Here is a 72,089-nt window from a genome sequence, read left to right as displayed (position 1 = left end):
AGAGAGAGTGCACAAGCAGGGGGAGCAACAGAGGAAAAGGGAGAAGCAGGCTCCCCACAGAGCAGGGGGAGTCCGATGTGGGCCTCGATCCCAGGACCCTGGGACCATGACCTGAGTCGAAGGCAGTCGCTCAACCAACTGAGCCACCCAGGCACCCAAAATTGATTCATTTAAATATTGCCATCTAAATAGTGCCTGAGAGCATTGAGAAAGAAATGAATTACATAGGTCCACTTTGTTCCTGGAAGTAGACCAGAAACTTCTGAATAAAATTAATAGGCTACAAAGTCTCATGGACTGCGAAGTTATTTTATTAAGTGCTGAAACTATCTTGTTTCACATACTTGTTGCATTAGGATCATTCTTCAGTCCTACAAAAAATAATGCTATTTCACTGGCCAGCTCAATTCAGTCTGATTACCATTTCTATACATTTTAAAAATATTGATATATAACTTATTTGTCTTTCTTTCAAAAAGTCAATAGAATTATGCTTTTTGCCATGCTTTCATCATAAAATTAATTTTATTATCTATGCGACTTTAACCAAAACAATTTAGCTCAGATATTTATCATTTCTCCAAACTGATGTATAATCATTAGCCTCTGTTGTGTTTCAAAAATGTATTTCATTCACATAAATTCAATCACTATTTTAATTTCACTTTTACCAGGAAATCTTGCAAAGATAGTGAGACTTGTCAAGATATGCAAATTCTGATGTCCTTCTGATTCTTCATTTCACCAAAAGCATGTATCCTATTTTTCACTGTTTTAAATGCTGAGCCAAATTATTTAATTATTACAGCATACAGGATATCTTTGTGTATCATGAAGCATTACTTTGGGTGACATTATCAAATGGGAATTCTTCACCATGCTTTATTTGTAAGTACCATGAAAATGAAAGGAAAATTAAAAGACCTACCTTTCAGCAAGTACGGAGCAAATTAAAAGATGATAACTGTGTGCCAGATGATGCCTAAAATATTCTTCTTGTGCAGAAGATACTTTGAGTACTCCAAGGAAACTGATAAAATATAATAATGTTTGTGGTCTGTGTCTTTGAAAAGCCATCATGGAGGAGGTAGCCTTCATGAGGAATGCAAGAGAGAAAAGAATTTCACTTAAAAAAAAAAAAAGCGGGCGCCTGGGTGGCTCAGTTGGTTAAGCGACTGCCTTCGGCTCAGGTCATGATCCCAGGGTCCTGGGATCGAGTCCCACATCGGGCTCCCGGCTCAGTGGGAAGCCTGTTTCTCCCTCTCCCACTCCCCCTGCTTGTGTTCCCTCTCTCGCTGTCTCTCTCTGTCAAATAAATAAATAAAATCTTTAAAAAAAAAAAAAAAAAAAAAAAAAAGCATTCCCTGTAGAACTATATGGATATTTGAAAGAGCAGGACTCATTACAGGAACTGCAGTTAGTTTCATGTTACTGGAGTTTAGTATGACAATAGAAGAGTGAGTATGGCAGACAGAGATGAAGCATGCACATGAGGGTTATAGAGTAAATCTTCATTTTTAAAACCATCAGCAAAGAGACTGAACCTTAGTCTTGAGTTGCAAACCGTGGTACACCTAATTTACAATTTTTTTAAAATTTTCCTTTGTCCCATATTGATCCCTTGGGGAAGGTTCATGCCCAAATGGTCAAACTAAAATTTTCAACACCAGTTGGATAGGTCAGTCGCCAGAAATAGTCTAAAATTGAAAGCTGACATAAAGCAGAAGCTATTTCTGTTGAGACTTGTTTTGTAGAGTCCTTATGTAGCACTAAATAAAATCGGCACTAAATGTTCCAACTGCCTTTGCTAATGTGATCACTTATGTTAGACTCTTCTCTCTGATTATTGCCCATTTTAGCTTATTAAATGTACATTCACACAGTGTGCTTCCTTTTGAGGATAGACATTTCTGTATCAGTCCTGTGTCCTGCTTTTACACTTTATTTCCATCTTTTAAATTTCTGATCTGATTTTATAGGGAGGTAGGCACATCAGAGGGCTTTTATATATCAACACAAACATTTGTTATATCTGCAAGTTCTTCACTATTCACTATTATTAAATTGAATATCTATATTAACATATGCATTATTATTATTTTCCAAACATTGTAGTCTATTTTATGAAATAAGCCACAACAGGAGCTGGATAAATTGATTTAATTCCTCTATATCGACCCAGGAATCTGTAATTTTATCAAGCACTTCAACTGATTCTGTTTCATGAGTTTTTTCACAGCCATACTTTAAGAAATCTGTATATTATAGGTAATGATGTTTTAGAAAGAAAAAAGATGTAAGTTATTTGGGTTTTTTTATTTTATTTTTAGAAATCATTATATAAAACTAGCTAATTGTTGAATGACACAAGTAAAGAAAATAATTCTCTATAATACAATAGATTTTAAATTTGGTAATTTATAAGGTACAAATTAATGCCATATTTTTAAGTGATAAATAGGTCTTCTGCACCTCTCTGGGTGACAATACATATTTATGAATGAATAATGGTTGTATAAACGTGTTTGTGCTGAGGGGAAAATTGAAAATAATTAGCTTTAATTAGAAGCTGATTTAGGTAGGAGAATGCCAGTTTAGGCTACGTATAGTTCTATGGTTTTTGTTGTCCTTGCTGTTTTCAAACTTCTGAAACTCTCAGATGGAGCTCTCATAACTACATATTGTCATGCTTATTATCAGCATTGTTATTTTGGATGACATGATATCTCCGATAAGCTGAACTGTGATCCCAGGAAACATGGATTAGCTCTATATTTTTTCTCTTCTAAAATTAACTATACTCATTGTATTAAAATGACACAAAAATGGAGATTTATCATGTAATTATAGGGAAACTATAAGATACAAATCACTATTTTAAAACAAGAATTGACTTGTTTTATGGTTTGAGACACTTCTGACTATCTCCTACTGCTTGCTCACATCATTAACTTCATTTTTCCTCCAGGGGGTTTTGTATCCATCAGGATTTAGCCAGAAAAACAGACACAGCTTTATATTTTTAAAGGAGAGAAAATATAATGCAGGGACTTGGTTACACAGGTCATGGAAAAGCTGAGACCACATTGAGAGGAACATAGGCAGGAAGCCCTTGCTGTCCCAGAGTGTTGAACAAAGCCTAGACAGTGCTCCTGCAGGCCAGGCCTGGGTCCCTGGGGTGTGAAGGAACCATGGGGCATTCTTTTTCAGGGCCAGACCCTAGAGAAATGCTGCCTGAGGCAGAGAGGAGCAGCAAGAAAAACCCTGACTTGGCCTAGTTTCCTCCCTCTAATCTTGCTCAAATGCCTTTGTTGAAAGTAACCAGGCAATATCTGAGCCAGGAACTAGCAACACCGAGTCACAGAGCAGCACAAGGACAAGGACTGAACCTGAGGACAAAGGCCCAGGACATGCACGGTGTTTCACTGCATAGATTTTCTTTTGCGTAGACACCTCTGATTCTGCTCTAATTTCTTTATATAAAACAAAAAACAAACAAGCAAACAAACAAAAAACAAAACAAAACAAAACAAAAAACCCACCAGATTTGGAGTGACATAGATGTATAGTTTTTCCCAGCTTGCAGACATTTTTTCTCTAAGAAATTAAAAAATAATAATATATGAACTGAATAATCAATGTTCTTTTCCCTTAATGAAATTATGGTGAGCAGTGTCATTAGATTACTTAAATACAGAAGCTTAAGTGATCTAATTATACTTACAAGAGATTTTTGTTTTATTGTCCAAAGATGATAAGCAGAAGGGAATGATAGGTCTTTTTAAAGCCATTCAAAGAAGTTAGGAAATAGACCTGAAGTTTTCTTAAATTCTCTTTGGTATTCCTGTGTAAAAGATAAACAAAGCGGGATGCTCAAGTGGTAAGGATACATTTTATTTAGTAACTTGAATAGAGAAGAGGGTCCAGCATGACAGAAACCAATTTTGCTGAAACAAAAGCCAAGAGACTTTCAAAAGCTGAGGTGGGCTGAGGGGAAGGCGCTGATGGTGTTTAGGGGTTGACTAAACTACCTAGGTTTCTTACTTGGCACTTACCTGAAGGGGAAACAAACTCCTAAGTCTATGACAGGAGGCAGTGGTTTAAGTTAGAGCAAGGCACCCATCAGTTTAGGCCTTTATCCTCCACAGTGGCTGGTGGGGAGAGGGAGAGTTATCTCCCTGAATGTTTACATTTCAAAGACAGTTCTCAAGTCCTCACAGAAAGTGTTCAGTGGTAGATTTACTTCTCTAAGGACACAGAAAGGATTTATAATTACAACCTTTCTAAAGCAACTGCTCTAAGAGGGTTGCAGGAGCCTATCTGCCTATCATCAGGTTTTGGCTGGAACAAACAGTAAATTCTCCTGGCCTTTTAAGGGGAGCTGAGGTCATTCTAGGGATGTGGCATTAAGCTGCTAGAAGCCATGCTCCTTGGCCAAGTCTCTTAGTGCAGTGGTTTGGAAGAAGTCATTCTGTGCTGGGTGTTCTGCAGTTCTCCCTAGTTCTTTGATAATCACATTTCCACGATTTAAAATGGCTTAAAATCATTCTGTAAATTGTCTGCCTCCACACCCCTAGCCAGAAGTTTTGGCTAATCTCTATTATGGTACTTAGTACATTGTTTTGTAACATATATTTGGAATATCAGAATCTCTAGCTGCAGAGTAAGCACTCAGAGGGCAGTATTTATACTTTATTCACTTCTCTAATTTTTGTGTTTAGCAAGGAAGCAAGTATAAATAATAAAATTTGAACTGTATTAAACTTTATTTCATTCATTAAGCACTCTGGTAAGTGCTGCTGATGCCTCATCTTATTTAGTCTTCACAGTGTCCTTCAAGAAGGGCCTGAGGTCCTTATTAGTCAAGGATATTTGACATTGGAAAATAGAAAATCAATGTGAATCCACTTAAAATTGAAAGCAACATTTCATGTTTAATGTTAAAAATATATTGGGTATTTAATTTGAAAAAATACATAAGTGCGATGAAAATATGTTTATTTTACCTTTCCTATAATGAAATGTAGGTTGTAATTGCCACTACATGCTAGTTCCTAAACAGAATAATATTTGGCACAATTTTTGTGAGTAATACATGGCAATAGAAAATGTCATCATTACTTTTCATTTCACTTTAATAGTATAAAAACAATATTCTTGTAAAAATATTTGAGGACTTTATCAAGTATAACAGAGGCCTTTTTTTGATTTTTTTTTTAAATTTACTTAGAGAGAAAGCGCACATGTGCAAGCAGGGGGAGAGGCAGACAGAGAGGGAGAAGCAGGTTCCCCTCCCCACTCAGCGAGGAGCCCGATGTGGGGCTCAATCCCAGGACCCTGGTATCTTGACCTGAGCCAAAGGCAGACACTTAACCAACTGAGCCACCCAGGTGCCCTGACAAAGGCCTTTTTTTGAAGCATTTTATAACTTTTTCTGTAGATTTTCTCTTCTTTATTGTTATTTGTCCAACTCTGTCAGACCTTCATTTTCACTTTACTTTTAATATTTTTCTAACAATTTCATCAGAATTTATCACAAATTCCTACATCTTTGACTATTTTTCTTAATAACTGTATAATTGATTAATTTTATATTTATATTTGTATCAGAATCAGTAAGAGTCTCTTAGCTAAATTGATCATATATTCCAGTTTGCTTGGGAGAGTCTTTATGTTCAGTAATAATTATTAATGAAATACCCTTTCATCACAAAAGTATTGTGATTTGGATCACCAATTATATACTTACCTTAATAATAGGTACCCTCAGAGGACATTTATTAAACCTAATCCTAGTTCTAAGTAGTCACATAAGTAGACCTCTCTTAACACTCACAACAATTCTGCAAGGTAAGTACTATTGGTATTTCCATTCTACAAGTAAGGATACTGAGGCACAGTTGGCTTAGATATCTTGCCTGACAACATAGTTAATAAGTTTTGGGGTATTTTCTAAACCCAGGTGGTACAACTCCAGGGCTTTTGCTCTTAACCAGATTCGCAATATACTGCTTCCTTTGCCCAAAAAGACATTTTATTGATTAGTATTTATAAATGCTAGTGCTAATGCAAATGAGAAAAAAGTTATCACAATTTAAAAAAAATTGTGGTTTATTCTTAACATGGTAACATTGTTTTTCTATAAAAATTATAATCTGTAAACTATATTATTGTTATTATTAATTAATTAAAAAGCAGAGTCTAAGAGAAGCTACATCTCTTGCCCCCATTTAGTGGGTGAACATGTAAGATGAACTGAAACATGAACCCAGGGCATGTAGTTTTAGAGCTGACTTGCTTTTACACTGGCTCTGCCTTAGTGTCCCCAATATTGACAAGAGAGAAGTCTTTAAATATTTGCTGCTTGAATGAATGAATGAATGAATAAGGATTTAATATATTTTTAGGAAAGTTTCATACTTTATCTCTAAAAGGTATAGTCAAAAATTTGAATTCAATACATTAAAAAAATCATTCACCATGATCAAGTGGGATTTGTTCCTGGGGTATAAGAGTGGTTTAATATTCACAAATCAACCAATGTGATATATCACATCAGTAAGAGAAAGGATAAGAATGATCTTTTCTATAGACAAAGAAAAAGCGTTTGACAGAGTACAACATCCGTTCATGATTAAAAAAAAAAAAACCCTCAACAAAGGAGGTTTAGAGGGAACATACCTCAAGTCATAAAGGCCATATATGAAAAACTCCCAGCTAACATCATCCTTAGTGGTGAAAAACTGAGAACTTTCCCCCTACGATTAGGAACAAGACAGGAGTGTCTACTCTCACCACTGTTACTTAACATAGTATTGGAAGTCTAGCCACAGCAATACAGACAACAAAAGGAAGGAAGGAAGAATTCATACTTTCACTATTTGCAGATGACATGATACTCTATGTAGAAAACCCAAAAGACTCCACCAAAAAAACCTGCTAGAACTGATACGTGAATTCAGTAAAGTAACAGGATACAAAATCAACATATAGAAGTCTATTGCATTATTATACACCAATAATGAAGCAGCAGAAAAAGAAATCAAGAAATCAATCCTATTTACAATTGCACCAAAAACCATAAGATACCTAGGAATAAACCTAACCAAAGAGGTAAAAGACCTGTACTCTGAAAACTATAAAACACTGAAGAAAGAAATTGAAGATGACACAAAGGAGTGGAAAATATTCCATGCTCTTGGATTGGACTGGAAGAACAAATATTGTTAAAATGTCTATATTACCAAAAGCAATCTATACATTAAATGCAATCCCTATCAAAATGCCACCAGTATTTTTCACAGAGCTAGAAGTAACAATCCTAAAATTTGTTAACAATCACAAAAAAAACCCAGAAGAGTCAAAGCAATCTTGAAAAGCAAAGCTGAAGGCATCGCAATTCTGGACTTCAAGTTATATCACAAAGCAGTAGTAATCAAAACAGTATGATACTGGCACAAAAATAGACACATAGATCAATAGAACAGAATAGAAAACCCAGAAATGAATCCACCAGAACTATAAGGTCAGTAATCTTCAACAAAGCAGGAGAGCATATCCGATGGAAAAAAGACAGTCTCTTTAACAAATGGTATTGGGAAAACTGGACAGCAACATGCGAAAGAGTGAACCTGGACCACTTCTTACACCATGCACAAAAATAAATTCAAAATGTATAAAGACCTAAATGTGAGACAGGAAACCACCAAAATCCTAGAAGAGAACACAGGCAGTCATTTCTTTGACATCAGCCATAGCAACTTCCTTCTAGATATGTTTCCTGAGTCAAGGGAAACAAAAACAAAAATAAGTTCTTGGGACTATATCAAATAAAAAGCTTCTAGACAGTGAAGGAAACAATAAAAAAAACCTAAAAGGCAACCTACAGAATGGGGGAAGATATTTGTAAATGATATATCCAATAAAGGGTTAGTATCCAAAATATGTAAAGAATTTATACAACTCAACACACACAAAAATAATAATCCAATTAAAAATGGGCAGAAGACATGGACAGACATTTCTCCAAAGAAGACATTCAGATCGCCAGTAGACATGTGAAAAGATGCTCATCATCACTTGTCATCAGGGAAATGCAAATAAAAACTACAATGAGATAGCACCTCACACTTGTCAGAATGGCTAAAATCAAAAAGACAAGAAACAACAAGTGTTGGTGAGGATGTGGAGAAAAAGGAACCCTCCTGCACTGTTGGAGGGAATGCAAAGTGGTGCAACCATTGTGGAAAACAATGGTTTTCCATTGTTTGGAAATGGAGGGTCCTCAAAAATTAAAAATAGAAATACGTTATGATCCAGCAATCACACTACTGGGTATTTGCCCAAAGAATAAGAGAACACTAATTAAAAGGGATGTATGCACACCTATGTTTATAACAGCATTATTTACAATAGCCAAGATATGGAAGCAGCCCAAGTGTCCATTGATTGATGAATGGATAAAAAAGATGTGGTATATATATACAGTGGACTCTTATTCAACCATAAAAAGAATGAAATCTTGCCATTTGCAGCAACATGGTTGGAGCTAGAGAGTATAATGCTAAGGGAAATGAGTCAGAGAAAGACAAATACCATATGATTTCACTTATATGTGGAATTTAAGAAACAAACAAGGAAAGGGAACAAAATAAGAAAGAGAGAGAGAGAAATCAAGAAACAGACTCTTAATTATAGTAAGCAAACTGATGGTTACCAGAGGGGAGTTAGGTGGGGCGATGGGTTAAATAGGTGATGGGGATTACGAGTACATTTATCATGATGTACACTAAGTAATGTATAGAATTGTTGAATCACTACATTGTACACTTGAAACTAATATGACCCTGTATGTTAACTAACAGGAATTAAAATAAAAACCTAAAAAAAATGTGTGGTCATCAGTTGGGAATGATTTTCTAACATAAATTTCAAACTGTGTTAATACTTTATGTATTGTGATTGTAAGATTTTATTTGAAACGAAGTTTTGCTACAAAGAAGGGAAGGTTGAAACTACTAATGTACTATTTAAATCCATGTACAAAACAAAAGAAGGGTACAAGGTATAAATTAGAGTGTCACAAAAGAAAAAGAAACAAATAGAAAAACAATGTAAAGATTTTTTTCTCTAGTGAATAATTTGGTTTATACATCGCATAATTCTGAAAATTATTTAATTACACATAGAATAAAATTTGATGTTTTACCTCCTATACAATGATCAAAGATCAAGTATATTTAAACTATTTTCATTTTTATGAATTATTCTGATCCACTCAAAGAGTATATAAGACTGATAAAAAACTTTGCTTTTAAGTCATGAATTATTGATCTTTGTAAAAATTTAGAGGCTTTTGAAAATAACTTTTTCTGCATTACTTAATAATGATTATGCATTTCACAAAGTGGCATGTAAGAAACTTGATGTCAAATCTACAATGTTAATGTTATGATTTAATAAAGAGTCTCTATCGAGGGAACTTCCAAACCACCGGTAAGCAAGAAAGGGCACAGGTCCTGCAATCCTTACATCAGCCTGTGAGGTGCATGCTGTGCCAGGCACTATCAAACATTCAGTGTGTTCGGCTCCACGTCAACACTGCCTGCTGTTTCTTCTATTTTATATTATGTGTGAGAACCATGCAGTTTATATATATGCTATTTGAATGACCTGGTGTTTATAGTACCTGGAGAAATTGGGATCTTTGGTAAATTGCAGTACCCTCTTACAGGGGTGAGGAAGCCACCCTGATCCATGGGAAGCTGATTTCAGTTGCAGCCCCTCCTGCTGGGAGAAAGGGAAAGCTCTGTTCCCATTAACATATTGTCCAGGAAATCCGGACTAAGCAACTGGGTCCACTTTTGGATGAGTCTGTTCATTAGGCAACATAAACACTGGAGAGCCTCGTCAAAAGAAGATCTGGAGATATTACTTAAACATCCATAAACGCTTTCATTTAATCAGTCTTTCACACTCCTCTAGCTTATATTGAGGTGTATGCCTTTTTCTTATCCAGAGAGTAGAACAAAAAAAATAGAGAAAATCTTGCAATTTTGCTATAAGATGGAACCACAATTTAAAAGAGGAACATTTTATTCGTTATTTTCCTGGTGATATGTAAGAACTTCACAGAATTCCTTTGGCCAAAGGGCGGGGGGGGAGTTCTGTACATTGAATGAAACACAAATTGATTCTGAACTGACAAATTCATTGTTCTAGTTTCTAGTTTCAAAATTGCTTTATGAAATATGAGAGGAATAAACGTTGCTGTAAGAAATAAATGTTTCTTTGTGTTTGTTGTCCTAGAGAGATTTAGGTAGGCATTTTATCATTACTTTAATAAAAATCCAGGAGTATTTTACAAATTATAGTGATACAATAATTTCTAAGTGTGTTTAAGAACAAGTGCATATGCTCAAACATCTCAAAAAGATCAAAATAAGATTCAGAAAATAATATGTGAGAATTGTCCCTGGCTAAGGAATCGAATGATTTTACTTGAGCTGTAATACTTCTGACTTAAAATGTGTTTTGAGACAAGGTACAAAATTTATCAGGTAGAAGGGAACTTTAAAACTTTAAAAGTATATAGATTAAATATTCCTGATTTACAAACAAAAATTAAGACATTGTTAATATTTTAACATGTGTAAAATAAGTTGTAAAGTAACTATTTTCTGCTGAACATACAAAATTTGTTTCTTAATTCAACACATTTAATCTATATATAAATTGAGGTAACTTTCAGCCTCAATAAGCTAAACTTAACTAAAAAAATAAGCAAAAGAATAGATACTTAATAATTTGGCACTTTTATTTATTTCTTTGCCGCTGGAAAAGTCTATGGTTGTTGCAATCATACATACATATCTCAGCAAGCTGGATAATAATTACCTAGTCTATCTAATTATTTTGGGAAATAGTTATAATGTTCTCAGAAAAATTAATGTGTCAATTTACAGTATCAATAAAGAGGCAGACTGTTGCTTTTTAAAAGCTCACAAAATGCACGAATGTCTTTTAGCAGTAAAATGCAATTAAGACAAAATTTTTGTCATATCAGAACATTGTAAAATTTCATGAATGAGAATTGTCAGAGCACTCTTTGGGATACCTCTGCAGAATTAATGCCAGAATGATCAATTTAATTGTATAATTACTGACGGGAAATCAGAACAGCAAAGCACATTTGGTTTTTGACAGTGAGATGATGTTTTGCTCCTTCAAACTGCTACCATGTAAACTGATTGGAACGTAATGGTAATTTAACTGATTTATCGTAAAATTTACATCCTATTTAAATTTTGATTTGGATATAAGATGTGTGAAAATTGCTGTGAGTACAGAATTCTATGTAACTATAAAATAATTAGCACGAGAGGTTCAGTATTTTACAAAATAGTAATGTGAAGAACCAAGGACCTTCACTTTGCAAGTTGTACAAGGAAAACCAACCAGTGCTTACCCGTAATACCTTAAGGAATTACCAAGGCTTCTCTTAATCATCTTTTTTGTTTTGGTGTTTTAACTCCAGATTGTTTGATATGAGTAATTCAAAATGACTCCCCCCCCTTTTTTAATTAAAATCTATCTGTAGTGCTCAAAATTAGTGCTAAATTCAGTACATAGGAAATCTTAAATTTAGCAAGATAAAAAATACACAGAGTGACATGGTCCCATCCTGTAATGTTTTAGAATCTTATTACAACTTTTCTCTCTATATATTTTTTAAACTTGGTTTATTAGGCAGTTAATATCTTAACATCTCTACTGATCACATCCTAGTAAAATCCCTCCCCCAAGTTGCCACATTATATAGCAGGAGTTACAGCACACTTGGCTAAAGTGTGCAAGGAAAACAGGATTTCTTTGGACAAATTTCCAGGCTGTTGCTCACTACTACTTCTCCATTTCCTTGCTTGTCTGCTTGGTGCCCACTTCTATACTCCTAAATTTGATTGTGTTGCTTTGCTCTTCAGTTTTAGTGATAGGTAGAGATGGTATGTCTCTTTTCTCAATATTCCTGAACTCAGATGCCCACTGAACTTTACTTTCACATTTACTTGTACTTTCCTCCTCTCTGATTCTGATGGCAGCCACAGCTTCACGTGAGAAGGTCCGCAAAGACACTCTTTAACACTAACCTCCATATCCCTAAGGAATGAGAATTTCTTCATGTATTTAGAAATCATTTATTGTGTGCCTACATCAACCAAGTATGTAGTTCTATTCTTGTCATTGGAAACTTAGTAGAAGAAAATCTAAAGTTCTCAATGAACTTCTATCAGACTCCTCGTATAATAAGTATGCAAATAACTACGTAACCTAAGCCATGCTGTGTAACATGCTGTGAAGAAGTATAAAGCGGGCAAAGGAGAAGCAGTGGCTTAATGGACAGTATTTTTTAATATTGAGCTTTATTGAGGTATAATTGAAAAATAAAATTTGCAACTATTTAAGGTGTACAACTTGATGTTTTAAAAAATGTATACATTGTGAAATGATCATCATAATCAAAATTGAATATATCTGTCATCTCATAGTTATATTTTTTTATCTTTGTGGTGAGAACACTTAAGAGCTACCCTTTCAGCAAATTTCAAGTATACAATACAGTATTGTTAACTGTTGTTGCCATGAAGCACATTAGAGCTTCCAGAATTTATTAATCTTGCATAACTGAAACTTTTTATCTTTTAACCCACATCTACCCACTTCCCCTTTCCCCCAGCCCCTGGCAACTGCCATTATACTCTCGGTTTGATTATTTTAGATTCCATTTATAAGTGAGACCCTGCAGTATTTGTCTTTCTAGTCTTGTTTAATTTAGTATATCAGGTTCATCCATGTTGTCACAAATGGCAGAATTTTTTCTCTTTTTAAGCAGCTGAATATCATTGGTGTGTTGTCTGCATGTGTGTGTGTTTAACACAATTGAGGGCATCTGAGAGCCAAAGCTGGGACCTGATACAAGTGGAAGGAGGGTGGCGATTCCCAGGAAGGCAAACAGGGCACAGTTGTAGTCCACAGGTGTGTTATGTAGCTTTACTATATGGCTTGGCATGTGTTTGGGAGAAAATTCATGTCCTGATGAAGGAGCAGGAAGAGGAGCTGCTGAGATGTGCTGAGTGTCAGGGATCACTGAGAGAATACCAGAATCGGGTAGGAGACAATGCAGCTGTAACCACTCTTCACAGAGGGAGACCATTCTCGCGGGATCTCACAGGATCTCAGGAAATCTACGTACGAGGCTGGCAGGGAAATCCTGGGATGAGAAAGGGCCACACCGGAAGTCAGAAGCTGCTCCTCTAGGAGGAGTCTGTCTCACATCACCTGTCACACAAACTCCATTCCTTGTTGGCTCCTCACCTTGGTACAGGTATATATATGCCACATTTTCTTTATCCGTTCATTCTTCAACAGACTTTTTGGTGGTTTTCTTATCTTGGTTATTATGAATAATGCTGCCATTGGACATGGCAGTATAGATATTTCTCTTCAAGATCCTGATTTCAGTTTCCTTGGATATGCCCAGAAGTAAGATTGCTGCATGTATATTAGTTCTACTTTTGATTTTTTGAAGAACCACTGTACTGTTTTCTATAATGGTCATACGAATAATTATATTTTGTCTTTTTGATAAAAGCTGTTGTAACAAATGTAAGGTCATATATCACTGGTTTTATTTTGAATTTTCCTAATGATTACTGATGCCCAGCACCATTTCATATACCTGTTGGCCATTTGCATACGTCTTCTTTTGAGAAGTCTGTTCACATCCCTTGCCTATTCTTTATTCAGGTTTTTTTGCTATTGAGTTATATATTTTGGAGATTAACTCCTTATCAGATATATGGTTTATAAGAATTTTTACCATTTCACAAATTACCTTTTCATTTTGTCGATTGTTCCATTCTGTGCAGAAGCTCTTTAGTTTGATGTCCTCCCACTTGTCTACTTTTACTTTTGTTGCCTTGCTTTTGGCATTATATCCAAAAAAATCATTGCCAAGACCAATATCAAAGAGCTTTTCTCCTGATTTTCTTTTCCTAGCCATTTTATGGTTTCAGGTCTTATGTTTAAGTCTTTAATCCATTTTGAATTGATTTTTGTACATGGTGTAAGATTCAGATCTAATTTCATTGTTTCTGTGTGGATATACAGTTTTTCTAACATCATTTATTGAAGAGAATATCCTTTCCATAGTGTGTGTTCTTGGCACCCTTCTAGAAGATCAGTTGACCATAATGTGTGGATTTCTGATATTTCTGTTCCTTTCCATTGATCTGTATGTCAGTTCATTTCTATGCACTAATAATGAATTATCTGAAAATGAAATTAAGAAAACAATCCCATTTATAATAAAAACAAAAATAATAAGATACTGAGGAATAAATTTAACTGATTAGATGATATACTTGTACACTGAAAATTATAAAACATTAATAAAGGGAATTAAATAAAACACAGTTAAATGGAAAGACATTCTGTGTTCATGGATTAGAATAATTAATATTATTAAAAAGTCCATGCTACCAAAGTGATCGACAGATTCAGTGCAATTCCTGTTAAAATCCCAATGTCATTATTTACAGAAATAGACAAAACTATCCTAAAATTCATATGCAGCCACAAAAGACCTCGAAAGCCAAAGCAATCTTTAGCAAGTAGAACAAAGCTGGAGGTATTACATTTTCTGATTCCAAAATATATTGCAAAGCTACAATAATCAAAACAGTATCATACTGGCAAAAAATAGTATTTTAAAATATTTAAAAGACATGTACAGTATTTTAGAAAAACATTTTTAAGACTGGTGCTTACTTTTTTGTTTTCCCCCTGCCTCCCACCTCCCCCTCTTAGTGATGGTTGTAACCATTTGAGTATTTCTTAAAACAAGACCATAATAAGTCTTAAACAGAGGAGCAGAATTTTTGTGTAAATAGTAACATAAGGGGATTAGTTACTTAGAATTATGGAATATCTGTCCCCCAATCCCTTTTCCCATCCCTGTCTACCAAACCCCCAGTATCAACTCACACTACCCCACATTAATAATGTTAAACAGGGGTGCCTGGGTGGCTCAGTCAGTTAAGCGTCTGCCTTCACCTCAGGTCATGATCTTGGGGTCCTGGGATCCAGCCCCACATCAGGCTCCTCGCTCAGCGGGCGGTCTGCTTCTCCCTCTGCCCCTCCCCTGTTTGTGTGCAATCTCTCTCAAATAAATAAATAAAATCTTCAAAAAAAATAGTGTTAAACAAAAGCTTAATCTTCTAGTTCTAAAGGGCAAATGATTTGTCAAGGAGGACTTTCCTCAAAAGGGGATATAGGAACAAAATCTGAAAATGTGAGAGAATAAACAATGGAATATCTGGAGAAGAAATGTATTTGTTAGAAGGTACTAGGCTAGAATAGGCTGTAGTAACTAAAAAAACCAAAAAAACCCTACAACAACAATAATAACAAAACAAAAAACCAAACTCCCAAAACCTCTAGCTCTTAGGATTTAGCACAACAAATGGTTTTCACTTAGTAAATTCCTGTGCCAGTTTGACAATGGCAGAAGGTAGCTTTTTCCCTATAATGAGCCCCTTAGTAGCTCAAATTTTTATCTCATTTTTATCTCAAAAAGTTGTTTAAGGCAAGTAAAGAGAGAAAAGAAGGCATACTTCCCCTTCAGTGCCTCAGGCAGAAGTAACACACATACATCCTTTGTACAGAATTGTCACATGGTCCCAACCTAATTCTAAGGAAGACTAGGAAATATTGGTAGTTGGCGGGGAGCATGAATGTTTTCCAGGTATTTCAATCATATGGAACCACAAATATAATTATCTTCTTATCTTCCCCACTCATTAACTTTGAAAAACTCTATATTGTCTTACAGAGCAAAGTGAGAACATAAGCCTTGTGACCATTTATTTGTAATTTGCTTGTTCATGCCCTCTGTCCCAGTATTAAATCTAATTCTGTCCTCTAGTAGTTGAATCTGCAGTGAATCAAATATTAATTTAAAACATGGATAAATCTAAAAAATCCATGTATAACACTTCTCTACTGTCATTATCCCTTCATGGAAGTATGAGGCTGGCTGATAAAATTAGATGCATTCAGAAATGAACAATTATGAAGAGCTAACTCCTTTTGGATTTTGGGTGGTGTTGAGAGAAGTATTTGACGCATCTGCTAGCTAGGCCACTTGGCATATCACCCAGTTTTATAGGAGACCACAAGGCCAGACAATTGGTAAAGTCAGTAGGAAACATGAAGAGTTAGTTGTCCATGAAATATGAGCAAAAAATGGAGGCTGAGCATCTCAGCTATGTGCATATAAAAAGTCATCTGAAATTGTCACAGTAGTTTTGCAGTAACTTTAGGATATAAACCTTCAACTTATTATTCATGTTATTGTTAGGTAAGGCCTTTCATTTTGCAATAAAACCTTCTAAAAGGAATGTGCTTAAAAAACATGTTTACTGATTTTCTATTTTTAAGGCAGTTGATGATTGACATGTAAGTTAGACAAAATATTTGTAGACATTAACATCCATCATGAGAACTGTGGTGATGTTGCTGCCATAAGATTCAGAAGACATATATTTTACCGCAATTCTCTGAATTACGGTAAAGATAAATCAGAAAACACAAATATCCTGAAATCAGAAATCAGAAACACAAATCTGAAGAAACATCAGCATTTCCTATCATTATTTAAAGAAGACTATACTGTCCCTTAAAATAACTAATACATACAGTGGCAGAGATGCTGTTACTTACCAGGGAATGAAGCATGGTGTTTCATTTAGATCAACTAAACTGTTCTAAGTTAGCTCATTTTTTAATCCAAGTTTTGTTTTGCATGTGAACTGTTTGCCACAATATATGAACTGATTGATATTCTGGCTCCACTAACAAAGAGCGGCAATTTTAAAGGTGGCGTTTTTAAAGCAGTGTTGTCAGATGCTTCAAACAGAGAGCCAGAGAATTTCTTTTTTTTTTTTTTTAATTTTATTTACTTATTTGACAGAGAGAGTGAGCACAAGCAGGGTGAGTGGCAGGCAGAAGGAGAGGGAGAAGCAGGCTCCCTGCTGAGTAGGGAATTTCAATAATCTTTCACTTTTTCATACAAGTCATGGAATGAAAGTAAAACATACAGAAATTAATTCTGTCATAATTGGAACATCTGACAAAGAGAACGTTAATATACATCTACTAATAAGTTCAATATTGAAGATAAAATTATATTTTTTATATAATATGACTGCAAATTTTGGTGGAGTAGATTATCATGTTAATAAGTTTTCTTCCTGAGTTAACAAACCATTAGGTCATAAGTATACCAGAAATTACTTGTGGTTCGTGTGTGATATAGAATTCTAGTTAAAAAGGAACCAAACTCCACCAAGCTATAATTGCCAAAATTTACACATATTTTTACATACACACAGTAATTAGACATTTAGAATATCTTTATTAAAAAGTTGATGTTGAATATACATAATTGTTTTCTTCAGCACAGATGTAGCTGCTTTCTCTCTGATAAGATAGCTATTTATCATCAATTTTGAAAATACTTAATCCTTTGAGGAACTATTTTATAAATCACTTTGTAAGTAATACTAAATAAATACTTGGTTTTCTAATGACATCTCTGAATTTGCTTCCATGACATTCAGTATCAGTTGGAAATTTTTCCTGAAAACATCCAAAAATGATAGATCCCAAAACTTTAGTTTCTGATACTTTTATGAAATTGCAGTAGTTGATAACAGAGCTTTCTCTAACACACAAAATCAGGTTGTCAAGTCAAAGTCATGAGTCAGAATCTTACCAGATTAAGGTTTACAAAGTATTTTTAATGGTATAGATGTCAAAGTCTTAGAAAAAGCAGAGAGAGTTCTAGAGCATCAAGGGTGACTCTGATTTAAACATTTAAAGAATTATGCTGGATTCCAAGTTGAGAATAGATTATCACACAAGGATAGAAGCAGAGAATCTTAGCAGGCTATGGCTGTAAGCCAGAAATGTAGGTGACTCAGAGCAGAAAGGAAGAGATGCAGTATTTCCTGATAACTTGAATGTGAGTCCTGGGTCCCTTCATGGCAAGTTTTACATGTTAAGAACAAGAGGCATGTTACTTTGTAGGATGTTTGAAATATTTTAGTATCTATTATTGCTTAAGTTACCAAAGCAAAAATAATAATCTTAATTGAAAAATATGCTCTACATATGTTTTCACAAGAGGAGGATATATACTATTTCTTTGTATAGCAAGAAATATATATATGACGTATGTGTATACATAATACATCATACAAAACACACAGTGAAAGAATTTTCTTAAATTTTTGTTAAAAGGAAATGGAAAAAAATGCACAGCTGTGTTACCAGACATAGAACTGGTTCTGAACTCAAGTTTGGCTGCTTGCCACTCGAAAATCAGTACTTGAAAGACAAGTGATGGTGGGAAAGGAAAGGTTGCTTTATTCAGGAAGCTGGCAACCTGGGAAGATAGTAAACTAATGTCCCAAAGACCATTTTCCCAGTACAGGTGAAGCTGGAGGGTTTTTAAGGGGAAGACATGGGAAATGGTAGGGGCTACATGCAAGAGAAGTAGGTGCCCAGGCAGTTAGTCCTATGTCAACATGACCCTGAACAGACTTGCTAGCATCAGCAGCAGCTGTTTTCAAATGTGGTCAGGTCTTATCTTCTGGGAAGGTCTGGTCCTTCTTTCCTCAAGGCCAATGGTCTGCAAATCTTGGGAAAGGTAGGTTTGTCCTACTATACACCAAGGGGCCTAGGTCAGGAAGCAAGCTTGAAGCAAGTTAACCCTTAAGACTGGTTGGAGTACTGTTACAGCTATAAACATGAAACATTTCATTAAAGGAAAACATTAAATTTTTCATAGTTATGTTTTTGGAAAGTACTGTCTTAGAAATATGTCATATTGAAAAATTTTAATGGAAAGATCAAAAAGCTTATGTAAATTTTTACTGAGGGAATTCAAGATATTTCTAATAGACTACAAGTTTACTTTAAAAGGTAATTAAGTTTGTAACCACAAAGACTTATAACAATTTATAATTCAAATGAAAAATTTCTAATCACTGCAATAGGCTTACTGTATTTGGGTTCTTGTATAATTTTAACTTTTTCATTTCTTTCAAATACAAAAATTTAATTGTATTTAGAAAAAAAGATAATCTAACACAATTAACCAGACCTGAGAACTTTTATTAGGTAGTGACATTGTTTTTTTAACAAACTTCATCTGTGATTAGGTGAGACCACTGGGTCAAGATTACTTTAACATCAGCCCCTTACTTAATAGGATAAGTAAAACAATATGAAATTTGAAATGGGCATGCAATGATAATACATTTCACCCTATTGCTAATATTTAGGCTAAACATTGTCAATGTAATGAATTGATCTTTTAGAAAAGTCCTATCCCACAGGTCCTGATTAATGATGGGCCCAAAATATATGACTTCCAGGTGAGATGGACCTAAAATATACTAAATTAGGGATCTAAATTAAATATAATTTCAGTCTTATTATGAAGCTGCTTGGCACTGTTGAGTATGAAAACTATTCTTGAGACTTAAAAACGTGGATTTGTATTTGGTTGTTTTGTGATGGACTAAACATAGTTTAAAACAATTGGGAAATTGACTGAAATTCAGTTGATTTCTACCTGAAGATGTGAAAGATCAATTCCCATATCAGGTTTCAATGGTCAGTGGGGAACCCGCCCCCCTCAAAAAATGAAGTCATCTTCTTTTATCCTTGTTAACTGAGTTGGTTTGATAACAAGGATCAATGTCTTATCTCATTGTCAAGGTTATAAGATGTAGTGTTATTTTTTTATTCATCTTTATTTTCAAAGTAGTTATGCACTGCCTTTATTGAGTCAAGTGCACAATAAATATTCATTAAAATTTATAAACACATGTTTGAAAATAAACAATTCTGGGGTATAATATATTTGAATTCAATATCAATGGTTTAAAAGTGTGATGTGGTAGCTTTCAAAACTACTATGCTTTTGAAAAGTGTGTTTCCTTTTTTGTTTATCCTTAAAAATGCTATTTTCACTAACACAAGCTATATATAACTACACAGTTTTTGATATAATTTCAAATAAACCTAAAGCATTCTTTAGTTTTTTTGTTTATAAGCCTTTATAGATGCATACAGCAGAGGAAAGTCAAAGGATTATTGAATTTATTGATTTAGGATTTTTTATTTGCTCTTGAAGACTCTCAAGAGGGAATACTGACTTAACATTATTTTTCCTATTTTGGAACACCATTATTACTTCAAAGATTTGGAATGTGATGGTATTTTAAACAATATTAATAAAATATATTTAGCTTCAGCATAGGGAAGGAAGAAGGATGAAAAGAAACTGCTGTGTGTGTGTGTATGTGTGTGTGTAACATATGTCTGTTTAAAAGTACAGTAGGGCGCCTGGGTGGTTCAGTTGGTTAAGCGACTGCCTTTGGCTCAGGTCATGATCCTGGTCATGAGTCCCGGGATGGAGTCCCACATCGGGCTTCCTGCTCAGCGGGGAGTCTGCTTCTCCCTCTGACCCTCTCCCATCTCATGCTCTCACTCTCTCAAATAAATAAGTAAAATCTTTTAAAAAAATAATAAAAGTACGATAAACTACACTGGATGTATACCTTACTTTGCTACTATTATCATACACCTATTTTGTTATTTCCCTCTGTAAGGGATAGTCTCCTGGAATAGTATACATTTAGTGACATAAAAATAAACACATGCATTCTGTTTTATTATATCAAATAAGATTTTTTATGCTACAATTTTCCCCTCCTATCCCTAATGAATTGTTCATTGAGCTAGGACTTTTTCCTTGAAAAGTTAATAATATAACTAAAAAGCATAGGACTACATTTGTCATTAAAATCTTAAATTACTCTTATAAGAGTTTTATAAGTAAGAAGGACAAATCAAACGTGGTTTAGTTACTATGGTATGGAGAGAAGTCTAAATGTTTTTATCCTCTCTGTTCAAAATTAAAATATCTAAATCCACAACACCTACATTTTTATTATGTTAGTTATCTACTTATTATTTAAGGCATATCTGAGTAAATTAATTTGATAGATCATAGAATTATCATATACAAGTGAAAGCTTCCATTAATATGTGGAATTTGCATAATAGTCTAGAAATATTGTTTTTTATATTACAGTATGGTTTTACTATTAAAATAAGCACTCTGCTGTTATATTAATGAAGTCTCATTCAGTAATATTTCTTCCCTTTCTTCTGCCTGTAATGTTAAGAAATGTACAGTTTGTTTCTGTGAAAATTAATGTTTAAAATATAGGTAACTTTCTCTAGATGTTCTGCAAGAAACACTCAGGACTAACTAATCAATTTAAACTTAAATACTTAAAGCACCCAGGCTTATAAAAAGTACAAAGAGTATAAAGATTTTCACTCTTTAATTTAAAATTACTTTCCCTGTGAACATTTCAGAGCTATCACACCTTAACATGTCAGATTTGCTCTACCAGTAACTTCCATTTACTTACAGGAGCATAGATTTTTGGTAAATATATAATAATGGTGATTTTCACGGATCTGATTTTGTTTGCTTTAAGACAGTTATGGACTGTAAGAAAAGGCCCACTGGAGTGCATTAGGGTTGTTTCATGTGTTTGGAAAATGATATCCAAAGTGCAGACCCCTAGCAGCTTACTGCAAAGTGATAGGAACACGGTGATGCCCTGTGATTACCCACAAGTAGAACCCTGCAGAAAGTATAGGGCTTGCTGTCTAATCGTGCCAACTCTATCACAAGATTCTACCAAGATTCTACCTCCAGGGACTGATCTATGGGAAATTTGGTTCAGTTATAGCCTAGGTTGGTGTTTCTGAGTAAATAAATTAGTTTTTTTACTAAAGAAAACAGTGAGTCTGTTATTTAAAAAGTGGCACACTGCTGGTTTCATCCTTATTCTTACTGGAGTTTGGGTTTGTAAGCCAATAATTTTAATTTTGTTGCCTAAGGAAATTCATGCTACCTTTCTGTTCTTGTACATAAATATTCATACTAACATCAGATTATGAAACAGTAGACATCCCTAAAGTACCTTTAAAAGATAGTTGTTTTTTCTTTTCAGTAGGTCTCTGATCATTTCACCACAGTGTTTAAAAGCACTCAAGGGATTTGATATATATTACATTTTTAAAAAAGTAAACCAAAGTATTAAAGAAAAAAGCCTTTATGTATTGCTTCCAAATAAAGACTAGATTGGATGGAAGTAAAGAGTTCTGAACAGGAACCAAGGTCTGACCTGGGAAACACTGTGATCTGTCTCAGGCAGACTCATAAATTCCCTGGATTAAGAGGAGCATCTGAAAGTTTAGACAGGAGTATGACCTTTAAGTTTCCTTTCAATTCTAAGAGTCTGCAATATTCTGTATAAAACTTGAGCCTCAAAAGTGGTTGAGAATAAACTCTGGCAGATGATCCTGTCATGGATTCTTCAAGGAATTGGAGCCATCCATTTGTGAAAGCAATGGAGTGTGCAATGGAAATATTAGGCCAGCTGAGGACTAGTGAATCATTCAAGGCTAGGGCACATGACTTTTATCTTTTAGCAGCCTGGTGTCACGGTTCAAAGAGAGCAATCAGGGTGCAATCAGGGTATGTGACGAGCCCAGTCTTAGATAGAGAGCACTGCCACCTTTTCAACATTCTGTTGGCTAAAGCACACCACAAGGCTAGCCCAACTCAGAGGTGGGGGAAGAGCTTGTTGAAGTTGCAAAGTCACACTGAAAAGGGCATGACTACAGGAAGGGATAAAGAATAGAAAGGAATTTCTATCAAGTCAATCCAACATCCACATAGAGAATATACTTTGTTAGATTATTTATTCACTTTACTTTCCATTTGATTGATTTCCATTGATTTATAAATATCCCATTGAATATTTCATTGATTCCTTTTGGATTCCCTCCTTAAAAAAAAAAAATTCCTTGTCAGAGTTCAACAAAGCAAATAAAGAGAATCATAAATTTTAAAATGTTTCGTATTACAGATAGTTTTTTACCTAAGTTTAAAGTATTTTTAAAGTATCTGAAGTTTGTTCCTTTGTGTTTGGCCTGCCCTTTTATTCTACACTTGCCAATTTTGCTTGTTTGTTTCTAAATTTTAAACTTCTATTATCATACCTAATTGTGGGGTTTTGTTTTCTTCTCATTTACCTCTTTTTGACTCTCTGTGATTGCTCAATCTGATAATTTATATTTCTTTAATTCTAGGTGACAGCCAGTCATTATTTCTTCAAGTATTTCTCCTTCTTATTTAATTTTTTCCTCTCCACCTAGAACTCCCATGGATCTTACATTTTGTGTTGTTTTCCATAACTCCCATGGATCTTACATTTTGTTTTAAGTTTTCCATATCTTTATCAATTTTAGGTGGCTTTTGAAATAGAGAATTTCCCAATCTTTTAGTTCTCTAATTCATTCTTTGTATTTTATCATTTATTGTTCAATCCAAACAATCAGTTGTTTCAACTGGTTCTTTATAATAGCTTGTCTTTTATATAGATAGCTAGATAGATAGATAGATTTTTTTTTTTTTTGCTCTAGGGATCTTTGTTATGCATATTTTGAGTTCTTATTCTGGGTCATTTATTTCTTCTGTAAAGTTTTTAAAATTTATTGTGAGGTTTTGTTTTGTTTTTATAGTTCTTGCATTCCTCACAGATTTCATAGGTATTCCTGTTCATACCTGAAAATTATGAGACACTGTGCCTGGGGTATGAGGGCTTTGACCCACCTGATGAATTAAGGATGATGAAGCCCTCAGGGTCAGATAAACTTTCATGTTGCAATCTGGGATCATCCCTTCTGACCTTAGGAAACCTCCCATTACTTCACCTAGGCATTGCTCTTTTCCACAAATTACCTCCTTCTATAGCTCCTCCAATAGCTATAGAGTAGCTATTGAGCTACTCTATACTTTTGGGGAAGAAAGGGAAATATCAGGATCTGTCCAGATGAACTGCACTTGTTAAAATGCTTCTCAACCCAGCCACATCCCAACTCCCCAATGTTGCAATGCCTTCAGAGACTGTGGCTCCTATTGCTCCATTTGTAGTGTCTGTGGGCCAGGTAATCATGCCCCTAGGGCATGAGTGAGAGCGAAGAGCACAGCTGGAAAGCTGTCTTAACACTTCTCCTCCATTTATGATGCCTGGTCCTCTGCTTCAGTAGGCTGTCATTTACCTCTCCCTCAACACACACACACACACACATACACATGGATCTTGGCACATTCTGTTTTCTAGAGAGTTTCCCGAGGTTTCATTAGCTGTGGGTATTTTATAGTTGTTATTTGGCTCTGGAGTCTATTATCCTCCCCTTACTTCCATGCTGTCTCCAAGGGTGAAATTTGAGAGGAGCCAGCAGCTCTTTCTTTTATGACATTCTGCTTAGAGGCAACTTCTAAATAATTGTTATTGCCCCATCTTAAAATGAGGGGCACTTTTTAATGGCAATTTAAATCTTCTTCTCCAGGCTTGGCACTGTATTCCCTATAGATATCTGTTGCTTATGATAAAAATAACATTTGTTGGCTTTTCCAAAGCTTGCTGAAGAGCTTGCTGAACAGCATGGTCCAATTTATTAAAATTTAATATTAAGAATTTACATCCTCAGGCCTGGAGTTAGGACACAGAAGTATGCAATTTAAGAAATTATCCTGGGTGATTCTCATGTACTTGGTCCACATCTTATACTGTAAAATAATTGCTAAGGGCAGTCTCAACTCAGTGAGTAAAGCACAGTAGAAGCCAATGGATATCTGTTAGGAATCTCCTATTACCCTTTCGAGGAAATAACCTAACTTCTTCTTCTTTTTTTTTTTTAATAACCTAACTTCTTAAAAATTATATGCCCCTTAGGCAAGGATTCACATTTTCCAGCAGACTATTTTACAAAGGAATTTCTTGGACATATTTATTCTAGTAATCTCTCATATTACTGATTCTCTATGTTAAATATGCCAAAAATATTGTAAAGACAGGTTTATCTGGTCCTGAAGGATTTTGTGCCATGAAGATAGCGTGGATTCAGTGTATGTGAGGGCTGGTTGAGTTTCTCAATGGAGACATTTTCCTTCTTTACCTAGAAACAAGATGTGAGCAAATGCATTTCTTTATTGCCCACTTCTGTGGGGTTGACTTTTATGGATCACTTATTCACTGAGTGTGTCATCATTTGAGGCCCATGGATTTATGCAGGTATCTCTCATCTGACTGTCTTTCTGGCATATGCCGAAGGCTGCCTCAGTCACCCAAGATGACATTAGAATTGTAGCTTGAAGTTACATGAATTTTCAGAACACTCAGCATATCTGCATATCATGACAGTCTGCATATCATGAATTGTGTTTATGTTTCTTAGTGTTTCTTTTTCTCTTTTTTTTTTTTTGACTTTTTTGAGGGTTTGCTTTACTTGTGAGGAGGCTTTTTGTTTTGGTTCTGTTTCAATTTTTGAGTTTTGAGCTATACATCTCTGTAATTACTTCACAAAAATTAGTTTCTGCCTTCTGAATGTCTACTTGCAATCCCATAGAACCTTATTTATAACCTTATCTAATAAACTTTAGCACTTTATGGTTCAACCATTTTTATTTTTGTATTTTTTAAATTTTTTTGGCTGCATAAAGTATACTTTATTGATGATGCATGACTAGGTAGAGCTCCCCAACTCCCTCTTCTTCAGGAGATCTGGGATGGAAACTGTATAGGTCAGGAGATTCTCAGTATGTTGGGCGATGAGTTGGGTCAAGGACTTCTCAGCAGCTGAGGGTCTCTCTCTTTCTCTTATTCCTGCTGGGGCTGGTGGTCCAGGGACTCTTACTCGTGGAGACCAGGTAGACCCATTCAGCTCAGGGATGACCTCCTGAGGGCCTTGGTGGCACCAGTAGAAGCAGGGAGGATGTTCTGGGAAGCCCCTTGGCCATCACACCATAGCTTCCCAGAGGGGCTTTCCATGGTCTTCTAGGTGACAGTGGTGGCATGCACTATGGTCATGAGTCCCTCCACAATGCCAAAGTTGTCATGGATGAACTTGGCCAGAGGGGCCATTCAGTCGATGGTGCAGGAGGCATTGCTGATGATCTTGAGGGAGTTGTCATACTTCTCATGGTTCATGTCCACCACAAACACGGGGGCATCAGCAGAAGGGGCAGAGATGATGACCCTCTTGGCCCCACTCTTCAGGTGAGCCCCAGCCTTCTTCATGGTAGTGAAGACCCCAGTGGACTCCACAACTTACTCAGCATTAGCATCACCACATCCGATGTTGGTGGGATCTCGCTCCTGGAAGATGGAGATGGGCATTCCATTGATGACGAGTTTCCAATTCTCAGCCTTGACTTTGCTTTGGAATTTGCCATGGTAGAATCATACTGGAACATGTAGATCATGTAGTTGAAGTCAATGAAGGGGTCATTGGTGGTGACAGTATCCACTTTGCCAGAATTAAAAGCAGCCCTGGTAACCAGGTGCCCAATATGGCCAAATCCATTTACTCCAACATTCACCATTGTGTCTAAGGAACATGACTAGCACTGCACCAGAAGATGTGGCTGTCTGTCTAATCAGAAGGAGCTCAACCATTTATTTTTAGATCCATATTGAACTAATTGACATTTTCTCTCACTCAATTATTTAAGATCTAGCAAAGTGGTGGGTATATATTTGGTTCACAGTAATAAGTGTTGAATAAGAATGAACCCATTGAGATGAAACCTACAGGATTCCTTTCTTTATAATACCATCCTGTGGAATAGAATTAGGACACAAAATTATCCATATACATTTAGAATCTATATAACAAACCAAATGGAAAAGAACAAAGTTTTTATCTCATTGAAATTTCCTATCCAGATTTATAGCTTATTATTTTATAATTTAAATTTAATATGCACATATATACATGTATGTATATTTGTTTTATGTAAATATGTACATACTTCTATATAAATGCACATTTATATACATAGTTATGTATGTACATATACACATATGTTGATGGTAAGGACTCTATGTACAGAATGTACTATATCATTGTGTGTAAAAGTGTTTCATTAACAAATAGAACATAATTCAATGTATTAAGAAACTTGCTCTTTTCCCTGTATCATATGTCACTTATACCACTTACTGTACATCTTAACATTTTCTCCAAACATCAGCCCTTTTTTTTTAATTGAATTCCATTTAATGTCTTTTCTCCCTCCTTGTAGAACATATGAGAGAAAAACAATAACAAAATGCCCACCTACATGGAGTTTACATTAAAGTGGGAAAAGACACCAAATTGTGCTTCTATTTGTATTTGCTTTATGATCTAGGCATGCAGTTCCTCCAGACAGCTGTTCTCAGCAGTAGTAAATAAAATGTTGGCTCAAAACAAGTTGTCAAAGAATAAAAAGCTGCTCTAAACACACTTCTCAGCTCTACATAATAAAGTTGTGATCAGTAAAATGATAGATTGAATCCTAGACCCACCATCCATCTGACCATTCACCTCTTAAATTATTTACTTCTTCCAATGTCCATTTAGTAAAAATCAAATTTATATAAATACGTTATCAAATATAAGTACACAATTCTTTTGGAACACTTTTGCTTATCTTCTTCCTATTTTGCTCTTTACTCATAGATTTATTCTCACCACCTGTACATACTTTTATATTAGAGCTGTGAACACCGTATTTTTTTTTTCTAACTCTTCATGTCCCTTGACTTTCCTCGTATCTAAGAAGGAGATATTTCTTTGGGTTGGCCAGGTTTAAAGACATTTTATTGCAGTGTTTAGTGGACAGAGCTTTTAAATAGTGTGGATAAATGATAGTAGTATTTGTTACTATTCTCCCTTTCTCTTTTTTCCCATCTTCTCTCCTGCCACACCCGCACTACCACTTGGTAAGTGGTATTGCTTCAAGACAGTCAGAAGGGAAGCAAGTGTTGCTTGCTTCCTCAGAGTTGAGGGATGAACCACTGTTTTCTATTGTCCTTCATTATGTGTTAGATTCTTTTCCTCCCAGAAGCCTAGACAGCCATAAATTAAAAGATCTCTTATGAGAGAGCTAAGGAATCTATCTTATGAGAGAGCTAAGGAATCTCTTCTACCATATATTTGAGACTAGGCTTTATTTACTCTTCCTGGCCAGATAGCTCTACACATTCTAGAAAATAATTTTTCTTAATTATAACTTGTCTCTCTCTTATTTCCTCTTTTTTAAGCATAGACCACTTCTCATAACAGAATAATAAAAGCCAAAACTTTGACTTTACCTTGGTAAAACAAGCATGTTTTTGACAGCTTTGATTCAAAAATGTTAAAACATTACTTGCTGGACTCCACCCCACATTTAGGTCCTTCAACCAAAAAGAAGATAGTAGGAAGGGAAAAATGAAGGGGGGGATATCAGGGGGAAGATGAACCATGAGGGTCTATGGACTCTGAGAAACAAACTGAGGGTTCTAGAGGGGCAGGGGCTGGGAGGATGGGTTAGCCTGGTGATGGGTATTAAAGAAGGCACGTATTGGATGGAGCACTGGGTGTTATACGCAAACAATGAATCATGGAACACTACATCAAAAACTGATGATGTAGTGTATGGTGATTAACATAACATAATAAAATAAGATTAAAAAAAGAAAAAAATCACTTGCATAGGGAAAAAAATTGCTATAATTCTGCATATAGACTGGAGTAAAACATAACTTACTAATAAGATGCGTGGGAGTTAGCTTTATTTTTCCAGTCTTCAGACAGTGTATATATTCTGTCAGAGACTTCTTAGGGTTAAATTTTCTGAGTTAAAATTTGAGTATACCTGGCCAAAATATTAATATAATTTTAATTTTAGTTTACTAGCATCTCTTATAGGATTTGAGCGTGTAGCTAGAGAAACCAAAATGAACTTCCTAAATTAGCCATGGAGGGGATGGGTGATAGAACATGAAGATGGGGAACCTGAGCTTCCCATGCAGTTCGTGATCCTTTGTATCCTGATCCTTCATCATGCCCTCTCAAAAGACTGTGGATTCTCTATGGAAGAGACTATATGTTATTCTTTTTTCTTAATAATCTAGCATGGTACATAGTGTCTAGTATATGCCAAATAAGTTAATGAACAGATGAATTAGTATACATCTACTTTATTTTTACATAAATGCTTAACTGGTAAGACCAGATTTGAAGTGATTACTGATCACCTTTCTATACTCAGTCTTTGGTTTCTATTGTTCTTAGCATTATTCATTGGATTTTAGCAACACTCATCTAGCGGAAAAAAAAATGCTTCCTGCTGCAGTCTCTGAACTTGCTACTACTTCCTCTGCTTGAAATGCATTGTTGCCAGATCTTCACATTTACTTCATATTTACTTTCTCAACATTTAGGCCTCAGCTAAAATATCACCAATTTAAAGAGACCTTCTCATATAAGCCTATCTAAGTTAGCAGCCTTTCACCAAAACCCAGTTGCTCTAGTTCATCCATTATTTAGTTCTTTTTTTTTAATCTCATCTCACTTATTGATATCTATAATAATTTTAGTGAAATATTTGTTTATGATTGCACTAGAGCAGGAACATTTTATTTTTTCCCAGACTTTATCCTCAAGATGGTGCCTGACACACAGAGCATACTCCATAAACACTTCTTGAATATTTGAGTTAATGAATAAATATGTGTGTGTGTGTCTACTGGTAAGTGTTTAATTACTATCTTTCTGATAAAGTCCTGAATTGTAGCATTTGCTGATTTCTACAGGATAGATAAATACTCCCACTATGGCCAACTTCAAGTTATCAATGTCATGTCATGTCACTGAACTTGGTTGGGAAATTATGTACACAATTTCCCCTTTTAATCCTGTGCTATCTGGCTTGAGCTGGCTCCAGCATACCAAAATTATTTTCGTCCATCAAGTGGATGCTCATTAATGACGTTAGGATGCCAAGCCTTCAAATGTTTCCAAACTCTGCATCCTACATTTCTCAACCTATTTGCTGCCAGTTCACTAGACCTGCTGATCACATGTCCTCATTTGGTTGTTAATTTTCCATCTGCATGTCCTTCCTTTCTCTAACAAATGCCTACTAATACTTTAAGATAAAACTCAAAAGTAACTTGTATTTCATAATTTTCATCAAAAAATATTTTTTTCTATATATCCAAATAACTATTTGATTGACTTATGTTTTTATATTCCTCATTTAGTTATGTGTTTAAGTAAGGCATGCGTGTGGGACTGTAGCTGGCTGTGGGCAGAGGACATATTACCCTCATCTGTACATTACTAGCATATAGTAGAATGCCTAACATATAAGGAAATCAATAAATATTTGTTTAATTTACTGGAATTTTAGTAGTTTAGTAGATTTCAAGTGAAGTGATAGTTCTTAAAAATGAAAATAGTACTAGTCCAGGTCCCTTCTCAATAAGAAAGCATAGGGGCACTTGGGTGGCTCAGTCAGTTAAGCATCTGACTCTTGGTTTCAGCTCAGGTCATGATCTCAGGGTCCTGGGATTGTCCCTGGCTTTAGGTTCCAGGCTCGGCACAGAGTAGGCTTGTCCCTCTCCCTCCCCTTTTATCCCCCCTGTGCTTCTTCCCTGCTCACACTTGCAGGTGTGTGCGCTAGAGTCCTCCACACTGGCACATGCTCTCTCTCTTTCACTCTCTCAAATCAATAAAATCTTTAAAAAAATAAGAAAGCATAATTTTTATCACCTTATATATGATGTACAGCTCCACAACAAGTTGGAGAGGCACAAATTATTCTTTCCTTAAGAGTAAGAGGTGATTACCAGAGGGGAGGGGGTTTGGGGGATAGATTAAATAGGTGATGGAGATTAAGGAGTGCACTTGTTGTGATGAGCACAGGGTGATGTATGGAATTGTTGAACTATTGTATCGTACGCCTGACTCTAATATCACACTGTATGTTAACTAACTGGAATTTAAATCAAAACTTAAGAAAATAAAAAAGTTAAATCAAAACTTGAAAAAAAAGTTGTCAACAAAACATTTAAAAAACTAAGTGATAGACATGCATACTCCCATCTTGCAAATCCTCCACTTATACCAACCAAAATCATTTTAAAATTCAGCCTTTGAAAAATGGTCCATTATAATCACAATATGCATTTTTAAAAGTAATATTACTTATGAAATATGATTCATGGTTTTCCTTAAAAATGAGCCTCTATCTTAAAATATCCCAACCCACTTAGGATTCTCTGTGTAGGGTTCTGCAATCAAAGCCAAAGTCAACAAGAAAGTATAATCTTTGTTTCCACTGAAACTTTGTATATAGTGATAACATGTATTCTCTATCAGGATTCCATTATTCTTAGGTCACTTAGCCAAATATCACCATAGTAAAATCCCAGCAAACCACATCATCAGGATTTCTATAAAGGAAAAAAAAAGAATAAGAATGATTTTTAAGAGAACTAAAAATCAATGCTGTGTAAAGGATATTATAGGAAACTCACTAATTAATGAGAATTTTATAGGAGATGCATATAACAGATTTTATTAATCAGTCTTCGTTTACAGTAAAGTGAGTATATGTAGCTTCCTACCTGATAAGAGATTCACAAAAATACTTCAGCATATAAATAGTTTTAGTGTATGGTTATTTACAAGAACCATATTAGTTTACTATATCCTCTGAATTCATTTTTTTATTGCTATATAACAGATTTGCCACACATTTAGCAGCTTAAAACAGCACATTATCTCACATTTTCTGTGGTTAGAATTCCAATCAAGATTTAGTTAAGTTTTGTGTTCCTGGTCTCACAGGCTGAAATCATGGTATTGATCAGACTGTCTTCTCATTTGGAGGTTGTACTGAGGAAGAATCCACTTCTAAGTTCATTCCGTTGGCAGAACTCATTTCCTTGTGGTTGTATGCCCAAAAGCCTGTCTTCTTATTGACTATTGGCTAGAAGCCACCCTGAGCTCCTAGAAGTATCCTAAGTTATTTTCCTGCCACACATTCTGCTGTCTCCTTCGGGGAGCATACAGTTTGGTAGTTTGTTTTTTCAAGGCCAGCAGGAGAGTATCTCTAGTGAAGATACACACAAACATATTAATATGAATCTAACACTATCATCTTTGCCATATAATATAACCTAATCAAGGCAGTGACATCTCTACACTTTTGCCATATTCTGTTGGCTAGAAGCAAGTCATAAGAACCACCCACACTCAAAAAGAGAGAATTCTACAAGGTTGTCAATCACTGGGAGTCCACTTGTGATGTTCGTGCCATATTCTCATAGTACTACAATAGCTGTTTCTCCTACATGGAGAGAAGTGAGTACTGAGTATTGGTAGAATGAAAACAGATTTTCTATAACTAATATATTTTGATGGTAGATAATTCTAAACTATAGATAGTTTCAAACTATCTCAGTCTTCCCCATTGAACAAAAAACCCAGAGTCCATTTTTGTCAAACTGTAAGGGAGCATATTTTATTTCATTCTATGAAGGAGAATAAGCTGGGACATTTTCTGACATTTTTATTTACTGGAAAAATAAAAGTAAAGTCTTACCAATTAAATTGTTGAGAAAAATGAATGTCAGGTTTTTTTCTAGACTTAAATAGTACTTTTTTTTTTTTTGGTCCCCCAAATCAGGTCATCATTATAATACAAAGGGCTGTGTTTGGCAATAAAACATATGAGGACATGGTGGCTTAACTAGCTGTTTAATGGCATATTTTCTAAATGATGTGCTTTCCCACATTTATCAATTTTTAACTGGCGTCATTTTATTTGACCTTGCTAATTTTAATGAAATTTATCAAGCACCATACTCATTGCTTTAACATCCTTCATTTAATTTTTTTCCTCTTCTGTCTTTTTATTCCAGTGTTTTGTGTTCCCTCTGCACTTTCACTATTCCTGTCCCAGTGTATCAGTGTCATGCATTAGAATTTTTCTTGAATAAGGCAGGGCACACTGTGAGTTTCAGTATTTATATTAACTGCTCTTTTTGGCTGGTGTTTATTCAATCTCAATACTCATCTGAGGTGTAGAGGTGAGAAAAAAAAAACAGAAAAAATGATAGCACTTTCCTTCAACTAACAACATGCAGTAGAGATTCAAGATAATTGAAACAGATAGACACAATAAAGCAATTAAATTTTTACTTCTTTTTTTAATTTAGCTTCTGGCACTCAACTAATACAAATCCTACACGTAGACAAGGTAGGATAGGGCCTGGGATAAAGAAGATTGAGAAAGCTTCATAACAATAAAACTAAATCTAATTTTATTTTTATTTGACTTTCAACCAGGAGACCAAATGTTGAAATCAAAACAAACCCTAAGGCTTGTACAAGCCAGTATCCAATGTACTCAACAAACCAGCAACTTGCAGGATTATATTGAATAAACAGCTTCGTGTCTGACGGAGAAAATAAAGCAAAAACTTGAAACAAATTCTGCTCAAATTTGGATTACAAATTTTTATTGTATACAAGGGAAAACAAAAACAACGAAATAAAAACTAAAACTAAACTAGCAGATCAGTAGAGAAACTAAGCCACTTTTGGTTGTGAGGGTAAATCTTAAATATATCAAGATTTATATATGGATTTTGATTTACTGTACAATTTTATGAACTGGAAGAATTCCTTTCAAAAATTAATTTAACTGTATATGGAATTATATGAAGTTATTTTCAGATAGTATTTGATAGTATAACTGTTACTATTCTGCTTTTCTCATGATGCTAGCAAATATACATTTTCCACAGTTTTTTTTTCCCATTAATGTTCTTATAATATCAGCCCCAAATCCTGAGGTCCATCCAAAATGGCTATCACTATGAATATCATATGGAATTTCCATTTAGATTCAGAATATATATCCTTAGTTTTGAAGACTACATTTAGATGTATATCATCTTCCTTATCTGTGAAATTAAAAAAAATAGTTTCAAAAAATGCACATTAAATTATTGGTTGTATAAGGTTAATTTTTCAAAGTTTAGGATATCAAATTAATGAAAAAATACAAGAAGAATGAAGTTCAAAGCAATATATTTAGGAAAAATAAAGAAGCAAAAAAAAATTGACAAGGTCCAATTAACATCTCAAATTTAAGGTATTCGAAACTCAACTTATGATCTTCTCCCCTAAATTTGATCCTCCCCTCATGTTCCCAATCATAGTAAATGACATTTCCATTTTTCATGTGTCTCAGACTAGGAATCTGGGTGTCATCATTTACATTTTTCTCACACAAACTGCCTGCATCTAACCTATCACCAAGTTGTGCTATTTTCTTTTTATTCTGCTGTATCTCAAGTGGTCTTATTTTCCCCATTGTCGCTGTTACCACATTAGTCCTGCCATCATTTCTTATCTCTACTACTTCACTAGCCTGACAATACCTTTTTCAACATTTCTCTTACATTCCTTAAATCTTCTGTATTTTAGTAACCAGGGTTAATTGTATTATAATAGTGTTGTGTGGTGACACATGGTAGTTATATTTGTACCCAGCACAGCATCATATATAGAGTTGTCCAATCACCATGTTGTATACCTGAAACTATTTTAACACTGGGTTTCAACTATGCTTCAATTAAAAAAAAAAAAAAGAATCAGATTACATTCGTTTGGGTTTTTAAATCCTTCAGTGGTTTTGTAATAAACTAAGGGTGATATTAAAAATCCTCAACGTGACTGACAGATTTCTGCTTGTCCTTGTCCCTGAATATCTCCCCATCTTTTTCAAGCCACATTCATTTTGTTCACTTTGTTTTGGTCACACCGTCACTGACACTTATATATTTTACTACCCCAGTACCTTCTCTGTTTCAGCCTCCTCACATGGTATATTCTTACCCGTCTTCTGACCAAATGTCTGATCCAGTGTTACTTTATTCTTCACCCTAATATAGATTATGTCCTGTTACCACTTTGCATGTCACATTGTTCTGAGTAATTTTCATTTATACCATTTTTACTCTAATGTTATTTGTATGATTAACTTATTGCCATCATTTCCCTTCAGATATTAAGGAGTATAAACCCAGAAAATTTATTTGTTCCTTCCTCTATTCCCAGTTATCTGGCACTGGGCTATTTCATAACAGGCAAAGAAAATTATTGTTGACTAAATTAGTAGGGGGCTAAAGATTAGCCTACGTTATAAAGATTTAATATTCAAATAATGTTACAATTCTCTAGTGTGATGTGTTTTAGAGAAATAACAGAGGAGTCATTGGAATTTAAAGTTAGAATAAATCTTAAAGTCTCCAAGGTCATCCTTTTATTACCAACTGAGTCAGAGAGAATAAGAGGCTTGTTCAATATCATGCCATTGGTTAAAGTCAGAGCAAGGACAAAAAGTGAGGTCTTTCATCTTCTAGTCTAGTGTCTGTGCTATTGGTAGTCTGGGTCTTATTACCATGACTGTATAAATTTCTTTAACCCTTACTAATGTGGGTATCACTTTTGTATCTATAGGTCACTTAGGCCTGTAAGAAACTACTCTTTGATTTTTCCAAAATGTCACTAAGTGTACATTTTTCTGCATCTCTAACTTCCCTGTTTTTTTTTCTACTTGTTCCTTAAATATAGCTGTTATTCAAAGTTCTGTTTCTGTTCTCCTGCACTTCTTATATTCTGTAACAATTCAGGATGAATCCATATACTTCAAATCTTTCAACTACTATCTATAAGATAGTTGAACCAAAATTTAAATCCCAAGGTGATCTGTTTTCCTGTCTTCATGAACCAAATAACTATCTACTGGATATTTCTAGTAGTAGAAGTTGGGAATAGCAGTAGTAGTTGGAAATCTCTTAATGTCCTAAACAAAATAAGAATCATCATATACTCTCCAAAATAATCTTCTCTAATCTGAGATTTGATGTATAGTATTATCATTCTTCTGCATGCCCAAATCTTTGACAATTAAGAAGTCACTTCCACTCTCTGCTTCATCCCAGCCAACTTGTCATCAACTTTTGTGGACTCTCTCATTTCCAGGCTCTGCCGCCTCCTATTTATCCCTACTGGCATGGCTTTGCTTCTATTGCCCCACTTCTCTACACTAAATTATTGCATCAAATTTAGCTGGTTAACTAGTTATGTCTTCTTTAAGCTACACTTCATGGTACATCCAGGTTCCTTTTTAAACTAAAAGTTTATCATGCTGTTCTTCTTAATCAGATGTTTTACCAGCAAATATTTCACCTATCTTTCATATAAAATGCAAATATTTTAGTTTATTCCTTATGATTCTTGGTCATTAGTGACAAAACCCCAGTCAAATTAATTTGAACAACAACAACAAAAAGAAATTTATTGTTTCGTGGACCTAAGAGTCAACAAACTACCAGAAAGGCAAAGATAAAGCTGGACATCAGATAATAACTAAACACAGGGACTCAAACACCATTGAGTTACTCTTTCTTTGTTCTCTAAATTTCCCTAAAGGTTAGCATATTCTATTGCACTTGTACTCACCTTTTTGAAATGAGGGGGAACTTTAGTTATAGATAGGACTCAGACTTACCTTTTCTTTCATTTGAGATTATGATAATGTCTCGTTTTCTAAAACATTTTTTGTTTCAATAATAACAAAAAGGAGGATGATTAGGGCCAAAGAAAAGGAATAATAGGAAAAGAAATACCTTCAAATTATTGAATTTCAAATATAAATCCAAAGTTCTTAAATAAGGATATGAAATTTAACGTGTGTGTGTGTGTTTGTGTGTGTGTCTGTGTGCATGTGTGTGTGTGTGTGTGTATTACTGTCCTACTTCAGTCAGATTACAAAGTTTGAACTTTATTTTCTCTTTAATAGTATAAAGTGACTTGCAAGAGAAGCTGCAAACATCTTTTAGGGAAAGAAAATAAATTGTGGTTTCAGAAAATATTTACAATACAACATTGTACCTGCAGTTTTGTTCAATAAAAGACCATTGTGTTGCTGTTGTTCAAAATGTGAAGCCAAATTTTTCCTACTGTTGTTTCATTAGCAGTCATGCAATTGACAACAGCATCCAAAAGAAAGTAGTATTTCTCAGTACTCCTTAATTTCCATATGTAGCCACAGAACATAGCACAGTATGCATCTGAATCTAATTTGCTTCCTTTCTTATTCATACATAAAATGTATGTTTTCTAAATTGGTTTAATGGAAGCAATTATCAGAACCATATTCACTAGAAGTTCTGTGTGTGAGGAAAATCCATAAAAATAGAAAATATATTTTCTAGATAGATTTGAGTAACCATTTTAGCTCAAGAAGTAAGCAGAGCAGTGCTATGTGATTGAACAGCATTCTTATTAATCTATCCTGAATGCAATGTGTTCTATTAGAGTCAAAACTCCTTGGGGATTGCTGGGACATTGTTTTAATACTAAATTCTCATTGCCACAAGTAAAAAAAAAGCCTTTTCATATAGTTAGTATTTACTGTGTGAAAAGCTTATAAAATAAGCTGGTAAATATTTGTTATATCAAGAAGGGCTCTTCTTTTCCATAAGTCAAATTTAAAACAATTTGTTATTGACCTAAGAATTGGAAAGGCATGAAGAGCCAACAGTCCACAGCAAGTGGGTCATGCATATTTGAATGGCATCTGCATCACAAAGTCTCTGTGTCTAAAGGGTTTGTGTTTCCCAGTAATTGCTGAGTGTTTAAGATAGAACAGCTGATTTTTGAGTTTCAGTTTTATCTATTTTCAGTAACACCGGTTCTACCTAAATATATGGGATATCTTTCCTATTCTTTCTTTTCATGCCAAATTTATACCTTTTTTATTGTCCTTTTAACTTGAATCTTATAGCCCATGGCTTCACAGAGTAAGGCAGCCCTGCTAAATTTTTGTTCTATAAGGATAAAGATAGGGATACTTATAGTGCTTATTAAGAGAGAACATTTAATCTAGATAGAGTGCTGAGAATTAAAAGACACTCCTGAAGCTGTTACATTGTTTGAAATATGAAAAAGAGGAATGGATGGTAAGATTGTTAAAGTAAAACATCAATAGAAAGTAGATAGAAGGATTCATGTATGCAAATCTACTTGTTGATCTCTCATTTGTGCAAATATAGGAATGCTATTTCCAATGAATACTTCTTAAAACTATAGCCCTCACTATATTTTATATGAGGTCTCATAAAAACTCAAAATTAAAGTTACTTCTCATAAGCTTAAATTGAACAAAACTACAGGGGAAAAAGGAAATATTTTCTCCAAATCTCTCTGGGCAAAATATGGAAAGCGTCAGAAGCTTAAGAGAAATTACAAATATTTCAGGATAAAAGTTGATTAGAAATGCAAAAACCTAGAGGTAGTTTTGAAAAGTATTGTAAAATATGAAGTACTTGTTAAAGTATTCAATAAAAAGGTAGTGATAAAAATGTAATTCAAAGTTGCCCCTGGATCTCTCTGTTGACTGAAATACTAAGTAACTCTTACGTCAAAACTGCACTTCTTGGGTATGAAAATTCAAAAGCAAAAAGTAGAAACTCTCCATTGCTCTTTGTAAATAGTCCAACAGTGTGTTTTAATACTCCCTGTAAGTGATCATGTCTGGAAACACCACCCGTTCGTTAGCAAACGGCAGAATTTAAAAGTTGTTAGGCAGAAGTCAACCTGCAAATAAACACTAAATAATTAGTCTCTGTGTATAATTCACAGAGAGCCTACTGATATAAGGATATTTAAACAAAACTAATATTTTATTAAATAAAATCATCATTTCTCATCTCCCTTATATTTCCACAATATTTATAGAGAGGTTACCCAATACACAATTACACAATATTTAGAGAGAGTATCCCAACAGTCAGGATCTACCATAGTTAAGCAAATTATATTTTATGCCATTTCTCTTATTATTATTCATCCATCTACATAGATATTTTATGGAAAGCATGCAATTCTTCTGTTTTGTTTCTTTCAATTAGATTTTACATTTCCCTAATTTGTTTACATCTTGCATTTTTTTTTAAAGATTTTATTTATTTATTGAATGAGAGAGAGAAAGCACATGAGAGGGGGGAGGGTCAGAGGGAGAAGCAGACTCCCCGCCGAGCAGGGAGCCCGATGCGGGACTCGGTCCCGGGACTCCAGGATCATGACCTGAGCCGAAGGCAGTCGCTTAACCAACTGAGCCACCCAGGCGCCCCACATCTTGCATTTTTAATGATCACAAATGTAAACTATCCCAAACTATTCCCTGATTTCCTGGGCAGGAAGTAATCATCCTTTCATATCTGTCTCTTTAAAATGTTTGTCATTTGTATACTGCCTATTAGATTATATTTGTTAGTAATAATTTGGATATTATTGTATAATCTTCACCACTAGATTTTAATTTCTCTTAAGACAATCAATCATTTTCATTTGCTCATTCACACTTAAAGATACCTTGTACCTAGTAATCTTTTTAGTAAATCTTGTCTGAATAAATATTCTGACTATATAAAGAGACAGAGTATCATATGATTTTTTATTAATTCTAAAAATACACACCAAAAATGTCAAGATGCCTTGATTAAAGTCTCTAATTGATTAATTATCATTAGGAAAATTTGTAAGTAACTTTATTCCATGATTGTCACCTTCAGTTTCTTTTCATTTATACTTAGAACTCATGTCAAATGATGACATTCCAGAATTCAGGACCAGTCATTAGTAGTCATTATAAACAGGGTAGTATGAACTATGTTTTTATTATTAGCTGCTTTATGTATGTAATTGAACCAAATTATGATACTTAACACTTAATCAAAATAACTTCTCATGAGCAAGTTATTTTGTACAATTTTTCTTTGCTTTCTTAGTTACTTAATGACTATAAAATGATTAGCATTGTGAAGTAAATTCTATGGTTAGCACTTTAATTATATACCAGTCTTTTATTTTGAATAATGTGTTATGTTTAAACAAATGTTATTTTTATTGATTAAATCATTATAGAAATTTATGCAGTGACATATAAAATATAATTCTATCTTCTGGAGGGTAACACTTTAAAAATCATCCATAAAGGCAAAACTGCCTTTTCCTAATTATAGAATGGTTTCTAGACATGTTTATAATCAATATGAACAGAGAAAAAAAAATCCTTGGCCAGTATTTTGCCTTTTTACATGTATATCATATTATATTTGAAATTATAATGTGATTTATATCATTAATGTAGTTTATCAAATCTTTTTGAAATATATGTTAATTAATGATGCCTTCTAAATGAGTAAGTTTTCCTTCAAATTTCACTACTTAAACAAAGGTTTTGTTAGTAGAATAATATTAGTAAAATAATACTAATTTACATTTTAACTTAATTTCTTATCTCATATATCTGATTTCTCATTGATGTGAAAAGGTATTTACAAAATGAAAAAAAAGACAAAATTCTAATTAAAATTATTTTTAAATTCATAAATAAAATACAAAATAAATTAAATAGAAAATTAAAAATTGATAAAATAATTTATAAGCTTTTATACCAGAAAATAGTGGATAACTCTAATACATATAGTTTTTTATTATTCATATATTTTAATGATTGTATTAATAAATTAATGTAAAAGAGTATAAAAGCACACAACAGACAGAATCACAAAAAGGAAGATAAAATGATGAAATATATTAAAATTCATCCCCAATGAAAAGATATAATTGAGAGCAGAATTTTTCAAACTTGCTTTAAAAATTATAATACATTTAGTGTTTTGTCAAAAAACACTAAATTCATTAATTTTGTCTCTCTTACCTGGACACATATCTGGACAATATAGACAATTGTGTTTTTCCAAATCTCATATAGAAAATTTTTTCATTTTTACTGTCAAATATAATGCCTAAATATAAATTTTGTAAGAGTCTTTTTTTTTTTTACATGCTCTTTGTCACATTAAGGATGTACCCACTGATTTCTAGTTTGTTAACCCTTGTTTTTACTCATGAAAACTGCTGAATTTTTTTGACATGCTTTTTAGGTATATATGGAGAGAATGTTGTAATTTTTTAAAATTTTGTTGATCTTGGAAATTAAATTGGTTAATAGAAATATTTTTAAAATGCTCATTCCTTTAAGGTAATCAACTTATGCATCTAATAATTTGCTATTTTTCATTTTCATTTTTCCTAATACTGCCTTTGAATAATATTTTTTTCTCTAAGCAAGCTGTAGATTTATATTCCACAAATTTTGGTGTTTATTTTTTAATCATTCAGTTTAAATTGTTTACTAATTTCTATTGCATTTTTTCTTTAGTCCATGTGTTACTTAAAAGCATATTTCAAATCTTCAAACATATAAGTTTTCATGTTATCTGCTTTTAAACTGTTTTTCTAGTTTATCCAACCAAATGTCAGTCTTTAAAATTTGTTGAGGCATGTTTATAGTAGATTATATGAGGAATTTTTTTGAAAATTATCTGATGTGCTTGAAAGGATTGAGTTTTCTATAGTTGGTGAGAAGTCCCTATGTTGATATTAAATCAAATTGTTAATCACATTTTTAAAATCTTATCTGCTCTTAATTTTTTTTTCCTATTTTCATTAACTTGCTGAGGAATATGTGTCAAAGGTCCTAGCATAATTTTCTCTTTATCAGTTATTTTCCAGTAGATTGTTTGATGTTTGCTTTTTATTTATGAAGGCCATGTTAGTAAAATATGCATAATTGTTTAATATTGTTGTTTTCCTCGTGGTGAATTAAACTTTTTATCATAATGAAATATCTTTCTTTATCTCCAATGATGCTTTTTGTGTTGTGTTCACTTTGATATTAATATAATTTTACCATGTTTCTTTTGTTAGTATTTTCAGGTTATATCTTTTCCAAACTTTTTTTTTTTCCATCCAGTTAGTATTCTGTTACTCTAGATAGATATTTTATATGCAGAAGATAGTTAAATCATGTTTGCTTGTTTCATTTTTAATTTATAATTGAGTGTGGCTATATTGCTGTTTTAATTGGAATACTAAGTACAAATATATTTAATGTACCTAATATTATTTTTTAAATCCACCACATTTCTCTGCTTTTATTGATCTGCTTTTTGCTATGCTATTTTTCTTCTCTCTTTTGCCTTTCTTTGCATTGACTAGGTAGTTCTTATTACATTTTTTCCTGTCACTTTGAAATTTATAGTCAGTTTTACGATTTTTAAAATATTATTCTGGACTAGCTTACAGCATGCATCATTGCCTTATGAATAATGTTAATATTATTATTACTAATATTAATGCCACATTTACATTTCCCCAGATAATAAAAGGACATAAGAACACTTTAACTCTATTACTGAACCTTTTTGACATGCATGTCCTTTTATTTCATGTTTTAACAATTTTCTGTATATTTCAAACTCTTCCTGCACAATATTTTTACTTTTATACAGTCAGTATATTTTAAAGATTAATCTATAGAGTTTACCATTTCTATTGCTCTTTTTTTGAACCCTTATTCATCAAAAAATTATTTTCAGGGCCAACATATCATAATCGGGGTGAGATATACTTCCTGTCTGAAACAACTAAAAAGTAGACAAAATATATGAAACAATAGTTTTTAAGAATGGCCAATGACAGTGATTTCTGAGAGGTGGGAAATTTGTACGATAAATTCTACAATAGCTGCATCTTGCTACCTTGAAAGAGTTTCTAGGGCACAGGACGGAAAAGGAGAACCCAAGCAGCAAATTCTCAGGGAAGGATACTAGAGATGGAGAGTTGCACTGAGAACACTCCAGAGATCTGCAGATGGCCTCTTAAAATAGTCAATAGAGTACTAGTGAGTGCAACTGTGCGGGAAAATTACTTAGGCTGGGGAAAGAGCACCAAAAAGGCTTAAAGAGAACAATATACAGGGCTCAGTCAGGGTCAGGAATAGACCCTGTTCCCATTATTTTGGCTGGAAAACCTCATAATTTACAACACATTAGGCAGAATACTCAGAAAGATTTTGTCCAATAGTTAAGATTAATCAGCTCCAGACAAAATACTGCTTCAGTCCACAGTGAAAAGTCTTAAAGGCAATGGCATAGCAGTTTCCATGTAATTAAATGCATCCCAGATCAAAGCTCAAGAAGAGTAGTAATAAAAAATATCTAGCACTCAACAAAATAAAATTCACTATGGCATCCAATCAAAGATTACTCAGCATGCAAAAAGACAGGAAACTACCCAAAAGAATGAGGAGAAAAGTGAATTAACCAAACCAATGATGAAATAAGCAGGGGTTAGAAAGAGTAGGAAGGGATATCAAACCAGTTAGTATACAGTGTTCTATTAGTTCAAAAAGTTAGAAGAAAGATTGAACATATTTTACAGAACATAGAAGACAGAACAATCCTCAAATTTTGAGAGGGAAAAGCTACAGTGGTGAGATGAAAATGTTACTGGAGGGAACTCATGACAGATTAAGCATTGCAGAGGAAAAGGTTAGCGAATTTGAAGACAGAGTAATAGAAACTATGCAAAATGAAGCTAAGAGAAAAAGGACTTAAAAAATAAATAAAATAATACAGAGAATCAGTGTGTTTTAGGGCAACTTCAGGAGCTCTAATACATGTGTTATTAGCATCAATGAACAAGATAGGAAGAGGACTAGAGAGATATATTAAGAAATTATGGTCCCAAGCACTCAATGAAAAGCCATCATAATATTTTTTAATAATTTTAAATTTGATATTTCAAGAGACATTAATGAAGTCAACATGGGAAAGTTTAGAACATACTTAAATAATCTTATATTTATAATGTTTTTTGCTTTGCATTACATGTTAAGAGCACCATAATCATTTTAGTGTTTTGTGTCTTCAAAAGTCTTCATAGGGCTCTGCTGTTGACTCCTTAGATTTCAAAATATTTTCATCTAAAGTGGTTCTTTTACTTGTTTTCAAACTCAAAATGGTGTCTTTTCTCTCAGATCCATATACTCATATCAAGAATGCCAAAGAAAGGGGTGCCTGGGTGGCTCAGTTGGTTAAGCATCTGCCTTCGGCTCAGGTCATGATCCCAGGGTCCTGGGATCTAGCCCTGCATTGGACTCCTTGCTCAGCTGAATCCTGCTTCTCCCTCTCCCTCACCTGCCATTCCCCCTGCTTGTGTGCTCTCTCTCAAATAAATTAAAATCTTAAAAAAAAAAAAAGATCGCCAAGGATGATTCACTTCTTTTTTCCTAGATTTGAGGAAGGACATTCTCAACAGGCTTCATTGGTTTTTTTTTTAATAATTGACACATGTGTTACTATATAGAGACCTTTAAGTCTGTGATTCCCAAATCTGGCTTACCAGTAAATACCATTTGGATTTCAGTTAACTTAAATTCTTATCTTCACTCTAGCCCCATTAAATTAGTCACAAGTACGAGGTAGGGAATCAGGAATCATCAGTTTAATAAGATTCCAATTTAATTCCTATGATCTCCCAGTTTCAATAGTAAGTCCTCAGCTATGAAGGCATAATGCATTTTAAAATAGTCAACCCATCATATTTCAAAGGGAATGTGTTTGAGTCAAATTTCTAGCAATAACTCCTTGACCACTGAAAAAAGAAAGCAACTGATTGGACAATATTTCAGATAAAACATTTAGAAATAACATTTGAATACTGTCACATAACCAGTACAAAAACCCATAAAATTTATAAATTAGTTTGGTATATATCATGTGAAGTAAAATGTATTATTTAAATTGGAAATTAATGTTATCCTATAAATTACATGGAAAGGTATTATTTTTAATACTGATAGAGAAAGAGGAATCATCCATAAAACTTGATATTATAGGTTTTAGAGATTATCAATAATTTTTAATGATACATAGCATTTTGTGCTATTCATTTACCAACTGTAAGAAAGTCTACAAAATGCAGCATGCTGCATTACTTGTCTGAAATATATTACTTTTCTGGCTTAATCAACCGTCTAAAGGAACTAGGGAGAAATATACATTCATGTTTCTTTAAAACCATAAAAAATAGTTTCATAAAAGCAATTTAACATGTTTTGATTTGATGGTACCATATGAAATATTACTTTAATCTACTCAAGATTTTTTTCAACTCTATCAATTCTGGTATCCTTAAAGCCCTTGTCTCAAAATCTTCTATTAATAAGTTGGTATTTGCGTAATCTTAGATGCTAATGGATTAAGGGACTCATACGTATTTTGAAAAAAAAGAGAAATCAGTTTTAATGCCAAGATTTTTGATTACCAGCTAATTGATTTATTTAACAATAACAATTTCATTTATATAGTAACCTCAAAATCAAAGCTTCAATATAGCAAATACTAATAAGCAGAAAGTTTTGTGTAAAGATTTGCAAAACTCATAATTTCTGATTTTCAGTGATTAAGAAGGAAAGTGGATACTTGTTTTGGCATTATTTCTTGGATTGGTAGGGTTATATAATTTTGTCACTGAACTAATTCCCAAAGATCCTGGTCTAAAACTAATTTTATCTATCATTTATATATTTAGTCAGTAAATATGTGTTATTTTTTGGATTGTTCTAGGCAGCATGGCATTTTGGTACACTGCTGGATGAATTAAGTACAAGTTGGTCTAAATTTGCTGAAAGATAGTATATCAAAGATTTTGAATATCTTTGATTCAGGCATGCAGCATTCAAGAACCTAGTCTAGAGGAAAAAAAATGATGGGTATTTACAAAAATTTAGCCAGAAGGAAGTTCACTGAGCATTGTTGAGAGTAAATAATGAAGTATAACATATTAAATAATAGGAACTATTATTAGGTTGCAGGATCAACAATGACATAGGAACATAGAACCTCCTGCTAAGTGAATCCAACCATGTTTTTCTTCATTTACTCACATTGTGGTACAGAGGTGCCTTCTCCTTCTAAGAATAAGGTGTGTAATTAATTATGTTTCAGCTTACCTTGGCTCACATTCCAATGAGTATCTATTGGTTCTTTTGGGGTTTGCCTGTTTTCAGGTCTTCATTTGTCCTGTTAATTTCTACTTCCTGCTCAGATGTTGATACCAGGCAGGTCTAGTGGCTCTTAATGAGCTCTACTTCTTTGTACTCTGTATTTTGAAGAGATACATTGCGGTCAAGTTTGTTGTAAATATTGTCCACAAGTGTGCTGTTTTTCTGTGCAGATTCAAGAAGATTCAAAATTGGCTTCTGTCACTGATACCATGTTCTAAGAATTACTATATTCATCATTTTAAACATGAGAAAATTTGATTTTTTCTTGTTAAAAATAGATGGAAAAACGGGTAATAACATTTCCTAAAATAAATCTGTAACTAAGACAATGGAGGGTTTAAAAAGTTTTATCACATATGTCTGCAGCTTAGTAATACAGAAGGTGAATTTGTTAATTGACTATCATAATGATTAACATGTAGGTATTTACTGTAGATGGCTTTCAATTTTTTTTCCCATTTGATCTGATTACTGTGGCATAGACAGTTTTCTTTTTTTTTTTTTTAAAGATTTTATTTATTTGACAGAGAGAGAGACAGCCAGAGAAGGAACACAAGCAGGGGTAGCGGGAGAGGGAGAATTAGGCTTCCTGCAGAGCAGGGAGCCCAATGCGGGGTTCAATCCCAGGACCCTGAGATCATGACCTGACCCGAAGGCAGACGCTAAGCGACTGAGCCACCCAGGTGCCCCGACAGTTTTCTTTTAACTTTACTCCCTGGAATGCATGTACCTTACAGTCAATAAAAATTGCATGACCTTTGTGGGAAAGGATGTAAAACTATCCATAAAAGTTGAGCAAATGCTGGGAACAGACTTATAAAATAGCTACCTATAATTAGTGCATGGATTTGAGTTAACAACACAAATTTGCATTTATGACTTTAAGCCATACACTTCACTCATAGGTTTTTTTTAGAAGACTATTAAATAAGTAATTGTAATGCTAATAAATTGTAGGTTACTATTATACTTTCTTTGTTTTACTCCTACCCTCGATCTCTATGACTGATGATATGGCATTTCCAGCAAAAAATTGGCAATTATAAGACTGAATTAATTTTTTAGTACACTAATATGTCCATTATTAGCTTTAGAAATCAGGAATAGTAGAATAACAAGTACATAATATTAAATTATTATTTAAATGGAGATATTAGAACTGTAAAACCAGTAATAATGGGATTAGGTAAAAACCTATTATCGTCAAGATCCTGTAATTTTTAAGAAAAGTTTTTGTTAATGCCAAGTAACAACCACTGCAGTGCCTTTCCATTAGTTGGTTTTAATGATTAGGATTAATATCTCCCACTATGTAACAAAATTGAAAGCTTGGTAGTATTAAATTGTAAACTCCTTCCCATAGAATGGAACAAAGGATTACATTAGTGCTGCAGAACTTGATACAGAGCGAGGACTTAATAAATGCTAACTGCTTATATTTATAACTTGAAGGACTCGAATCCCAGCTTGCTGTATCCACAGTTTTCACATGCTCCCTCACACTCTTGTGGGCACATAGAAAATAGTGCTCATTTGATATTACCAGGGTGCTTTACTTTTCTGCAGACAAGGTAGAGAAAGGAAAGGGGGAACTTGGAAAAGCTGGGACCTAAAAGTCAAGCCTTTAAAAACTGTATCCATTGGATTAATTTAGGTAAGAAGACTACATCAGTTAACATTCGCCTTCGGAAGAGCTCCCCAAGAATTTTACTAAGACTTCACATATATTTCCTCATTAACAGAGCCTGCCTTCAATGGTGCTTATTCAACTCTTACTTTTTTGTTCCTTTCTCCAACCACGTCTCTTATGATTTTGTTCTGTTTGTTAAAGTAGAAACAGCAAGGCCTCCTGGTGCATAACTCACAGTTTTAAATACATTACACAATGTAAAACAGCTTGGCAAATCTTATTACATTGCACAAATGAGAGGAATATAATGACAATACTTCACTCCCATAAAATACTGAATTTATTTGTATATAAGTTTTTCTTAGATATTTAATCCTATGAATTATTTACTGGATTGAAAGCTATTAGTATAGTTGGAAAATTCAATACTTTCAGGGAAAAGTGTTGAATAAACCTCATACATTATTAATGGTGCATGCCATTGTGAACATCATCATGTTGAGATGGAGGTCACAATTAATGAAAGGCTTAAATGACAGGACAAATAATGGCTATTGGCTCTTCAGAATGTAATGGTGATTTTGCGTAGGTAATTTATGAGCTGCATTGTTTATGAAGATTATCATCCATATAAGAATACCTCTCTTTTTTGTAACTTAATTTTTCCATTCAGAATCTTTAAGTAGCATCTCTGAATATATCTAGACACATAAAGATCTGAGTATACTAGTTCATATCCTCAATGCATTATCTTGGATATTAAAATGAATACTCAACATGCAAAACCATTCCAGGCATAAATTGTTCCTACTATTTTTAGCAGTTAGGAAAGTTCATTTGAAAGTTAATGCTGGTGACTGTCATAGGTGAAGTGCTAATGAATTAGCCTCGGGAAGGGACATGACTTTCTTGGCTGTTTTACCTGAAGACTTTATAAATGTGTGTTATGTTCCTTATGCTTATGAATATCATTAGAAAGTTCCAACATTAGAATTTCTTGCCTAAGTCAATTGGTAGCCATATACAAAACACTAGTTTTAAAATCCTTAAATTTGAATTACTTTTCCTCTATATGTTTTTGTCTTATTAGCTATTTTATTGGCTATAAAACTCAGCAGATTAACTAGTATTCACTTTCAAGTGGAGTAACAATTTATATAAAATATTTTTTTAATAATTCGAGCTTATGTGAGGGTCAAACTCAAATATGTTGACCGCTAGTGTAGCTTACTGTATGTACCCATATGTCAATTAAATTGCTTATGAGATACTAGTTTCAAAATATACTATACCTCAAAATTCAGAAGAAATGATAATGCTAAATATAAATATTTATAGTGTTTACATTCCTTTTATAAGGCCAGTTTGAAAGGGAAGCATTTGAAAGCATTGTCCCCCTCTAAATTCTGGTGATACACTGAAATTTTTCCTATTAATGTATTCATAAAAGTAATTGGCTACTGAACAAACCACTCAGATGTTTTCTGACCTGCTATAACTTTCGGGAATTAGAGTGACACAAGGAGAAAAGAAATTTCAACCATCATTAATCAATGAATTGTTTTCTTTAAAAAGTCAAAGTAAAAAGCATGCATTTAAATTGAGCAATGCTGTTAGATACATAAAAGTCATAATGATCCACAGCTTTTATTTTAATTACATTTTCTCATGTAAATGTATGTAGAGAATAATCTGATTTTATAAGGTTTCTAAATTTTGTAAGTACTTAAAAATTTTTACAAATAACAGTTCAAAGATATAAAAAATGGTTTCATCAACATTAGAAAGGTGAATAGATCAGATAATCTAGTATATAAACCTAAGCGAATGGCAAAATTTTCAATTCTAATTAATATTGTGAGTACCAACTACTTGCTTCATCTTTCACGGGTACATTTAAGACTAATAAATGTAGAAGCCCTATCATTTTTTTTTCCACGAATGGTGATAATCCTATAAAACAAGAAAGGTAATTCTGTCATACCTTACTCATTAATTTATAATTTCCTAGTGTTATCATTTCCCTTATTACATGACCTCACAATCTGATTATTACTCATAATGCCAAATGTTTATTGCTTCATGAAGGCAAACAAAAACTGCCCTTAAATAAAGGATGTCTCCGTAGGCGTAAGTTTATTAATTATAGCACACCAGTGAAAGGAGAACAGACTTTAGATTTGTAGATGATGTATTTTGGATCCTGGTGGAATATATACTGACTGTATGATGATGAGCATGTAATTGAAGCTTTACCTGAACTTGTTTCCTCATATGGAAACAGTAAATAAAAATGTAGATGAAATACATACAGTGTTTAGCATACACCATATTTTAAAATAACTTTCATATTTTAGAATAGTTGCAGATTCATAGTACAGTAAATTACGATATATTCACACCTAGTTTCTCTTATTATTAAGATCTTCATTAGTAAGTGCATTTATTAAAATTAGTGAGCCAATATTTATATTATTAACTAAAGTCCACACTTTATTTAGATTTCCTTTTTTTTTTTTTTTTTTTTTAACCTAACATCTCTTTTCTGTTCCAGAATCCTATCCAGGAGACAACATTACATTTAGTCATCATGTTTCCTTAGGCTCCTCATGAGAGTGATTGTTTCCCAGATTTTCCTTGCCTTTCATGACCTCATTTGTTGTAGGGGCACTATTCAAATATTTTATATAATAACCCTCCTCGGGACATGATTTTCTTACAATTAGACTGGGTTAAGGTATTTTTGGGAAAAGATTACAGAGGTAAACTGTCATTCTCATCATGTCATATCATATCACTGATGAGACTGTCCTATTGTTTGTCAAATTTTTTCAATCATAAAGGGTTTTTTTAATTATTATTTTTTATTTGAATATAGTTGACACACAATGTTACATTAGTTTCAGGTGTACAACTCAGTGACCTGACAAGTTTATGCATTATGCTATGTTCACCACAAGTATAACTACCATCTGTCATATTACATCAATATTACAATATCATTGACTGTATTCCTTATGCTCTGCTTTTTATTCTCATGACTGACTCATTCCATAACTGGAAGCCTATATCTCCCTCTCCCATTCTCCCATTTTGTCCAGACCCCATCATCCTCCCTTCCGGTTAGCCATCAGTTTGTTCTCTGTATTTATAGTTCTGCTTTTGCTTTTTGTTTATTTATTATTTTTTAAGAATCAATTTATGAAAAAGAGAAACAATTTATGAGTGGAATTATATGGTATTTGTCCTTCTCGGTCTGACTTATTTCACTTAGCATTATACCCTCTAGGTCCATCCATGTTGTCTCAAATGGCATAATCTCATCTTTTTTATGGCTATGTAATATTCCATTTATATATATTTATATATAAAATATAACATATTTTATATATTTATATATAACATATATATTATATATATATGGATATGGTGTATGTATCTGTTCCTCTACTAATGGACACTTAGATTGCTTCCATATCTTGGCTATTGTAAATAATGCTGCAATAAACATTGAGGTATATATATCTTTTCATGTTAATGTTTTTGTTTTCCCTGGTTAATACCCAACAGTGGAATTATTGCATTATGTAGTATTTCTATTTTTATTTTTTTGAGAAACCTCCATACTGTTTCCACAGTGGCTGCACCAGTTTGCATTCCCACCAATAGTGCATGAGCGTTTCTTTTTCTCCACATCCTTGCTAATACTTGTTTCTAGCTTCTTGATTTTAATCAGTGTAACAGGTGTGAAATGATACCTTATTGTAGTTTTGATTTGCATTTCTCTGATGATCAATGATGTTGAGCGTTTTTTCATGTGTCTGTTGGCCATCTGTATGTCTTCTTTGGAAAAATGTCTATTGGTCCTCTGCCCATTTTTTAATCAGATTGGTTTTTTTTGGGGGGAAGGGTAATGAGTTGTATAAGTTCTTTATATGTTTTTGATATTAATCCCTTATTGGATATATCATTTACAAATATTTTCTATTTAGTAGGTTGTCTTTTTGTTTTGTTGATGATTTCCTTTGATATAAAAAAAAAGGTTTTCATTTTGATGTAATCCTAATAGTTTATTTTTGCTTTTGTTTCCCTTACCTTAGGAGATACATCTAGAAAAATGTTGCTATGGCCAATATTGAAGAAATTACTACTTGTGTTCTCTTCTAGGATTTTTATGGTTTCAAGTTTCATGTTTAGGTCTTTAATCACTTTTGAGTTTATTTTCTTCTATGGAGTTAGAAAGTATTCCAGTTTCTTTCCTTTTTTTTTAAACAGGTGGCCATTTAGTTATCCCAGCACCATTTATTGAAGACTGTCTTTCCCTTTGTATATTGCCTCCTTTGTTATAGATTAGTTAACCATATAAATGTGGGTTTTTCTCTGGGGGTCTGTATTTTGTTCCATGATCTATGTGTCTCTTTTTTCTGCCAGTACCATATTGTTTTGATTACTACAGTTTTGTAATATATATTGAAATCCAGAATTGGATTTCTCCAATACCACCAGTTTTGTTCTTTCTCGGGACTGCTTTGGCTATTCAGGGCCTTCTGTGGTTCTATACAAATTTTAGTATTATTTGTTCTAGTTTTGTGAAAATGTTATTGTTATACTGATAGGGATTACATTGACTCTGTAGATTGCTTTGGGTAGTATGGGCATTTTGGCAATATTAATTCTTCCAATCCATGAGCATGGAATATCTTTCCATTTGTTTGTGTCATCTTTAATTTCTTTCATCAGTATTTTATAGTTTTCACAGTACAGGTCTTTACCTCCTTGGGTAAGTTTATTCATAGATATTTTATTCTTTTTGGAGCAATTGTACGTGATAGATAGATATAGATATAGATATAGATGATATAGATTTTTTTTTTAATTTTTCTGTCTGTGACTTTGTTGCTAGAGTATAGAAATGCTACCAGTTTTTGGGTATTTTGTATCTGCCACTTTACTGAAATTTGTTTATTACTTCTAGTAGGTTTTTTGGTAGAGTCTTTAGGATTTTCTATGTGTAGTATGATGTCATCTGCAAATAGTGACAGTTTAATTTCTTTATCAATATATATGCCTCTTATTTCTTTTTCTTTCTCATTATTGTGGCTAGGACTTCCATTACTATGTTGAATAAATGTGGCAAGAGTGGACAACCTTGTCTTGTTCCCGACCTGAGAGGGAAATCTCTCACTTTTTCCCCACTATGATGTTGGCTGTGGGTGTTTAATGTATGGCTTTTACTATGTTGGGGTGTATTTCCCTCCAACCCTATTTTGTTGAGAGTTTTTTTCATGAATGGATATTGAATCTTGTCAGATTCTTTTTCTGCATCTATTGAGATCATAAGATTTTTATCATTTGTATCACTTCTTGGCCTTTTGGCTAAGATCAAGTGAAGATTTTTATCATTTGTTTTGTTGATGTGGTATATGAAGTTGATTGATTGTGAATATTGAACCATCCTTGTATCCTGGGAATAAATCCCACCCATCATGGTGAATGATCTTTTTAATGTATTGTTGTGTGTGGTTTGCTAATATTTTGTTTAGGATTTTGCATTTAAGTTCATCAGTGATACTGGCCTGTAGTTTTCTTTTTGTGTGTGTTTGTGTGTGTCGTGCCTTTTCTGGTCTTGGTATTAGGGTAATGCTAGCCTTGTAGAATGTATTTGGAAGCTTTCTTTTCTCTTCTATTTTTTGGAATAATTTGAGGAGAATAGGTATTAACTCTTCTTTAAATATCTGGTAGAAATCACTAGTGAATCCATCTGGTCCTGGACTTTTACTTTTTGGTAGTTTATTGATTACCAATTCAGTTTTGTTACTTATAATCCATCTGTTCAGATTTTCCATTTTTTTCTGTTCAGTTTTAGAAGATTGTATGTTTCTAAGAATTTATCTATTTCTTCTAGCTTGTCCAGTATGTTGACATATAATTGTTCATGGTATTCTCTTATAATCCTTTGTATTTCCAGGTGTCAGTTATTACTTCTCTCTCTTTTCTGATTTTATTTGGGTCCTTTATCTTTTTTTCTTTATGAGTCTGGATATAGATTTGTCAATTTTGTTTATCTTTTCAAAGAATTAGCTCTTGGTTTCATTGATTTTTTTTTGTCTCTGTCATTTATTTCTGATTTCTGCTCTGATCTTTATTATTTCCTTTCTTCTACTCACCTTTGGTTTTCTTTTTCTTTTTCTAGTTCCTTTAGGTGTAAGATTATATTATATATTTGATTTTACTTCCCTCTAGAACTGCTCTCACTCTGTCCCAGAGATTTTAGAACCATTGTGTTTTTATTTTCACTTGTGTCCATGTATTTTTTGATTTCCTCTTTGTTTCCTTCATTGACCAATTGGTTCTTTAGTACCATGTTGTTTAGTCTCCACGTTTGTGTTTTTTTCCAGTTTTTTTTTTTATTGTGATTTATTTCTAGTTTCATACCATTTGGATCAGAAAAGATGTAGGGTATGATTACAATCTTCTTCAATTTATTAAGGCTTGTTTTGTAGCCTAATATGCGATCTTTTCTGGAGAATGTTCCATGTGCACTTGAAAAGAATGTGTATTCTGCTGTTTTGGTTGGAATGTTCTGCATGTCTGTTATGTCTATCTGTCCAATGTATCATTCAAAGACATTGTTTCCTTACTGATTTTCTGCCTGGATGATCTATCCATTGATGTAAGTAGAACATTAAAATCCCTTGCTATTATTATATTACCATCAATTTCTCTTTTTATGTCCATTAATATTTGCTTTATGTATTTAGGTACTCTAGTGTTGAGTGTGTAGATATTTGTATTTATCATTATGTAATGCCCTTCTCTGTCTCTTGTTACAGTCTTTGTGTTAAGTCTGTTTTGTCTGATAGAAGTATTGTTGCTCCAGTTTCTTTTTTTTTTTTCCACTTCCATTTGCATGGTGAATGTTTTCTTCCATCCCTTCAATTTCAGTCTGTATGAATCTTTAGGTCTGAGGTGAGTCTCTTGTAGGCAGCATATAGATGGGCCTTCTGTGTTTTTTTGTTTTTGTTTTTTGGGTTTTTTGTTTGTTTCTTTTTGTTTTTGTTTTAATCTATCCCACTACTCTATGTCTTTTGATTGGAGTATTTAGATAATTTACATTTAAAGTAATTATTAATAGGTATGTACTTCTTGCCATTTTTAAAATGTATTTTCTGGTTGTTTTGTTCCTTTCTTCTTCTCTTGCTCTCTTTCTTTGTGATGAATGAGTATCTGCAGTGTTTTATTTGGCTTTCTGTCTCTTTATTTTTTGGGTATCTATCATAGGCTTTGGAGTTGTGGTTACCATGAGGTTCATATATAACATTCTAGGTAAATAGCAGTCCATATTGATTTGATGGTCATTTAAGTTAAAACATATTTTCTTTCATGTATTTCTTATGTCTAATTATGGCCATTTCTTTTTCTTTTCTTGTAAGGCTGGCTTAGTGGTGATAAAGTCCTTTATCTTTTGTTTGTCTAGGAAACTCCTTATCTCTCCTTCAAAACTGATTGATAATCTTACCTAGGTATTCTTGGTTCTAGATTTTTTTTTCCTTTCCACATTTTGAATATTTCATGCCACTCTTTTATGGCTTGTGTAGTTTCTGCTGAAAAGTCAGTTCATGCATAGCGTTATAGGTTTTCCCTTGTAGGTAACTTTTTGTTTCTCTCTTGCTGCTTTTAAGATTCTTTATTTTTAATCTTTGACATTTTAATTATTAGACACTGTGGTGTGGAACTCCTTGGGTTCATCTTGTTTGAAACTCTCTGTGCTCCGGGTGCCTGGGGGCTCAGTTTAGCGTCTGTCTTTGGCTCAGGTCATGATCCCAGAGTCTTGGGATAGAACCCCATGTCAGGCTCTCTGCTCAGTGGGGAGGCTGCTTCTTCCATTCCCTCTAATTGCTGCTCCCCCTGCTTGTGCTCTCTCTCTCTCTGTCAAATAAATAAATAAAATCTTAATAAAAAAAAAGAAACTCTTTGTGCTTTTTGATCTAATTCATCTATTTTCTTCTCTAGGTTAGGGAGGTATTCATTTATTATTTCCTCTAATAAGTTTTCTATATCTTTCTCTCTCTTCTTCTTCTGGAACCCCTATATGGGGAATGTTTGTCCTCTTGAAGTTGTCCAAGAGATCTTTTAATCTATCCTCATTTTAAAAAATTCTTTTCTTGTTTTTCTCTTCAGCTTGTGTGCTTTCCATTACCCTGTCTTCCAGATTGCTGATATGGTCTTCTGCATCTTCTAATTTACTGTTGATTCCCTCTAGTGTGTCTTTTTTATTTTAGTTATTGTATTCTTCAACTCTCATTGGTTCTTTTTAATGTTTTCTATCTCTTTATTAAAGGTCTCACTGAATTACTCTCTTCTCCAGCGTGGTGAGTATCTTTATGATCAGGCATATTGTTTATCTCCATTTCATTTAGTTCTTTTTCTGAGTTTGTTTGTTTTTTCTTTACTCTTTCTGTAAAAAGCCATGTTTTAAAAAGATTAACTAGCATGTACAGCCACAGCTCCAGCCAGCCAGCAAAAGTCACAAAGCACATATAATCTACATAGGCAGCATCGTACACAAGTTCCACTCATTCAAATTTACAAGAAGTAGCCATTTTGCCCAAACCATACAAACAAACACAGAAAGTCAAGCAAAATGGCTACTTCTTGTAAATTTGAATGAGTGGAACTTGTGTACGATGCTGCCTATGTAGATTATATGTGCTTTGTGACTTTTGCTGGCTGGCTGGAGCTGTGGCTGTACATGCTAGTTAATCTTTTTAAAACATGGCTTTTTACAGAAAGAGTAAAGAAAAAATAGTAAAGGAAAAAAAAAGAAAAGAATAAAAAAATCTAAAAATAAAAGAAAAAAGAAGAAAAAAAAAGAGAAAAAGAGAACAAATAAAGAACAAATCCAAAAGAAGAAAATAAAAACAAACCAAGACAAATTTTAAAAACTAAAAGTGAATGAATGAATGAATGTATAAAAATTCAAAACAAAACAAAAAATGGAAAACACAAAACTGTGACTTGTTTTCTCTGCCACAGCACCACAGGGAGGCTGATGTGGGCTTGTGGACCCTGGGCTTACTCAGATCACAAGCTCACTATGAGCCAGACTGCTCTGGGCTTTTCTTTTTCTTTCTTTCTTATTTTTAAAAATTATTTATTTATTTTTTATTTTTATTTTTGTAGAGAGAGAGTGGTCTGTGTGCAAGGTGCGGTGGGGGGGGGAGCAGAGGGAGAGAGAGAATCCCAAGCAGGCTCTAGGCCCAGCATGGAGCCCTAATGGGGCTTAATCTCAGGACCCAGAGATCATGATCTGAGCCAAAATCAAGAGTCAGATGCTTAAACAATTGAGCTACCCAGGTGCCCCTGGTCTGGGATTTTAATTTAGAGGGAGAGAGAATGTTCTCACAATTCTTCTGCCCTTCTAAACTGTGGCTTTTTTTCCCCCTGTACCCCAGCATGACCAGGGCTGGTGTGGGCTTGAAGACCTTGGGCTTGACGAGGTGGTAAGATCCCTATAAGGATGAGACCTACCAGTTAGGGTGTCTAGATCCACTCATTATGGCATCAGGACTCTACAATTATGGGACACTCTAATTATGGTGTTCAAACCAACCTCTTTGTGCATCCAGACCCTGCTCCAGTCTAGGTTTTAAGGTAGAGGGGTGAAAGTGTTCCCACAGTTTCTTGGCCATTTTAAACCACAGCTTTTTTTGTGTGTCCCAGCATGACTAGGGTTGGTGTGGACTTGTGGACCCTGGACTTGCTGAAGTCTCAAGCTCACTGAGACACTGGACTTGCCCATTATGGTGTCCTAAGTCTAGGCTCCAGTCTAGGCTTTTAAGATGGGGTGGGGAGTAAACTGTCATTCTTCAGTCCCTCTAACCTGGAGACCTTTCCTGCAGCTCCTCCACTGCTTGGGAGCTCTTAAACTCCCATCTTTCTGAGAGGACAGTATCTGTCTTCTAGTTTGAAATTCTGCACTGATCCACAGGGTACTCAATTATCCTTGTAGACAGTGTGACTTCATGTTTAGCACAAATTTTGACTATTCCCTCCATTTATTTTTTTGATTATTTGTATCAGTATGGGTTCATGTTTTTTTTATCATTTTGATTGTAATCCAATACTGCATTATTTATTTTGTTGCTCAAACTGTTATATCTATTGGCATTTGAAAGTTCTTTGAGTTGACACCTTATTCTTTTAACATGCCTCCATAGTTTTGTTTTCCTTTTGTTTGTTTGTTCTTTAGCACTTTCTTGTTTTCTGGTACTACAAGATAATTCAGGCTATCTTATGTATTTCCTGTCCCAGCCCTAGATTCAACCATTTCCATTTTCTCCAAGGAGATCTGGTTCCTTTTACTGGAGAATAATATTAGAACTCAAGAGCTGGGTGATGGGTGTCATTGTTGCCACTACATTGTTTTTGCTTCTAGGGCTTCTCAACTGATAGAACAATGAGATATGTATGTGCAAACTAACAGGTGTATATACATACATCTATAAATAGTTGCATAGGTATCCATCTGTATCTATATTAAGCCACAAATGAATTCCTAATGGTGTCTCCTACTCTAATGTACTACTACAAGGATCATGCTAAAACTCCCCCTTTGCTTCTCTGTAATCATCCCACCAACAATGAGAAACTTACATCCCAGCACTGTGTACTGTCATCCATTTACTTAACTGTTTAATTCCCATATATATGAATATTAAATTCAAGTTGTTAACCCATACTCCCATGATAAGAACTTTACCAACTAGAGTACACTGCTTATGTATAGTTCATCTGCCTTTAGTCTTGAAGTCTCCACTAATTTCTAAAATTAGTTAGGTCAGCAGTTTTTTTCCTTAACTCCATTCAGCCAGGTTATTAGATTTGTAATACAATTAGATTAGTTTGTCATAGCCTGCATTCCATTCTGGTATGTCTTGACATTTTAAATGATTTTTTTAAATTACATACATTAAGGTTCACCCTTTATGTTGTATGGTTCTGTGGGTTTTGACAAATGCAGAATGTCATGTATCCACAATTATATTATCATTCAGAATAGGTCACTGCCCTTAACATCCTTTGTGAGTCATCTGTTCAACCTTTCTTCATCCCTAAAACCTTTGTAACCAATGACTGATCTGTTTACTATCCTTCTAGTTTTGTCTTTTCAAGAATGTCATATAAAGAGAATCATATAGCATGTAGCCTTTTTAGATTAGTTTCTTTTACTTAGTAATTTTTTGGCCTCTATACCTCTATACCTTTATAGCTTTGCCCTGGGCTTAATTACTAAAATACTCCTGTTTTGTTTTATCTTTTGTTTTACAGTTCCTTTTTTTTTTTTTTTGGTCCATATATTTTGTTGTTGTTGTTCTTGTAATTCACTCCCCTGGATCATTAGTTTAGCCCTCCTCTGTTTCCTGTTGCATAGAAAAATATCTAACTCTGTATGATAGCTATAACAATTTTATTTGTTCTGTATTGAAAATATATTAAATGCTTAAAAACTATTGGCATGATTTTCATGTTTATTTTACAATGCTTCTTAATTCTCCTTTCATTTTTCTTCTGTCTTTATTCTATTTCAGTTTATTAATTTTGTTTTGTAGTTAATAGTTATCCTTTCTTTTTCTTCTCTTCCTATTACATCTTTTCTGTTCCTTTTAAAATTTTGATTTCTCTTACCTGTTTAGCTTTTAATTTTTCTAATTTGTTTTCTCCATCACCAAGTTTACTTGCCCACCTTCCTCCCCAAACAACTGCTCTCATAATCCTTGAATCATTTGGTATCCTGATTACAATAGTCTATATACAGTGGTTAATAGGAGAAGAATTTGATGAAAGAACTGTTTCTACATGTGAAAAATAGGGGCAAGGAGAGGGAATGACTGTCAAAACCCAAAGAGGATAACTATATAGAAAAGACTGCTTAATAGCAACTGTGTCACTAGGTAGGTGGAATGAACAAAGAATGCTTTGGAGGAAGTAGTAGGAATATATAATATGACCTCATTCTCATACCCCTTTTAGTGGTTGCCATAGGGTTTAGAATAGGTATCTTTCATCAGGCAGAGTCTGTCTTCAAATAATATTATATAACTTTATATATAGTGCAAGGATCTAGTTTACATATAGTGTAAACATGTAGCCAGAGTACAAAGCATTCAAAAGTTACAGATATTACTGTGATCGTATCAGTTAGACTTAGGGTCTCACTTAGAAAAACTTCCCCCTTGGTCAGAAATAGACATCATGAACATCAGTAAGAATAATAACTTTGTTGGATTAAAATATATCAAATATGTTTAAATCTTTGAGTTCAAAAGACAATTTAAAATAAGAAAAAAATCACTGGTCAATTTTGGAAGATGCTAGTAAACCTGTTTAATATTTTGAAAAATCATTAAATAAAGAGTAAAAATCCATAATTTCATGTGTATTTTTCTATATTAACTGTACCTTAAGGTGACCATATGGTTGATGAGAGAAATTTATTCTTATGGTATTATAAATCAAGGTCATATATTTTTTAAATGAAAGGTAACATTAAAATACCTCAGTTTGGCAACCTTGAGTAAAATGCTAGTTCTGGGCAATGATCTAATATCATAAATGTCGAAATAACCTGACATTATGTTCCTCCTGATGGAAGTACACAATAACAACTCTGAAGTACTCTTGCTAAAAAATTGAACCAGAATCTTATCAAGCATCTCTAGGTCTAACTACCCATTTGTAATAGAAATAGAAAAGGGAAAGAAATGTGTTCGATTATACCACAAGGAGGCCATCCACAAAAATTCAGACTGTGGAAAATGCTGTGAGATAAATCACTGATTTCTTTATCACATAAATTGCAAGGAAAAAAATGGAGAAAGTGAATAGGAACCTATATATTAAATGAGGCTTATTACCAATTGCAATCTATTGCCCTTATCAGATCTTAATTCCAACTAGTAGTTCTCAACCAGCAGTTTTGAGCCCCAGGGGACATTTGGAAATATCTGGAGAAATTTGTGATTGTCACACCTGAGGCAAGAGGAGTGTGGGAATGCAAAGGACATCTACCAGGTACAAGCCAGGAAGGTGGCTATTCATTTTACAATGCACAAGACAAACTCCCCATAAAAAATAATAATTATTATTATTATCTGGCCTAAAATGTCAGTAGTGCCGAAGTCAAAAAACCCAGATTCAAACAAGTAAGCTCTATAATGTCTTTGTTTTATATACATTCTAATTCTGTTATTGAAAGGTATAGATATGCTTGTGCAGAAGACAGTTGCATTAATGATTCAGTGTAATAAGGAATAAACAGTTTTAATGAATGTATTGTTCATCTTACCAAATTGATACAGAGCGTTGATATAAACTAGATATTTTCTTTTTTTTTTTTAACTCAAATGTTTTGAGAAACAGATGATCTAGTGTGCTCATTGGAATCAATCTTTCTATACCTAAAGGGCATGTAATGAATGACTAGAAGACATTGGTAATAAGATGTTGAGACTATATTGCTGCACATTAAAAGATCTCTTCCAAGATTTTGCTAAATAATTAATTTTGATAACATGTTTCCTGAAATTATTTATTTTTATTAGTAGGAGGATTCGATGAGTCATATATTTTTCCATATTGAAAATTTACTGTAGAACAAAAGAGACAATTTGAATTAAGTGACAGTTTTCTTATTTTTATAATATTTTTCTGGATTGAAAGCAGAAATATACACACCATGTTAATAAACTCTAGGTAAATGTTAATAATAACAATAATTATTTATGTAGCACTTACTATATTCTAGGCATTCTGATTTGTACTTTGGATTCATTTTTTTTTTTAAATTTTCAAGCATGTATTTCCATAAATAAACACAGGGAGGAAGTGTTATCAACCACATTTTACATGTGAAACAAAGGTTAATAAAATGAAATAACATTTCGTATTTTCCTGTGAAGAGGTTATGAAGCCAAATTCAAGTCCAATTCTACCTGATTAAAAGCCATTTCATTAAACATTTGCTGTACTAATACAGAAACACATAAACAAAATACTAATTTAAAAGAATCTGCTTGTCTATTTCATCTTAAATGAATTTCCATCACCATAGTAGGAGGTTGATGAAAATCATCCATGTTATTCCTCTGATTTTGACATCCTGACCATATAGAGTATACTATATATATATAGCTATGTTAGAAACATGAGCCCAGGAGATGCCCACTATTACTGATTCTTATAATATTTATATAAAATTTCATCTGTAAACTTACTAATTTGATCTGGAAGTATAAATGTGGTCTGTGAACATGGCAAATTATAGCTATGTAAAATATTTCTTTGCTGCCTTTAGTTTTTATGACAAAGGAAGTTCCTGGGAAGTTGCATTAAAATATATCACTGATCTCATAGAACTATTATGAATGAATCAATTGCAAAAAACTACTAAATGATAGTCTCATTTCCATAGAAATGGTCTCATTATGACTAAATACTGAAAATGTATGAGGACAGTATTGTTTGGAGTAAGTCTTGCAGCACTTCCTTTCTCACTAACTCATATAAATATCTTCTCTCATGTTTAAAATTAAATGATTTGAATTCATCACACACACTAGGAGACAGTCTCAGATTTTCACTCTGAACTGTTAGTTCTATTATTTGTGTAAGTTTATTTGGGCCTAAAATAACAGTGAACAGAGTTGAATAAAATACTTTTTGCATATTTTTTTAAAAAATATGCTTCTTTTTAAAGTTGTAGGTAATATTTATGTTTTCTTCCTTCTTATGATTTAACAAGTAAATATGCAAGATGATGAGGTATATTTAAATATTATTATGAAAGTAAAAATCCACCTCTTTTTTCTGTCCATTGAACAACCCATCAAGCCTAATAATTTTTGTCAAGTCAGACGCAATTACAGGAACACATACACATACAGGATGAGGGCATCTGCAAGTGTATACTTACACAGTAATCAGTAGTATTCTGCTATCCTTTCTTCATGCTTTTGTACAGAAAAAAATGTTTTTACAACTTTGATGGTCTGTGAGAATCACCAATTTATGGTGTCTACAGTTAAACAACCTAGTGATTCGTTCTTTCAAAATTTGTTTGTTACCACTAATGTCCTCAATAGCAGGTGTAAATATTTTGAAAATCCTCATAATAGATAAATAGGAAATAGAGAACATCTGCACAAAGCCTTTTTTTCACTTTGAAAGTAAGAATCCAGAGAAAAATATAATTATTATAAAGGGTATATTAGTAAAAATAATTGCATATATTTATAATAACTTCTATTCCCTTGAGAGCTTTGTAAGTACTTCTCTGTAATAAATCAGTCCTCACAATAACAGTCTAAAAGAGTGCTCAATAAATTTGCCACACAAAATCTACCATTTGCTAGATAGATTTGAAATAGTGAGCTTGACTTCAGAGTACAGCTTCTAAGCATCTTCATTGGAAAATGGTCTATGGCAACTTCATTTACTATAATTCATGTGACAAACTGAAACTACAACAAAATATCTGTCCCAAGGTGGCAAATTATTGACCTCATGTGACTTGTTGATGCAAGATGTTTGGTTGTTTTACAAATCCAAAAAAAGGTTTTAAAAGGCACTATAGTTAGGCATTGCTATTTGCTATAATTATAGCATAAATCTTTTGCTGAAGATTGCTTCATTCATTTATGTTAAATGCCTGCACCTGGAAGAAATTGAATTCTCCAGATAAGGAAATTACATAGACAAAGCCTGTCTGATAACAGCTTATAGAAAATATTTATGAAAGAGTTTCTCAGATTCCAATTCTTATCCTTCTTTTCTCTTATTTTACACACAATTCTAATAAGTATGTTTATTAGATATTGCAACTTCATCAAATTAGAAATAATAGGGAGAAGATTCAAGGAACATTTATGCTCAAGATGATCACAATCTATAATTGTGACTAGCAACATAAATGTATATAGTATATGTATATCATACATACATGTATTGCTACTAACTTAAAAAAATTTCAAGTGGGTTGCTATCCAGAAAGAGATGACCATGATCAAAGTACAAATTATGACAGGGAAAATTTTAACTTTTTTTTTTTTAAGTCAAAATTAGTTTTAAGGTATTTTCAAGCAGCTGTTATGCAGAGCAAGAATAATTTTCACCTTTAATGCCTAAAAGAGAAAGATTTACTTATTTCTCAGCTAAAAAATAATCCTAACGTTTGAATTGTTTAGTCCATCTTATTCTGACATTTCTTTTGTTGAGTTTTTTATGTGGAAACATTGGGCTACGGTTATGTCCAAAGTAAAAGAAGGGAAATGCCTACTTTCTATCAAGTCTATTCCAGCCATTCCAAAACTATCCAGATCCATATTTTTAAATTGCCTAATATACTGCAGATATTGTTATTATTATTGTTATTGTTAATATTATTATTAATGTAGGCTATGGGGAAGCTCCAAAAAGATGTGGGTAAATCATTCTGTGGATTTACATAGAATGCCACATTTCAAATAATAAATGTGGTCTATTAAAGAATTTATTGGTAAAGCTAATATTTAAACGAAACATCGCTTCAGTAAAAACTTCAGGCAAGTCATCTTTACACCCACTACCAGTCCTTAAATGTATAACTTCACAAATAATTAGCTTTGCCACTGGCATATTGAAAAAAGAAGAAAAGACCGTGTCCGTATACATACCATGTAAAGCATGCCAAGGAAATGAATGTGTTAAGGCGAATCACCGAAAACACCAAGCCTGCATCAAAACACTCTGAAAAAATGTATTTCTTTCTTATGAGACCAGCAGCCTGACAGAAGTCCCTCTGTGATTTCTGAAAACAAAATTGGTAATCATCTGTATTTCTTCCAAATGTCTTTACCTGACAGCAGGAGAGATGATAGGACTAAGGCCCTGGTTATGAGTAAATGTGGGTTCCTCAGGCCACAGACCTCTACCACCTTTGCTGTCTGATCTTCCAACCTCTGCTCACATTGCTTATGTTTGTCAAACTTCCTGGAGTCTCTTAGCTGTGTTGATGATATATTATCTTCTAAGATATGACAAAATGCTATTGTGCAGTGAAGTCAAATAGCAATCTTAAGATAAAGTCTGCATTTAGTTCTACAAATATATAAGGAAACAATCTATAAATTACTTGTAAGCATTTTAGCCTATAGTATGTTCAACAAGTAGTAGTGTTTGAGGCTAATGTAGTCTCTAAAAGATTCCCAGATCTCCTATTTGAAAGGAGTATCCCTTAATATTCTATGTACAATTACTAACCTTGGAAGTTAGAATGCAAAAAGAAAGAAAGAAGGATGTTTGTTTCCTGAATTTATAGTAAGGTTGTTAAATGTATAGACTTGGGAACAAAACGTCCTTGCTTCAAATCCTAGATTTTCCACTTGTTAGATACCATTTAACTTGTCTGGGGTTGTTGCCACATCTATATGTGATGAGCATAGACCATATACCAGAGGAATGTTAGGATAGGAGGGTTAAATTAGCTAAGTACTGTAAACAACAACAACAACAACAACAAAAACACACTAAGAATAGCGTCTGGAACATACTAAGCTGTATAGAAGTATTCAGCTATTCATTTATTTCTCACCTTATAAAAACAATAGCAAAAGTCATAATGAGACATAAAGTTAGCAAGTGTACTTTGGCTTAATATGTATTAAAAATGAGTATAGTTCATTAGTGGTAAATAAAAACCCAAATAGTATTTTTATTCATTAAATATATTTCCTTAAGAAACAGAGAAATAATTGAGCAATTAGTAATCAGACTTTTATTTTTCTTTTTTAAAGATTTATTTTTCAGAGAGAGTGTGCAAGCAGGGAGAGGGGGAGAGGGAGAGGGTCAGGGAAAGAATCTCAAGCAGACGCCCCGCTGAGCGTGGAACGCCATGTGGGGCTCGATCCCACGACCCTGAGATCGTGATCTGAGCCAAAACCAAGAGTCCAATGCTCAACTGACTGAGCCATCCAGGGGACCCCAGACTTTTACTTTTTATTTTTAATTTTTTTAAAGATCTATTTATTTTAGAGAGACAGAGAAAGAGAGAGAGAGGAGGGACAGAGAGAGAAGGAGAGAGTCTTAAGCAGACTCCGCGTTGAGTGCAGAGCCCAACATAGAGCTTGATCTCACAACCCTGAAGTCATGAACTAAGCTAAAATCAAGAGTGGGACACGTAACTGACAGCACCAAACCAGGCACCCTGACTTTTACTTTTTAAATGTTTTTTGAGGACCTAGACCAATACAAGTTCTTACAGAGAATAATTTACAACAAGTCCATTTCTTGTTCTTCCCTGGCACACAGCTACATTTCCTAGTCTCCTCTGTAATCATCTGGAGTCATATAATTGGGTTCTAACCAATAAAATGTGAATGGAAATAGAGTGCACCATTTCTAGCCTTGGTCTTTAAAAAAATCTCCCACTTAAAATCCTCCATTGTCTTTCCTCCTTTTATTTGCTTACTGCAGACAAACTGAGATTTTGACATTCATATGTTGAAGATGATGAGAGCTACAAGATAACAGTGGCCTTAATCCCAGTCCCTACTTGTGAAAGAGTAGGAGAGCCACCCCATCAATAAGGAACACTGAATATACATTTTGCATAAGTGAGAATTAAACATCTATCCTTTGTCACTATCCTTTTGTTGTAGTTGTTGTTGGTATAACCTAAAGAATTATTTTAATTAATATATCTCTGTCCTGGCTTCTGATATAGGTGAGAGAGGGCACTAGAAATACAATTTTTCTTTGAATGGTGGCAGCTTTGATTTAAGTTTTAGAATATTTATACCCCCCAACTTCCCGACCCTCACACAATCACCACCAATAACAAATCAGACCTGCTGCATCTGAATTAGATAAAGTTAGAGTCCCTAATTCTTGTCTTCTGATGAAAAGAGCATATGACACATATTTTTTAGCAATCTAGTGTAATGTAAATTACTAATATTTATTTTTTCTAAAATGTCTTATCTTGCCCATTCTTTTATGAGTCCCTTAGAAGAAAACAAAACATATCCCAAGTTCTTAGGCTGACTTTAGTTTTTGTAGTTTAAAGATTTTTGCTCATTCACATTTAAATAAAGCATCAGTTTGCAGTAATCAGACAGTGAGTAACCTACTTTAATTAACTCCTTGAGGGAAGTAATAAAGTTGTAATTTAGTCTACTCACTTTCCTGGGATAAATTGAAAATCATTGAGTGATTTTTTTCTCTTATTCAAAAGAACACCCACAGATTATGAGAAACGATGTGTTTGTTTCCTTTTTTAATTTGAAATCATTAGTCATGATATTAACTTTTTTTAAAAAATTCCATATCTGTGTACTTATGTATAAATATTATTGAATAAAGTGCTTTGGATATTACTTTGCAGATGATTAGGGAGAATATTAAACACAAGCTGAAGGTGATGAAATTGTCATAGTAAGATAATAGCTTTCACTTTAGGAAAGCGCAAAACAGACATGTGACACAGACATTTTATCATGGACGTAATAAAGGTACTGGCCTTCAGTAGATACCTAAAATATGATTAATTTTTCTAAATTATAGTATCCACTCTAGCAGACAAGAGGAAGGGAAATAGGTGTGTTCTGTTTGTTTTCTTGTGTTCTAAGTCACTTTATTTGATAAAACAACAAAGATTAAAATAGAAACAAAAGTTTTGAAAGAGGACAGTGTCATTTTATGTAATCATTCACGTTATCTTAAAATGTTTTAATTCTCTACTGGTAAGAAGTGTTTCGTATCAAAATATATTTTTTAAAAGTCATCAAAATACAAATGGGTGTTCCTGATACGTAAGAGGCATATTTACCAGTTCTCCTCAGCTCCAAATTCACTTTTAGACTTCTCCGTGAAAGTTGACATAATTTTATTCCCTTGTACTTGAATTCAAATATATAAGTATAAAATATGTAAATAGTTTGGCTGTATAAAGAATTTTAAATGCACATTAACTTAGTCTGTGGTTGGAAGCTATCTTTGTTGAGAATACAATATAACAGTAATGAAATGGTAGCAAAGATAGAAGTGAAAATAGGGTATCTTTTATACATATTTTTAGAAATTACAATTATCATCTAATACCTACCTATTATCTACCTATGTATCTATACCTATTCTTGTATCCATATATATTTTGTAGTGATATAGCAGAGTAAGTGCAACTTTAAGTTAGCTTGAGGTTCTCAGTCATATGTTCCCTTTCTAATAATGATGTTAATCTATTCTTAGATTTTATAATATTCAGTAGTTTCTATTCCCTTCAAATTATACTAAATTGCTGTTTATCAAGACAGATTAATTATTATCTAATGGTAAATCTGTTTATAAGTAAGCAGACTAGAAAGAATATAACTAAATAAAGCAAGTTAGTGCTACCACATATTAAAAAATAGAATATTTTTTAAAATTTTTATTTAAATTCTAGTTAATTAACATACAGTGCAATATTGGTTTCAGGAGTAGAATTAAGTAAATCATCACTTACATACAACACCCAGTGCTCATCACAACAAGGGCCCTCCTTAATCCCCATCACCCATCTAGCCCATCCCCCAACCACCTCCCTCCAGCAACCCTCAGTTTGTTCCCCTTAGTTAAGCATCTCTTATGGTTTATTTCCCTCTCTCTTTTACTCTCTCCTCCCATAAGTTCATCATTTCATTTCTTAAATTCCACATATGAGTGAAATTATACGGTATTTGTCTTTCTATGACTGACTTATTTCGCTTAATGTAATACACTCTAGCTCTATCCACACTGTTGCAAATGGTAAGATTTCATTCTTTTTGATGGCTGAGTAATATTCCACTGTGTGTGTGTGTGTGTGTGTGTGTGTGTGTGTACACCACCTCTTCTTTATCCATTCATCAGTCGATGGACATTTGGGCTCTTTCCATAGTTTGGCTATTGTTGACAATGCTGCTATAAACATTGGGGTGCATGTACCTTTTTGAATCAGTATTTTTGTATCTTTTGGGTAAATACCTAGTAGTGCACTTGCTGGGTTGTAGGGAAGTTCTATTTTTAACTTTTTGAGGAACCTCCATACTGTTTTCCGGAGTGGCTGCACCAGTTTGCATTCCCACCAGCAGTGCAAGAGGGTTCCCCTTTCTCCACATCCTCACCAATACCTGTTGTTTCTTTTCCAAAGAAGACATCCAGGTGGCTAAAAAAATAGAATATTATTTTTTTACCATGTCAGATAAACAAAACTTTCTGCTACATGGCATAGCAATTCAAACTGCTGTTTTAGCATTTAAAAATATTATAAAGTAGACTCTAAAGATGAAGAAATAAATAAAATATCAGGCAGCAATATTTTATATAAAGCTTTAATAGACAAAAAATATCCTGGCCACAGGGGAGTTAATTTTCAGTGTGGTAGTAGTATGTCAGTGCCTCAGAGAGGTAGCCAATATTCTTTTTATTGATTATTTAATCAAAGATGTCTGGGGATATGCAAACTATTCCCCTTTAATCGGGATAGTATCAGTGGAGTTATCTGTGGAAAAACTCAGTGTTTTAACTTTCTTTTCCTTCGTTTCAGCATTTTGTTAAAAAATATGAACAGCTCTTATATTATTTTTAAAACTATCCAGCTCATCCTTTCTCATTCTAATAAGCAAGACTTTCTTTTCCTTTCTTTCATCCTGTCATTGAAGAAAATTTTATGAGTTTTTTTTTTTCCACTCCAACTTAACACCATTTCATCATACAGAACACAGGATTTCTAAAGAAATATCCTTTATCCAAGTGTGTCATTCTGTTGATGACTTTTATGCCTGAAAATCTTTGGGTATATGTTCACACCCACAAAAGCAATTCATGGCCTGTATCCCTATTAAGAAAGAGAAATTCATGATTAAGGACAGCAATTACTGACTTTGGAAAAGTGTATTCTTTGCTGAAGGCTGTTCTGCATAGGTAGTTCTACAAAATTGTTGCATGTTAGCATGTCATATTGACTCTCCATTGGAATATTTTCTAAAAGTTCATAGTTATTATTTGAAAAAAAAATCTATTACATAATTATATAATTTCTAGATTCATCCTTTTGGCCAAACAGCATTTCCTAATATATATAATATAAAATTTTGTTCAATTAAGCATCCTTTTAGTTTGGTATATGGAAAATATTATTTTCCCTTTTTACAAGATAATAACTATACTTATAGGGTAAACAATATTAAATTAACATTATGTACTTTTTTTACATTTATTTCCTGAATATTCACTGCTTTAGGGACTACAAGTTAGGCACTAAGTAGATATTCTGAGAATAAGATTTGATTCTTTCCCTCAAGGAGTATATAAATTCAGAAATTGATAAGATAACACATATTGTGCCATGTCAAATGTTTTTATGAAACAGACTTTTGGGGAATGCCAGTTTTTAGGGTCACTTTAAAGTAAAAGGCAGGGATATTCAGGGACATTAGAAAACAGACTTTTTCTTTTATTCTGTTTCTTGAATAATGATATGCTTTTGCTGATATCAAATTTGACCCAAGGAGAAGAGCCCAATATCAAACATTATTTATATGTTTATTTGATAGTGTGTATCTTTCTTGAATAGAAATGCAAGTTTGAGAGCTTAAAGCAGTAGCACAGGGAAAGTATTTTTATCAACTTTGCTAATACCATACCTGTGGATAGAGTGTTTTAGCATAGTGGTAAATTCCATAGGAAATTCAGAGGCATGGGAAAATGCCTCATAAAGATATATTACCTTTGGATCTGCTATGTGAGGCCTCCTATGTGATCAATTTTTATATCTTTATTAAATAAATGGGTGGCTTATAATAGATATGTGTGTGTTTTCTCTATCTTCAAAACCATACCCCAAAGGATTTAGGTTAAAAATATACATTATTCACAAATAGATGAAAATAGGTAAATCATACAGAGTATAGTAAATTTCATATCCACAAACAGATTGTTCCAGGATGTAAATGAAATGAAAACTGTCCATCTGCAATTTTATTAGCTAGGTTTTCTGTGGAAACAAAAAACTCTAAAATTTCAGTGGCTTACATCAACAGGTATTTATTTCTTGGTGTGCATTGGGTAGCTGTGGATTACCTAATACAGCTTTGCTCCATAGAGTTTTCTAAGGAATATTTCCTATTTAAGACATGATTTTCACTAAGCAGAGGGAAAGAGAGCAAAATCTAACCATGTGGTAGCTCTTTAAGTATCTGATAGGATATGGCTTACATCAGGTCTGCTAATATCCCACTGGCCAAAGCAAATAGCTAAGCCCAAGGAGAATGAGGCATGGAAGCAGACTCCCACACAATCATAATTGAAAATCACAGGGTCACAGGCAAGAATGTATCATGCTCTTGCAAGGAAAAAGGGAGCAAAAAATTGAGGGCAATAGTACAGTGGAACACTGGTGGGGTTAAGAAAGTTTAAATAAAGAGAGTCATCTTTGGGGCGCCTGGGTGGCTCAGTTGGTTAAGCGACTGCCTTCGGCTCGGGTCATGATCCTGGAGTCCCGGGATCGAGTCCCGCATCGGGCTCCCTGCTCGGCGAGGAGCCTGCTTCTCTCTCTGACCCTCCCCCCTCTCATGTACTCTCTCTCATTCTCGCTCTCTCAAATAAATAAATAAAATCTTAAAAAAAAAAAAAGAGAGTCATCTTTGAGCTCAGTTTTGATTTGACCAAGGAAACTGGATGAGGTTGTAGGAGAGGAATGAACTGTCAGATATTTTGTTCTGGCAGAAGGAAGTCAAAAAGCAAGTTTGAGGTGGAAATATAGAGATTATATTATAAAAACAATCTGATAGGACTAATATTACTGAAACTGTCCAAGTTTACAATATAATTATGAATAATATACTGGGGATCAATAAAGCTGATTTCAAAATCCAATTGCTTTTGAAGTTTGAGCTCTTCTAAAACTACAATTTGATTAGAACTATCATCCTCTATCTTCCAAAGCTACCTTCCAAATGTACCTTTAATTTACTCAGTTTTTTTTAAGAATTTTAATAAAGTATGAAATATACAGCTTTGCCAAAACCAGTATGTAGTGTACTGGGGATGACGAGAGGTAGAGTGCCATCTATTTGATCTTAGATTTCTATCTGGAGACACAGAATTACCTATTTTATCACCTCTGCAGTGGATGAAGACTAATATGTATCTGATTGGTTGATCTCATAGAAGGAAATAATCAGGAAAGGCAAAGGCCCTCTGGTCTCTTTTATTTTTTAGTCCAGCCTGTAGATAAAGAGGGCACATTTTAAGACTCCTCTCTACTATGAAATTAAAAGCCTATACCTGAGGGGAATTTTGTGCTTATCTAACTGCCCCTGAAATTTAGTGAATGAGTCTTCCTAAATCTGGGAATATCAGCAA

The sequence above is a fragment of the Neomonachus schauinslandi genome, chromosome 3, assembly GCF_002201575.2.
Source record: "Neomonachus schauinslandi chromosome 3, ASM220157v2, whole genome shotgun sequence".
In the NCBI taxonomy this organism is placed as follows: domain Eukaryota; kingdom Metazoa; phylum Chordata; class Mammalia; order Carnivora; family Phocidae; genus Neomonachus; species Neomonachus schauinslandi.
The sequence above is the reverse complement of the archived record's forward strand: the minus strand, read 5'-3'. Positions refer to the sequence as shown.